This window comes from Aegilops tauschii, chromosome 5 (genome assembly GCF_002575655.3).
Source record: "Aegilops tauschii subsp. strangulata cultivar AL8/78 chromosome 5, Aet v6.0, whole genome shotgun sequence".
NCBI classification, from domain to species: domain Eukaryota; kingdom Viridiplantae; phylum Streptophyta; class Magnoliopsida; order Poales; family Poaceae; genus Aegilops; species Aegilops tauschii.
Genome location: NC_053039.3, coordinates 448,759,815 through 448,829,577, shown reverse-complemented (window position 1 = coordinate 448,829,577; position 69,763 = coordinate 448,759,815). Strand labels below are relative to the sequence as shown.

The window sequence follows — 69,763 nt, the reverse complement described above, 5'->3', positions numbered from 1 at the left end:
CTTCTTCAACTAAATTTAACCTCTCGACAATAGGGTCGGTTAGAATTTCCGGTTCAACCACCTCCTCGATAAATAGAATCTATGTCACGTTGGTTGGTATATTTGTCATAAACAATAAATGAACCAAATAGTTATAAAAAGATAATATATACCACATCCGAATCATAGACAGGACGAGGGCCGACGGGGGCGGATACCAAAACCATCGCACTATGTAATAAGAAGGAATAATAAAAGTAACAAAATTAGACAAGTAACTATCTAAAGTAAGAATTTTTTTCCTTTCAGAAAGAAGATAAGAACAAGAGGCTCACCACGGTGGTGCTGGCGACGAGATCGGCGCGGGCGATCGACGGCGGTGAAGACGGGGACGGGACGTGACGGACCGCTAAACCTAGACAAATCTTAGGGAAAATGGAGCTCGGAGGTCGAGTTTCGAGAGGACAAAGATTAACTAGTGTGGCTCAGACATTTCATCGAACACCTCATGTGCATAAGAGGTGAGCTAGAGCACCCAAATGCCCTCCCCTCGCCGGCCGAAAAAACAGAGCACTCTGGAGTGCTTTGTTGTGGCGATGGGGTATATATAGGGAACTCATTGGTCCCGGTTGGTGGCACCAACCGGGACTAAAGGCCTTTGGTCCCGGTTGGTGCCACGAACCGGGACCAATGCCCCCTTTAGTCCCGGTTGGTGGCACCAACCGGGACCAAAGGCCTTGTGCTGGAACTGGCGCGGTGCGGTGGGATGTTTAGTCCCACCTCGCTAGCCGAGAGGCTTCGACAGTGGTTTATAAGCGCAGTTGCGCTGACCACTTCGAGCTCCTCTCAAATGCAGGCTTACGGGCCTATTCTGCCACTATTTGCCTGTGGGCCTACTGGGCCTTCTGCGGGCCTGAATCCTGGCCCATGGATGGGTTTCTAGTCGTATTCAGGCCGTGGTGGCCCAGTAGGTGGCATAATTTTTTTCCTCTGTTTTTTTTTCTCTTTTGCTTTATTTGTTTTGTTTTGTTTCTACTTACAACAAAAAACTTATTTATTTTATTTCTAATTACTTATTTATTTTATTTCTAATTACTTATGTATTTTACTTTAATTATTTTATTTTTATTTATTTTACTGCTGCTATTTTTATTTATTTTACTACTGCTATTTTTACTTAATTTATTAAGGTTTATTTATTGTAGTTACTATAGTTTATTTTATTTTATTTTATTAAGATTTACGAGCTGTGGGAGGGACGAGGGGTGGCGACGTGCTGTGGGACACGATGCAGGGGCCGAGGAGGGAATTTAGGGTTAAGTTTTTATACGGGAACGGTTAGACGGGCTTTAGCGGGCTTTCACCGGGCTTGTGGGGTTTTACCAGGTCATCGATGAGAGTTTCCAAAAATGTCATTAGAAATCCGTCATGGATTATAACAGGTTTCTTGTAGTGATATGTCGAGCACAATGAGTGGTGATCCTCCGGCCTCCCACTCGCACGCAGCCGCCGCCACCCTCCCGCTCGCTCGCCGCCGCCGTCGTCACCAGTCCCGGCCATGGCGCCGCCGCTGCCGTCGTGCCCCTGAAGACCTATTCATCTTGCCTGAAGGTGATCCTGTGTCAGATCCTCCACTTAACCCGCGTGGACCGGCTCGTGGGTCACTGACAGTGGGTCCCTTGGGCCCACTGGTCAGGTTTGACCAGTCGCCCCCGCCTCCTTCCTCCTCTGGCCGAATAGAGGCGGGGCTCCGGCGATCAACGCCGGCGAACGGCGGCTCCTCGCGGGGTCCTGAGGGCGGGGATGGATCCGCCAGGCCGGGGCGGTCCTCCCGGTGGTCGAGGAGGTGGCGGGGATGGAGGGAGTCGCCGGCGGCGAGCTCCGCGGCGGACGGCAGCTTCGGGAGGTTTGGGGCTTTGGCCTACGGTGGTTCCCCGACGCAGCTGAGGGTTTGGGCGGCTCCGCACGGTCGAGGGAAGGAGGATGGTGGTGCTATACGGACGGGGGGGCTCTGGTTGCGACTGAATGGACCGGAGGGCGGCGGCGGCTGTACTGGCCGGAGATGGGGAAGAAGACCCTCCCTGGTTGATTGCCTGCTATGGGGGTGCTAGGTGGGGTGGCTTGAGGTCGCCTGAGGGACTGGACGGACTCGGGGGCTCCTTATATAGGCGGCCGGAGTCGGTTCCAACGGCGGCCGTGGATAAGAACGGCGAACCGCCGTTCTCTAGCCTGCAGGACGTCGTGGCGGCGACGGGCACTAGTGGACGAGCTCGCGGATAAGTTTGGACTGCTCCAGAGGCGACCTGGCGAGCGGCTGTGGCTCGGGCGGCGCCGTCCATGGCAGGGGCCTGCTGTGGCCGGCCGTCGTGCCCCTGAAGACCTATTCATCTTGCCTGAAGGTGATCCTGTGTCAGATCCTGCACGATACCTCATCACTACAACACGTCGGCGGCGGTGTATGAGGCGTCCATGGCCCTGGTGGCGCCTTCAAGGGAGGACGCATGATCTTCAAGGGAGGACAGGCCATCAGATTCATCCAGTTGGTAGCGTCTTTGTTCATCCAGGTTTGACGATTCATCTTTTCATTATCTAGTCTCTCAGGGATGTCAAACGTACCCTCAACAACTAACGTCAGCATTTATTTCGTTCTGTAGTGAACCCCCTCGATGAATGCATGTCTGTTGCCGTGGCTAGAGAAAATTCTACATATCCACATCCTGATAACCAACAAGATAAGTAGCAGCTTTGATATGGAGGTATTTTCCTTCACTGCGTGCTTTTTCTTTGTGCCCTTTACTGTACTGTAGTAGCATTTGCTAAATTGCATTGAGAGAATAGGACGGCACAACAAGCTAGGGCTTCAAGAAAACCAACCAAATTCCTTTTTTTTGGGATCAACCAACCAAATTGCTGTAATAGCACGATCCGCAAGACCTAGAAGGGATCTACACATGACATCGGTGGCTTCTCCTCCGCCTGCTATTTGCCGCTTTGACACTGTTGACAGATCCGAGTTCCACCTGCTAGGCTCGAATGGTAGATGTTACGGGCAACTGTATGTGAATCCCACTCCAAGGGATCGCCCTTCTCTATCCCAGATATGGCGGTTATGGAGTTGATGGCTCGTGTTTTTTTCTCTTTTGCTTTATTTTTTTGTTTTGTTTCTACTTACAACAAAAAACTTATTTATTTTATTTCTAATTACTTATGTATTTTACTTAAATTATTTTATTTTTATTTATTTTACTGCTGCTATTTTTATTTATTTTACTGCTGCTATTTTTACTTAATTTATTAAGTTTTATTTATTGTAGTTACTATAGTTTATTTTATTTTATTTTATTAAGGTTTATTTAGTTTTATTTATTTTATTAAGGTTTATTTATTTTATAAATATATAAAAATGAACATAGATGCGCTTATAGAGAAAATTAAACCTAAATTCACCGTAAATTTCAATTTACTGTGAATTTAGGTGAAATTCCCTGTATAAGGGCATCTATTTTCACTTTAAGAGAAGCTCAACAAGGCATAGAGGGACGGGCTTATAAACTGGTGTGAGCACCCTTCGGTGGGCGAGGTGGGACTAAACACTGGCCGCAACTAGGACCAGCCCTTTAGTCCCGGTTTGTGGTATGAACCGGGACTAAAGGGTGGTGGGCCAGGAGCGTGGCCCATTGGTCCCGGTTTGTCCCACCAACCGGGACCAAAGGGTCCGGACGAACCGGGACCAATGCCCCCACGAGGCCCGGCAGGCCCCTGGCCGCACGAACCGGGACCAATGCTCACATTAGTCCCGGTTCGTGACTGAACCGGGGCTAATGTGAAAACTGCCCTGTGACCTAAGCCCTGTTTTCTACTAGTGTAATGATCTAAGAAACTCATCCTTCAAGAATAAACGAAAAAGAGCCCTTCGAGAGATGGGCCACATTGTCACGTAGCGACATCGAATCAATGGTCAGACATGCCTATCACTTTCGTGCCGAAGTTCGGCCCGAGCCGAGGAGCGGCAACCTCAGTCCTCGACCCTATAGTAGACGGATCTCGGCTACATAAAGTCTTAATGAATGGTGGCAGTAGTTTAAACCTCATATACGAGGACACTCTGCAAAAGATGCAATGTGATAAATCATGCATGGAGCCCCTACCCTAGTTCCTCCAGCACGTTCTAGGCCGCCCCGAACCTCCACCTCCACCATCACCTCCATACCTTCATCTCCGGTGATGATTCACCCAATGAATAGACCCAATGGACGACGGTGACTAGGGCACAGATTCGCCTGAGTCTCGCTGGCCTCAGAGCCGCCGCTCCCGCACGCTTCCTCGCACTTGCGGCGCCGCCACCCAGCGTTGCTTCCCCCCGCACCTCAGCCGCCACGTGCTCCCATTGCGCTACCACCCCCAACTCCCAAGCCACCGAGCAATGGTGGCACATCGGCTGTCCATGCCCGTCGCTGTCCCCGCCATCGAGTTTGCTCCCCCGCGCCTACTCCCCGCACAAACGACGCCAGCACCGCACCAGGAAATTGCGGCTGCCCCCCCCCCAACACCTTGCCATCAAAGTGCCAGAGTGTGTGTGGGGGGGGTAAACAGAGGGGGCAAGAAAAGGAACATAGGGATTGCGGAAAGCGTGAGACAGAGGAGTGGGCAGCGTTCGGTTCAGTTGGTTTCAACTCGAACAAGTTCGTGGGCTGACGTAGAGACTTCCTATGCTTCAAGATTCGTGCGAAAAATCCAACGAAAAAGGGAGGCATTCAGGCTGGGTTAAAGCATTGGGGTAGCCGGCTAGGAATAGAAACCCATATGCTTCTTGTAGGGCATTAACAATGTGGCCAAAGCCTTCTGACACACAACCAACATATGGCATAGGTCATCTAAAAGGACATATGGCAGAGGTGCCTAATTTCATGTTTCTCTCCAGTATAGCATGTTACCCATCTCTTGCACCCTGGGCTTTATTGACACAAATTAGTACTCCTTTTGTTTTTATTTACTCTACATATTAGCTTCGACCTAAGTCAAACTTTATAAAGTTTGACCATGTTTATGGAAAACAATCTAAACTTTCACATTAGCAAATATATATGATATGAAATATATCGAATGGTGATTCTAATGGTATTGATTTGGTATTGTGGATATTAATAATTTTATGTATAAACTTGGTTAAAGTTTAGAATGTTTGATTCAAGACCAAGCTATTATGCGAGTAAAAACTGATGGAGTATAAACAATTCTCTCTCCTGAACTTTTTATCTACTCCACACATAGAAGGGGAGAGTGAAATGGCCAGCCCAATTTGGCATCGAAGCATGTCGTTGCTCTGGTTTTCATGTTTTAAGCTTTGGTGACAAGGTGCACAATGATGCACACTAGTGCCAAACACAAATATATATATATAGGCAACATATCTCGTGAATCCGAGCTATTTGTGTGTCCGTGTATCCCTTTTCTTTTCACCCCCACGATCTTAATCGTACGAATTATCAGAGTTTGTGGTAATTTTACACTTACACGCCCGTCCTCCGACTAAAAGCAGCAACTTAATTTTGCAACAACACCCCAACTTCTGTATGCGTCGTGCGCCGCCGCAGCCGCCGAACTGCACGTACCTCTGATCTCGATCGACTTGATCCTGACGTGCGCCGGCACCCACCCGGCCGCCCCCATGCAGGTAGCATCCCAATCCTTTACGTGCTCCTCTACTCCCATGTTAACACTTAACATGAACCAGACAAGCACCAACAAGTGCCCCATGCTTGTACTTCCCCGATCTGATCCATCTCATGTATAACTGAAATATTCTGCTGCTGCGGCGACTAGAGACGGACAAGTAGCAAGTACCCCTTGCAATTAGAGACACGCGGGCATCAAAACTTTGAGGTAAAACAACCGACAACTTCAGTCCTTGTGTATACATAGTGTATTTTGAAAGGCTAATTGTGTAGTTACATGTGCAGAAGTATGGATCCAATCAATAACATTCAAATGCATATGAGCCCGGGGGGATTTAGTACGCCCAAAAAGAACACAGCCATACCTCAGTTCAGTTTGCACTAACAACTGAAACTATGCATGCATTTGCCAAAAAATACTGAACGCATGAAGTTACTTATTTCCGTTTATTCTTGACATTGCAGTCTTCTTCTTTTACACCTGAATGTGATGAGCATTTGAAGCCTAAAGTGGGTATGACATTTGAAGGACTCGAGGCCGTGGAGAAGTTCTACAAGGCATATGCACATCAATCAGGTTTTGGCGTTCGTATTGGACAACAGAAAAAGATTGAGAATAAGGTGGTCCGGACTAAGCGTTTCATGTGTAATAGAGAAGGATTCAAGTCAAAAGATATTAAGGAGATTAATGACCCCTTGAGGAAAAGACGTAAGCAGACAGACACGCGATGCGGTTGTGATGCGCATATATTTGTTAGACTTTGTGGGGAGAACACCTACAAGATAGACTCATGGATTGAGCATCATGTTCATGGTCTTGTATCACCTGATAAGCGTCATTTGATCAGATCCAATCGTAGAGTTAGTGAGAGGGCAAAGAATACTTTATACACATGTCATAAGGCAAGCATTGGAACCTCCCAGGCATACAGGCTCCTGCAAGTTAGCGGGGGTGGAATTCCGAATGCTGGGTGCACAAAGAGGGACTTGCAAAATTACTATCGCGGACTCAGGTATAAAATCAGAGACGCAGATGCTCAAATGTTTGTGGCCCAATTAGCTAGAAAGCAGGAAGTGAATTCAACATTTTTCTATGATTTTGAGGTGAATGATGAGGGGAACCTGGTGCGTGTGTTCTGGGCGGATGCCACAAGTAGGAAGAACTATAGTCACTTTGGTGATGTGATATCCTTCGATTCTACATACACCACTAATCAGTACAACATGATATTTACACCATTTACAGGGGTTAATCATCACTTACAAAGTGTCCTTTTTGGTGCTGGATTCTTATCAAATGAGAAGGATGAGTCATACATTTGGTTATTTCAGACCTTCCTAAAAGCAATGGGAGGGGTAGCACCTAGACTCATCATAACTAATGAAGCTGCTAGCATCAAGAATGGTATTGACAAAGTTCTTCCAGCCACTATGCATAGGTCATGCATGTGGCATATAATGGAAAAGGTGCCTGAAAAAGTTGGACCTTTGATTAGAGAAGATTCTGAATTTTGGCCGAGGTTGAACTCATGTGTTTGGGGTTCAGAAACTGCAAGTGAGTTTGAATCACAATGGAATTCCATCATTACAGATTTTGGGTTGGAGGATAACGAGTGGTTAGCTAAGAGGTTTACCATTAGAGATACATGGATACCAGCCTACTTTATGGATATATCTCTTGCGGGCTTGCTCCGAACCACTTCAAGGTCAGAAAGTGCAAATTCTTTTTTCAACCGTTTCATTCATCGTAGGCTTGCTTTTGTTGAGTTCTGGCTTAGGTTCGACACAGCTTTAGAATGCCAACGTGAGGAAGAATTAATGGCAGACAATAGAAGCATGCATACCACCCCACAACTATTTACGCCATGGACAATGGAGAAACAAGGTAGTGAGGTATTCACATTTGAGGTATTCGAGAAATTTCAGCTACAAGTTATTGCTGCTAGAGATCATTGTTGTGTTCAGGGTATTGCACAAGGTGTGGGGTTAAAAATGGTGACCCTGAGAGGTCGATCTGATAAGGTTAGGGAGGTCTCCTATGACACTACAACCATGATAGCAAATTGTCCGTGCAAGTTATTTGAGTCAATCGGTATTCCATGTCGACATATTATCCAAGTGTTGAGGATTGAGAACCAAAACGAGCTTCCCAACTACTACATTATGAAAAGATGGCAGAAACGGTGCAAGAGGTAAAAAAAATGCACGTCAATCAATTTCTTATTGTAATTTCAAAATCATAGGACTAACAATATCTTTTTTCCTTTTCAGGGAGAATGTTTATGATGAACAGGGGAACCTACTAGAAGAAAAGCCCACAGATTCACTAGATGCAGCCACGAGAAAGAAGATTTCGACTGTACGTGATAAGATGGAAGAGCTGATTCAAAAGGCAAAGCACTCAAATGAAGGCATGGACTTCTTAACATCAAGTGTGTTGAGCATTGAGGCGCCTTTAGACCAAATGGTCCCTGCAGCCACACAGAACACTAGGCAAGAGGAATATGAGGCTTTTATTGGTTGTAATATTCCTACAAAAGTTCATATACATCCACCAACTGATGTTCGTACCGTGGGGAGATGCAAAAGAATAAAGAGTGGAAAGGAGATCAAGGAGGGTGATAGGAAAAGGAAGGACAAAGAAGCGAAGTTAAAGGTTGCACGCTTGTGCAAGACATGCAAGCAAATGGTGTTTCATGATAGTCGCAATTGTCCAAGCAAAACTATTCAAGGGAAAAGGAGCTTGATTGCGGAAGATGTGCAACCAAATGGTGCTTCCTGATATGAAAAATTGTCCAAGAAAATAATGATTTAATCTATGTTATATTATTTGCAATTTGATATACTGAAGTCATATAATGGATCAGAATTTGTGTTATATCCAATTAAAGTTTAGTTGATTTCTGACAAGTTATGATGCTTGTCAAATTGTTACAGAATATTGAACATATGTATCCACTTAATCTTTTTCTACCAAGTATGGAAGCATGATGACATTTCTGGTTTCTACGTAACTTGAGAGGCTGTATAGTGGTAGTACATGCAATTTTATTGCCCCTTCATATCTGTTAGATGGTTAAATATGAAGCTGAAGTTCAGGATTTCAAATGTTGACCATGCTTGCTGTTGCACCAATATTTTTCCTCAGACTAGCATCGTACAAGGACAAACAATTCAATTTTGTCAATATATTTGATCAACCAAGACCTAGGGCAAATGTTCAATAAACTTTTCATAGTGTCGCGTCGCTTATATGTTTGATCTCAAAACTGAACAAACACATCACAAGCCACTTCTTGTAGTTCAGAAGCTTTAATGAACAGTATTTGCTTCAACCACGATAACTCAGAAAGTTTCAACACATAATGTGAAGGAAATATGCCCTAGAGGCAATAATAAAGTTATTATTTATTTCCTTATATCATGATAAATGTTTATTATTCATGCTAGAATTGTATTAACCGGAAACATAATACATGTGTGAATACATAGACAAACAGAGTGTCACTAGTATGCCTCTACTTGACTAGCTCGTTAATCAAAGATGGTTATGTTTCCTAGCCATAGACATAAGTTGTTATTTGATTAACGAGATCACCTCATTAGGAGAATGACGTGATTGACTTGACCCATTCCGTTAGCTTAGCACTCGATCGTTTAGTATGTTGCTATTGCTTTCTTCATGACTTATACATGTTCCTATGACTATGAGATTATGCAACTCCCGTTTACCGGAGGAACACTTTGTGTGCTACCAAACGTCACAACGTAAATGGGTGATTATAAAGGTGCTCTACAGGTGTCTCCAAAGGTACTTGTTGGGTTGGCGTATTTTGAGATTAGGATTTGTCACTCCAATTGTCGGAGAGGTATCTCTGGGCCCACTCGGTAATGCACATCACTATAAGCCTTGCAAGCATTGTGACTAATGAGTTAGTTGCGGGATGATGTATTACGGAACGAGTAAAGAGACTTGCCGGTAAAGAGATTGAACTAGGTATCGAGATACCGACGATCGAATCTCGGGCAAGTAACATACCGATGACAAAGGGAACAACGTATGTTGTTATGCGGTCTGACCGATAAAGATCTTCGTAGAATATGTGGGAGCCAATATGGGCATCCAGGTCCCGCTATTGGTTATTGACCGGAGACGTGTCTCGGTCATGTCTACATAGTTCTCGAACCCGTAGGGTCCGCACGCTTAACGTTACAATGACAGTTTTATTGAGTTTTGATGTACCGAAGGAGTTCGGAGTCCCGGATGAGATCGGGGATATGACGAGGAGTCTCGAAATGGTCGAGACGTAAAGATCGATATATTGGACGACTATATTCGGACTTCGGAAAGGTTCCGAGTGATTCGGGTATTTTTCAGAGTACCGGAGAGTTACGGGAATACGTATTGGGCCTTATTGGGCCATACGGGAAAGAAGGAAAAGGGCCTCAAGGGTGGCCGCACCCCTCCCCTTGGTCTGGTCCGAATTGGCTAGGGAAGGGGGGCGCCCCCTTCCTTCCTTCTCTTTTTCCCTTCCTCTTTTCCTATTCCATATGGGAGGTGGAATCCTACTAGGACTAGGGAGTCCTAGTAGGACTCCACACTTGGTGCGCCCCCTCCTAGGGCCGGCCTCCTCCTCCCTTGCTCCTTTATATACGGGGGCAGGGGGGCACCCCAGAGACACAACAATTGATCTTTGAGATCTCTTAGCCGTGTGCGGTGCCCCCCTCCACCAAATTACACCTCGATAATACCGTTGCGGAGCTTAGGCGAAGCCCTGCGTCGGTGGAACATCATCATCGTCACCACGCCGTCGTGCTGACGAAACTTTCCCTCAACACTCGGCTGGATCGGAGTTCGAGGGACGTCATCGAGCTGAACGTGTGTAGAACTCGGAGGTGCCGTGCGTTCGGTACTTGATCGGTCGGATCGTGAAGACGTACGACTACATCAACCGCGTTGTGATAACGCTTCCGCTGTCGGTCTACGAGGGTACGTGGACAACACTCTCCCCTCTCGTTGCTATGCATCACCATGATCTTGCGTGTGCGTAGGAATTTTTTTGAAATTACTACGTTCCCAACATAATGGATCTAGTCACTTCATGGGAACCTTTCAAACTGACTTTTTGCTTATGGCATTGATCTCAAAACCGGACAATGATGTTGCAGACCACTTCCTTTAAGTCAAAAAAGGTTGTTGATCACTACATGTTTTGACCACATGAAGTCATCTATTTTTTTCAATGCATAACTGAACTAGTCACCGAATTTTTTCACAGTAGCAGCGAAGGCTTTTTTCTTCAAATCATCAAATGCCAAGCAAACTGACAGGAATTTCACTAATATGACTATGTGAGCAAGAATTGCACTAGTACAATCTGTTACTCCAGCCTACAGCTTGAGGATATAAGCAAACTGACTTCATATAGGATACACGCACTGCACTAGTACATTTTCGGCATGCCTACATCTCTACAGGCTACAGGCTATAAGCAAAGCAATTAAGCATGACATGCCATTAAGCATCGCACTAATACATCTGCTACAGTCAAGAAACAGCTTCCTACAGACGTCATGCTACAACATCAGGACTGTCGTGGTTGTAGGAGGCTATCCAGAGGGTGTTGGCGCCCGCATTTGAGACAAGTCATCACCGTCACGGAACCATCAATTCGCCATGGCTTCGTCGTTGAGACGGCCGCCGGATCTCCGTTGTTGTCGCTGGTCGCCGTTGTCGTCCCTTCTTGGTTGCCGTCGCAAACGGACTTCATGGGAGCCGTCCAGCCCAAGGTTGCTATCGCACGAGGGCTTGGGTTGGGATTTACGTTTTGGAGCGACGGCGTGCGGGATTTGGCAGCAGAGGATCAGAGGATTTGGGGCAGCACGAAACGACTTGGGGACCTCGGTTGAGGATCGTGGAGGACAGACTTTTGGGGGGTTTGCTGCAAAAATAAATGGTTGTTAGGTCCAAAAGCGGGCGGCTAATTGTAAATGTTTCTGTTGCTGCACGGGAGGCGCATGATTTAGTGTTAATGGCTGAGATCACAGGGATACATGGATACACAATAAGCTCGGATTCACGAGATATGCTGCCAACGTCCTTATATGCTTCTGCGGAGGCAACATGGACCCTGCCGTCCACCATTGGCGATGACCTCCCACACTCCTAGGGCTTTGTATGTATTACCTTCATTCCTAAATATATGACGTTTTGGCAGTTCAATTTGAACCGCCAAAACATCGTATATTTAGGAACAAGAAATATTTGTTTTTGAGGGGAGTAGTATATTTCTTTTGTGTATGTGTGTGTGTTTTTTTGCCGGAGGAGTGCTTCTTGTGTCTTTTGGTGTGTTCAGCTTAGGTGGATGGCACGTGGCAACCTTCTCATAAAAAAGAATAAAACAAATGGCGAGATTCGCACCTAAATCAAACCCCAGCCTCCAGTCCGCCGCCGCCGCCCACCCCCGTCACCGGAGTTCCGCCCGCCGCCTCCGCTCATCGCCGAAGGCCGCCCGCGGCGCCCGCATTTGCCTCACCGCCGGTATGTATCCGCCTTGCTCGCCACCCGTCCGACGCCTCACCGCTTCTTCTGCAGCACGCACCCTAACGGCGGCTGCACGATCTCGGCCACAAACCGCCCGACATCCTCTCCGACCCCATCCCCAACCCACTGAATCCTAAGCCCAGGTGTGATTTGCTTGATCTGCTCTTGTGCAACTTTCAGGCAAAAAAATAATAGTATTCCTAGTATGCAATCAACTCAATGTACCCCAGTTTTGGGATATTTTTAGGGGTTCAATTCATGTTAGTTCATCCTGTAAGGATCATGGTCTTTGGCCCAGTTCATACTTCATAGTGGAACTTATTCAATTTTCCAACTTGAATAAGCAGCCAACAGCTTTGGGAGTTGGCTATTAGCCATCTTTTTGACGCCATAATTTTCGCAACCTGAACCAGCTTCTGTGAAGTTGTAACTTTGGCCTCTTTCTGTAAATTCATGCCTGAAATAGCCATGCTTTTTCCTGTGAATCATTGTTTTTGCATTGATGGTTGTTAAATGGAGAACCGTGTGTGATTGTTAACCCCTCTATATCTACTCCTACATTCACAGCAAGACTGACTGAGAAGATTCGCTCAAATCAGTGTGGCAGGCCATTGACATGGAGGCGATTTTCGCGAGCACTGATCGCCTTCTCCAGGTAGCCACGGACTCCCATGCGCAGCCCAGCGCTCTGGGACGCCTCCGACGGGTGCTGGATGGCGCCGCGGCGCGTTGCATCTCCGACGCCACCTTCACCGACTGGCTCAAAGTGACGTTGGACGACTTAATTGTCCACGTTGACAAACTTGACAACTTCACAAGGACGGTTGACAACATCACTGCTCGCCTCCGGTCCACGTGCCACCCTAAAGGCAGCCACCGCGGCGTCTCCCCAGCTGGCCAACTCGCCGGCCTCCATGGAAATGATCTCTTTCGCACACTGATGACCCTGCAACTGCCTGAGGCTGCGCCTGCGGAGTTCTTCCTGGAGGCCGCACTCGCTGCGCAGAGCCTCATCATGCATGACCAGCTCGACCTTTTCATCGAACTCAGTGAGAAGGTCATCTTGGAGGGCGACACTATGGCGGTCAACGAGTACAACCTCATGGCCTTAATGGACCACAGGAAAACTTTGGTGAAGTTCATTCACGAGCACATTAAACTCTCCTACGCCGCTGCCACTTCACGTACTTTGCCACCCACTGGCCCAGCGAAGTAAAAGCTTGATTGCCATAACTAAGCTAGCTAGTTGCAAGTAAGACAAAGAAGGGTCGTGATGGATCCTTAGTTGGTTTCCGTATGTAGTCTGCTGCATCGTCTTTATCGAGCCAAAGAGCAAGAACAATTACTTTATTTATATATTATGCTACTTGTCAGCGGTTGAGTCTGTCTGAAGTACTAGTAATAGTTGCTATCAAACTGCGCCCTGTGTGCTTGGCCTGCTATAATTAATATTGTACAATGCAATTTGTTTGGCATCAAGTTCTGTTATCAATAGTCTATATGTTTCTTTTGTTGTGTTGCATTACCTGCCTTCTATTTTACTTCATGCACCATGCATCTGTATATTTATGCTCTCCTTTATTTTTTGATGATGGTACAAACGAATGTTCACACGCTGACATGAACAGATTAACATTGATGAACAAATGTCTTAAGTGTTTGTTCCATAACTGTTTAATCTTCCAAGCCTGCTAACCATGGTTTTAGATAACAAACACATGCCAAGTATGTGCTGTCATAATTGCCCTCAAGTATTTTCAGGCTGCCGACTGCTTTATGCTATGCAAAGTTGTATGGATTCAGGTGTGTTCATTTGTTCAGTAATATTTAAATGTTGATGATTTCTAGTTTAAGAAGAGACCTTTCTTATACTGCTATTACTATCTTCTGTTTTATTTTGTGATTTATGTTCTACTTGCTTATTTCTTATGCCGAAGTCCCGATGGCCATTTGATAGTTTTTCTCAGAGGATCCTCACCTGAAAATGGCTATTGTATCACCTGGTCATGTCACTTAATTCTTTCTTTTCCTAATAACCTGGCTTAGATGATCGATGTAATAAAAATTAGTGTATTTTCCCTTAGCTTTTGTTTTTTGAGGAATCCCCCTCAACTATTGGCATCTAGCTTGAACAGACACATCCATTATTTATTCAATGTATGCTATGTATATGTAAGAGAAGAACAATAGTGACTGCTGGTGTTCCTGCTTGATTGCTTGCAAGATTGTAAAACACAATTTTGTCCCTCTCCTATTGCCTACATTAAACTTTCTATCTACACTATCCAGGTGAACTACAGAAAACAGAGGACAAGAACAGGCTCTGAATGTATGTTCTTCAGGAGCTACAGATAGCAAATTTGTTTGCTGGCTCCAACGGTTTGCATTGCGCAACCAGTGTGTTGTCAAGATGCCACCACAGAGCTCAGCAACGCATTCTCAACCTCCGGAGAGGCATTTCTCCTGAGCAAGCACATGATATATATACTCCATCACTCTGGCATCACAAGGCAGTGTGATCTTGCCATCGCTAGCGAAGCCAAATTCCTCCTGGGACATCTTCAGGGGCTTGCTGAAGATCGTCGTGCTGAGGTACACCAATGGTACCTCGACGCGGCTCTCATCAACCGTGTACATGACACAGTGGCCCTTGACCGCTACAGAGATGCAGCACTCTGTTTCTTCTATGGCTGTTGCTGTCAGCCTCTTCCGCTTGCTGCCATCCTCTGCCACTTCTTTGCCAATTGAGCAAGTCGCTTGGCGCTGATCATGGTTGTTTCTGGGTCTTGTTTTTCAGCTAGAAATTTGAATAAGTGAGGTATGGATGCTGTAATGCTCTGTTGGTGCTGTATGAGCTGATGGTTTTGAGCATATCCGTTTGCTGAATTTATAGCCAAGCGGAAGGACATCGTGACGTTGAAGTGTAGTTGTAATTACAAAAGATGGCAAGGGACATGGCCAGTGATCAGCACATACAGTGTTGTGTGATGGGGGAACATGCTGGATCCAACATAGCATAGACCATTGGTTTGCTCTCATATCATTTGTCAGTTTGGCATGCTGGTGAGGGACAAGGCGGTGATCTGTTCTGTGATTTGGATGTGGATGGATCAGGTTGAGATATCATCAGTGTCAATGATCATGCTGCTATCTGAAGCTCTGAACCGACTGAAAGGAAAACGTGTAGGACTAATGATCAGGAACTCGTTCATGGGTTGTTGATCAGTCAGATGCGTTCATCTGGCTGAATCCACTTGCTCAACAAATGTCGCTGTTTATTCTGCTTGTGGTCTGCTCCACGCCGAGCATCTCATGTGGTCTCCAATTCACTCCTTTTCCCCCCATTTTGACTTCTAGGTCAGAAAGAAAGAAGTACACACTCTGTTCTGAAAGGTATATTTAATTTCATAACTTGATTCTTCACAAAACTGAGATTGGTGTATCATTCAAGTGTTTGGTGACTAGTTCTCATATACTCCCTCCGTTCCTAAATATAAGTCTTTGTAGAGATTCCACTATGGACACCAAAATAATAATAGCTAACAAAAAAACTTACGATGTAGAACCCAGAAAAAATGTTCATCTATTTAAGAAGGTTTTTGTTACCAAAATATAGTAAACCCAGAAATATTTCTTAGTACAAAGAACACGAGAAGTGAAAAATTTCATCCAGGTTTGTGTATCACTATCACCTAGCGACGATTACAAGCACTGGAGCAAGCCAAAGTCCTGTCGCCGTCATCGCCCCTCCCTCGTCGATATTAGGCAAACCTTGTTGTAGTTGACAGACGTGAAGTCGTTGTGCTAAGAACCCACGGGATTAGCGCACCAGAACAACAACCGTTGCTGATGAAGAGAAGAGTAGATTGGAAGATCCCATTTATAGACACATGAATGTAGACGAACAAAGACTAAATCCATGAGGATCCACCAAAGACAAAACGCCAATTGAATCATGTGAGATACGTGAAAGACAAACCTTCACACGCCCTCCGACGATGTGCTAAACATCACATGGACGGGGGCTAGGCGGGGAAAATCTTATTCGATTCTCAAGGAGTCATTATAACCTCGCCTTCCTAAGTACCTTACCAAAACTATAGAAAAACACCTAAAATGAAGCCCTCCCGCCAGTAAGGATCGAGATCCACCGCACCTCCATGGACCTAATTAAGACCATTGGAGACGAGGCAAGCCGGTGGCTGCATGGCAGGAGGAGAAAAACCCTATGCGTTGGGTGCTCTTTGAGGTGGAGTGAAGGGCCCCAAAACAAAATTTTAAAAGGAAATAAAAATAAAAGTGAGAAATAGCATCGAAATAAGAAAATTAAAAATATGAAAATAAGAAAATCAAAGAAAAAAATAAAAATAGCAAGCTACCTTAAGCCCATGGGGCGTATGCCAATGAGCAAGCCCTCTCTGTTACCTATAATAAGGAGATATATCAGCGTCATGAAAGAAAGTTGGGGTAGGAAGGTAAACCTAAGAGCATCTCCAACCGTTGGCAACCCCAAGAACATCACCGAACCAAAAAAGTTGGTGTCTTAGGGGTCATCCGGTGAAATCCGGCGAAATAAAGAGGGCATCTTCCCAGTCATACCCCACCCCAAGCAAAAGTTTGTGAGGAGAATGATTAAGTGGGCCAAGAAAAAGGACATGTGGTGAGACACGATTCGCCGAAACTTCCGCCGGCGCCCCCAAGAGACCCCCAGCGCGCCGGGTTTCGCCTGGGTTTGCCGGCGCTATTTTGACGTCCTGGGGGGCGTTGGGGGCGTGGCTGGGCCGTTTTTCGGCGAAAAGTGCCGTCCGAGCCTAAAACCGAGCCTAAAAAGGTGTACTGGGGGGCGTCCTGGGGAGGCTAGTGGAGATGCTCTAACTACCCATTTCCTCTGCTTATGGAGGAGGCGACAAGGTCCCCATCATCCACCATCGGCGGCGATCCCATGAGTCCTCGCTTCCTTCAAATGTTGCTCCAGAGGCGAAGAGGTAGGGAACCGAGTGCCTCGTGTCCGACTTGTAGATAGTTTAGGATTTTTCTAACAGCAGTGCTAAAAGGAGGTGGTGAAGCCGTTTCACATAAGGCCTTCTCGGCTCCCTCCCTTGATGGTGGTCCTCCAAATAGAGGCGCCAAGAAGCACAGTCTTTGTGTTCCTCGCTGGACTGTCCATCTGTGAGGCTAGGTTTTTCCTTTTTTGTTTAGAGGGGCTACGATATATAGGGTGTCAAAAAAAAATACTAGAACAAGGTTGGTGCTTGTAGACAAGTGAGTTTGGTGGCTTTATTGATGCGCCACAATGATACATGATCTGTCATCCACTATAGATGCTCTCTTCCGCTCGCAAAGCTTCCTCGCAATGGTGCCACAACTTTTGAACAGGTGAATCTCGTCTCCTCTTCTGCCGGCTGCCACTTTGGTCCCGATGGAGGACGACCTCCCACACTCTCAAGGATCTATCTGTATATTTCTTTATGTGGGGTGCTCTTTGTTGTTTGGGCTGGAACAATGGCTTTTTTAACACAATGCAGACGCAAACACTCATACATGCACGCATACACCCACCTCTATGGACGCGCGTGCACACACATACACACACATCCTATCTCTATGAGCACCTCCGAGAGACCGAGCTAGCACATGACATTGACAAAGTCGCCATAGACGCCTTCATAGTCGACAGGAGCGTCTTCTCCTAGTGAATGTACATCGCTGAAAAGTCTGAGAAAAAATGCAAAAAAGTGCGAGCACCAGTGTCAAATCTAGGACTTGAAATCTGATTGGGTGGTGATACTACTGTTCTCCTAACTATTCAACCATAGTGTGCGCGGCTGTTGGTTACCGCTTCGTTTGCTGCTCCTGGACAGCTTCAAAGCGGTGATCGGGAGGTGCTTCTTGCCTGCTTCTCTTGACAATGGCAACACCGTGGGTCCTCATCCTCCCCGGCGGCCGCTCCGGCGGTGGGAGCGGATGGGGACCCTGGCAGTTTCTCTCCAGTAGGGAGATAGAATTGGCATAGTTTGCTTTCAGAGGTGCTGCATCAATGGTGGGGACGACGCCTCATCGAAATAATCTGCTTCTGCTCTCCCCCATCTTGGTGGTGCTCTAATGGGTGGCGCCAGGGAGCAGGTGGCTCAGTCTTCTTGCCGGTCTTCAAATCCGGTGAGATTTGTGTTTGATGGTCGGCCCATGGCACTCTCCCAGGTGGTGTTGGTGTCGACTGTCTCAGTTGTGTTTGGTGTCTTGCAGTAGGGTGCATGGATGGCGGTAAGCAGTGGCCTTCCTCTTCTTCGATTACATTGGATGAAGTTGAAGACTTTAGGATCTAGCGGACACGGGAAAGAACCCCAGCCGACGTGCCAAAAAGCCTCGGCCTCGTCGTTTGCGGTGGTCCGGTTCATCGGCTCGAAAAGCATCATTGTATCTGAAGGTGCTCCTCTAGATCTGGGTATGAAAGCGGTTTCTTTCTTTCTTCAGTGTTGCCTCGGTGGTGGCGGAGAACGATGATGGACGACGTTTCGGCGTGGCGCCAGAATCCGTCATGGTGGAATTTTAGTTTTGCTTCTTGCAGAGTCTTCGATGCAATATTGCAAGACATCTATGTATGTCTCTTTGTAATGACCACATGTGTTTTATTTGTAATATGTTTGTTTAATCATATATATATATATATATATGTATATGTGGTTATTTAAAAAAGAATATATGTGGTTATTTAAAAAAGAAAAACCATAGCCCCTCTGGTTTCTTTGGTGTGGTGTGCGTGACTGGGTGAATGGCACGTGGCCACCTCTCGTCAAAAGAAAGGAAAAAAAGGCAAGATTCGCACCCAAATCAAACCCCGTCTCCAGTCTCCAGTCCGCCGCCCCGTCGCCGGAGTTCCGCCCGCCGGCCGCCGCCCGCCGCGCCCGCATTTTCCTCACCGCCAGTATGTATGCGCCTCCCCGCTTCTTCTGCAGTACGGGCCCTAACGCCGGCTTCACCATGTCCGGCACTGAACGCGGTAAATCCCCTCCGTCCCCCATCCCCATTGAACCCTAAGCCCAGATGTGATTTGCTTGCTCTGTTCTTGTGCAGATTTTAGTATGCAGTTAGCTCATACACCAGTTTTGGGATATTTCAAGGGTTCAATTAGTGCTAGTTCATCCTGTAAAGGTTCATGCTTTTTGGAACCTGTTATTCATTTATTTTTCAATCTGAAACAGCAGCGGCCATCTTTGGGAGCTGGATATCCACCATAATTTTCGCAACCTGAATAGCTTTTGTGAAGTTGTAATTTTTGGCCTCTTACTATATCTTCTTGTGAATCACATATTGTTTCTGCACATTTATGTTTGTTAAATGAGAACTGTGTGTGGTTATTAACCCCTCTATGTGTACTCCTACCTTGGCATAGACATAGCGGCACTTGGTATAAACCACAATCGTGTTCTCAAGGCGGCTCGGGACACCCACCCACACCCTGACACTCTGGAACGCCTCCAGCGGGTGCTGCTGGGCGTCATGATGCATTGTCTCTCCGATGACGCGGATTCACTCAGAAGGATGATGGATGACTTCCTTGTCAAATTCAGCAACTTCACCAGGAAGATGGACCACATCAGCGCGCGCCTCCAGGCCACGCGCAGCCCTAAAGGCCGCCGCCGCGGCATCTCCCCCGCTGCCCAGCTCGCCAGCCTTTATGGAGATGATCTCTTCCGCGCCCTGATGGGCGTGCAGCTGCCAGTGGCCACACCTGCGGAGGTCTGCCTGGAGGTCGCCCTCGCTGCACAGCGCCTCATCGTGCATGACCAGCTCGACTTTTTCATCAACCTCTTTGAGAAGACTGTCTTCGGGGCTGGCACTACGACGATCAGGGAGTACAACATCATGGCCTTCAAGGACCACAGGAAAACCTTGGAGAAGTTTGTTCAAGAGCACATTGACCTGGCCGACGCTGCTGCCACTTAACATCCACCTACCAGCCCAGCAGAGTAAAAGCTCAATTGCCTGAAAAGACGAAGGAGGGTAGTTGATGTATCCTTAGTTGTCTTCCTTACGTAGTTTGCTGCATCATTGTTGTCGAGCCAAGAACAACTACTTATGTATGTATTACGCTACTTGTCAGCGATCGAGTCTGTCTTAACTCGTGAGTAGTAGTAATAGTTGCTATCAAGGTGTGCCCTGTGTGCATGCTCGCTATAACTAATTTTGTACAACGTAATTTGTTTGGCACCAAGTTCTGTTAGTAATAATATGAATGTTACTTTTGTCGTGCTGTATTACATGGCTTCTATTTTAATTCATGCACCATGCATCTATATATTTTGCATGTCCTTTAGTTTGATGAAGATACATACAAATGTTCACACACTGACATGAACAAATTGACATTGATTAACAAATGTCTTGAGTGTTTGTTTCACAAGTGTTTGATCTTCCAAGCCTGCAAGCAAGCCTGCTAACCATGGTTTCAAATGAAGCTGAAGATTATGAGTAACAAACACATGCCAGGTGGCGTAATTGTCCTTGAGTATTTTCAGGCTGCCAACTGCCTAATGCAAAGTTGTTTGGATTCAGGGGTGTCCAGTTGTTCAGTAACGTTTAAACGTTGATGATTTCCTTTTTAAGAATAAAATCTTCCATACACTGGTAAGTACTAATTTATCTTTTCTTTTGTGATTTATGTACTACTTGCTTATTTCTTATCTCAAAGTCCCGATGGCCCTTTAATAGCTTCTCTCAAAATTTCATCATTCTTTCCCCCCTAATAACCTGGCTATGGAATTATTGGCATCTGAATGAACAGTTGCATCAATTATTTATTCACTGAATGCAATGTATATCTACAAGAAAAACAACTGCATCTACTGGCGTTGCTGCTTGATTGCTTGCAAGATTATAGTGCATTACACAGCAATTTTCCTTCTCCGTTGCTTATATCTAACTATCTACGCTATCCAGGTAAACTACAGAAAACAGAGAACAAGAACAGGCTCTGCATGCATGTTCTTCAGGAGCTACAAACAACCAATTTGCTTGCTGGCTCCAACAGTTGGAATTGCGCAACCAGTGTAGTGACAAGATGTCACCATGGAGATCAGCAGTGCGTTCTCGACTTCGACAGAGGCATTTCGCCTGAGCAAGCACATGACATACTCCATCACTCCGGCATCACAACGCAGTGTGATCTTGTCATCGCTTGCGAAGCCAAACGCCTCCTGGGACATCCTCAGGAGCTCGCTGAAGATCGTCGTGCTGAGGTACACCAATGCTACCTCAAAGCGCCTCCCATTGGCTGTGTACATGACACAGTGGCCCTTTGACTGCTACAGAGATGCTGCACTTCTCATTTTCTTTGGCTGTTGTTGTCAGCCTCTTCCTCTTAAATGCTGCCATCCTCTGCCACTTCTTTGCCAATTGAGCAAGTCGCTTGGCGCTGATCATGGTTGTTTCCGGGTCTTGTTTTTCAGCTGAACACCAGAGAAGTGAGCTATGGATGCTGTAATGCTTAGTTGGTGGTGTATGAGCTGATGGTGTTGAGCATAGCCGTCCACTGAATTTATTTCCGAGAGGAAGGACATGGTGATGGTGAAGTGTAGTTGTCATTACAAAAGATGGCAAGAGACATGGCCATGGGATCAGCACATGCAGTGTTGTAGTATGATTCATTTGGATTTGATTGTGATGGGCCCAAATGTTTGGAACGTGCTGGATCCAATAGCGGTGGCATTAAACCATTGGTTTGCTCTCATATCATTTGTCAGTTTGGCAAGCTGGTGAAGACAAGGCCATGATCTATTCTGTGATTTGGATATGGATGGATCGGGTTTATATATCATCAGTGTCAATGATCGGTCGCCTCTTAACTTTCGGCCTCAGATTGGTTGTTGATCGGTCAGATGCGTTCGTCTTCCTGAATCCATTTGCTCAACAGATGTCACTGTTTTTTCAGCTTGTGATCCGATCCACGTCCAGCATCTCATGTGGTCTCCATTTCACTCTTTCCCCCCAGTTTGACTTCTAAGTCAGAAAGAAAGAAATACAAACTCTGTTCTGAAAGGTATATTTCACTACTTAATTCTTCACAAAACTGAGATTTTTATCTAGGATTATTCAAGTGTTTGGTAACTAGTTCTGAGTTGCTCAATCTGCAGGTGTCCATTAGTTATTCAGCAGTTAATGGAAGTTTTCTTTCATCTAATTCTAGGCAGGTAAGATTTGTTAAACTCATGTGGTATGCATACTTGAATGTACACCCTCTGTTTTTCCGTTGAATGATAGGCAAAGCTCCTGTGTCATTCTTCAAGGAAAACATGTGCAGGACTCATTAGTTTTATAGTTTCTAAAATATTAGCGCACATTAGTTGTAGTTTTAAATTGTATGCCTTGACTCGGTTTGTTAACACACAAATATAGCTGTGTTACGTACTGAGTCTGAAACAAACAGTGAACACTTAGCCTGATCAAAGCTTGCAAATTTCATCACAATTATTTTTCCATTTCCAATCTAATAGCTTCATATTTACATCTTCTGTCTGTGTGGCAAGGCCATACTGATGTAGCATGCTGTTATCTTGGCTTTACATTTGCAGTTAGCATTCTGGTCAGGCCAGCATGGCAACACACTCTTTTGATCTCTGATAAGACCACATTGTCATCTTGGCTTTACACTTGCAGTTAGCATTGCATGTTCTGTCTGTCCCTTGCCTCTACTTTTCAGCCGTGCGTTTAATTAGTACACCAAACAAGTACGTATATACTCTCTCTTTGCCAAATTACGGTGCATATAAAATTTGGTCACAGTCAAACTTTGTAAAATTTGATGAAGTTTATAGGAAAAATATGAACATTTACGATACCGAATATATGCCATATGAAAATATATTCCTTGATGAACCAGGTGTCAAACTCTATGGAGTATTTCATTAGTGAAGATATGATTAATCAAGCACCCAAAATGATTAGTTTGTATCACAAACTGAAATGGACCCAATTTACACACGGTCTCCATGTGCTTCTTATATTTGACATTAAAACAGATCGAGTATGGCAGCACGCTGGACGATGCTTCGGTGCCTTAAGGCACCTACCTTTGTGTCTATGACATGTGGGCCCAACAGATGGCTGGCCCACATGTCAGTGACCCAAAGGCAGGTGCCTTTAAGGAACCGAATAGTTATGCCCAACAAGTGGCAAACCGATAGCCCTAGACAAACTAAATCTACTCCCTCTGTTCCATAATGTAAGACGGAGGGAGTAGATCACATTTCATTTGGTAAGACATGGTTCATCAAGCACCCAAATGATTAATTTGTATCACAAATAGAAATGGTACAAATTTACAGACGGTCTCCATGTGCTTCTTATATTTGTCACTAAAACAGATGAGTATGGCAGCACGCTATGGTGTCCAAGCACACCCAAAAAGAACTACTGTACACCGCTAGTTATGTCCAACAAGTGGCAAACCGATGGCCCCAGACAAATCAAATCAAGATCACATTCTACTCCTTCAGCATTGCATGTTCTGAGCCCATGGCCATGTCCCTTGCCAACCTGTCAGGATAGCTGCTGCACCTAAACTGCATTGTTCTCTTCTCTTCCTCCCTCACCCCTATAAATCCATCAGATTAGCACCACCACCAGCACCACATCAGTTCATTCAGAGACCAAAGCAGCGTTACTACACCTAGCCAAGAAAGAAATACAAGGAGGAAAAGAAGCATGGTCAGTGCCAAGAGACTTGCTCAGATGGCAAAGAAGTGGCAGAGGATGGCGTCCATCGGGAGGAAGAGGCTCACCCAAACCACATCAGCGGTCAAAGGAGCAGCCAATGACGAGCGATGTGCAACTTCGCCGTCGGTTGCAATGAAGGGCCACTGTGTGGTGTACACCGCCGACAGTGTGCGGTTTGAGGTGCCGCTGGCATACCTCGACACGGCGGTCTTCTGCGAGCTCCTGGCAATGTCCCAAGAGGAGTTCGGCTTTGCAGGTGGCTATGATGGGAGGATCATGCTGCCCTGTGATGCCACGGTCATGGAGTATGCCCTGCGCTTGCTCCGGAGAGATGCCTCCACGGAAGTCGTGATGGCATTCATGAGCTCCATCGCGAGGCCGTGCAGCTTCGAGGGCAGTGTGGTGGGCGTAGGGCTTAACAAGCAAGCAGTAGTTTGTTAGCCTCTGAAGAAAGGCATGCAGCTGTAGAGGAGCTAGATTTAGCCCTGCTCTGTTAATTTCATGATATGAATATACTGTAGCAAGTTGCAGATTGGACAAGGAAATTTATGAAGATTACCTCGCACTTCTCGACATGGTGAACTTTTGTAACTCCAATAAAGAAAACCTTGGGTATACATATCAAAATTTAAATAGCCGGCTATAGCCCTGCTATAGCGCTTTGAGCAAGGTGCCACTAAATGAAAGGCTATATGATTCATGTACAATTGTGCGAAAAAGTTCTGAAATAGCTGGCTATAGCCTCACTATAGCTGATTTGGAGGAGCGCCGCTATTTGGTTTAGCTCGCTATTTAAAACAATGATAGTGGCGATACTCCTTATAAGAAATTAAGCACACATATCTTGTTGGCAAGAGGTACCAAATGTGTATCATTTCTTCTGTCTGATGTAATGATTCAGGAAAGCTGATAGCTGTTTTCTTCGCTGAAGTTAGGTCCAGCTTGCAGCTTCAACCATGTCGAATGTAACCATCTTAACAAGCTACACTAGTTATTGGAAAAATTCATGATGATATAAACACAAGTCTAACAGCATATGATGATAGTTGAATGCTGACACAGTGACCCGATCATAGCTGCATAGAGGGACTCGAATGGCGCGGATCTTCATATAGCTCCATTGGGCCTCTACGGTGTGGGTTGAGTCAAGGATCACCTACGGCAAAGTCAGAGTTGTTTTGCTCGGGGTTTAGGGGTGTCGATGACACCTCTAGGGTAGGAGTGATAACAATGACGCCAGCGCGCTGTCTCGGCGAGGCACTCTTCGGAATGGTGTGAGTGGGTATATTATATGGGCCGTTCAGCAGTTGTGATGATTTTGTCACCGGGTTTTCTCTAATTAACTGGGCAATCTGGTTTCGCTCGGTTTCTTCTAAGTATCCGGGCAACTCTTTTCTTCTTAATGAATGCAATAATCCTGCCATTTTGAAAAAATGGACGATAGTTTGAAGCAATGAAAAAAATAGCGCGCTACAACAAAACAGCGCCGACCTCAAAATATGCTATTAGCGTGCTATATCACGCTATAGCGTGCTATTAGCGAGACATTGTACACCGATATATTTAGCGAGACAATTCTCAATACGCTATAGCGTGCTATTAGCGACGCTATAGCGCGCTATTTTTTTCAGTGGTTTGAAGTCATGAAGAAGAGTCTAATGAAAGTCTCATCTTCTTGATACAAGAATCTAGTCTGTCATCCAACTTGGTTATACTAGACACATTTTTTGCTTCTCCCTCACGGCATAATGCATACGACTGAAATCAGGGAACAAAGCAGCCATGCGCATGAGTAAATGGTGCATGTTTGCCAGTAATTAGAGAATAGGTACTGGAATGGGCGCTTGTCCAACTAGCACCGCGGACAGTCGCTTCAGGAGGTGCGCATATATCGGCGTGCCTCAACCCCTAGTATATATACATCATGGCGAGCTGCATCAAAGATGGAAGTGCGTAACATAAACGACATAAAAAAAGGCAGGTGAATCAAGCTAGCTACATACATAAGGTAGTTGGTCCAAGGACAAGCTTTGTCCTTTGTGATGATCTTAGAACATACTGCACCTCACATTCATGCACCTAGCTTGGAGATAACTGTCACATAACTACATGTCGAGACACCAGCTGGTCTCAGGAGTGCCTTTATAAATCTACTCGTTTATGTTATCAGCAGGTATTTTCTTTGGCCGAGCTAGCTAGCTATATTCACGCGTGTGGTTGTGGTTGTTTGTCATACCTGTACTCCATGAGAAATACTATCCATGCTATAGATGAGGATTACGTTCATTACATGACCGCACTGAATGGGAATGTGAGGCAACAGGAATCTGGACGAGCAGTCCTGCGTTGTGCAGCCGCAAGTGGCCACACTCCTCATGATAGGTCGATGATGTTAATGTCTCTAATGTGCATCGCCTAGTCCGGTTATACAATGACACGGAGCTGGTACATCTCTTGGACGGCGAGGAGAGGTCATCTTCCTTATGGGTTTTCATGACAGCTGCTCACCGCTTTTATGGCTGGGCCGATTATCTTGGTTCAACGAAATCAAATTAGAATTCTGATGCATTTAGCTAGAATTGTTTTTTGCAGGGTAAAGGGAGTTTTATTGCATAGTTGTAGCTAGTGTTACAGTCAAGAGGCCACAAATCTCAGTACAAAGTGGAACCAAGTTCACCCACACAACCGTGGCGCACTCGGAGCGGCTATAACTGGCCAACAGATCTACAACTCTATTCTGAGTACGATGAATCTTCTGTGGTAAAAACTACATATTACACATCAACTCTTTAATTTCTAGAACTAACTGTCCATAAGCCGATCGAGTCAAGGCATTGCTTGAGAGGATTGAGAGTCCCTCAGAAGAGTTCACCTGAACCACCACTGGACGTGACGTGTGTTGGATAGCCAAGGCCATCCCTTGCATAATTGCATGAATTTCCGCCTCCAATGCATCATTACAGTGAAAAATCACCCGCTAAGCTGCAAATATGATTCTACCCTCACTATCCCTGAGCACCATGCTGACAGCCGCTGACCCATCTGATTCCTTGAAGGAACCATCAACGGACAGGGCAGCCGACCCCGATTTAGGCGCTGGCGAAGGAGCATTGGAGGGGCTCCTTTGTGCCACCGGAACCTTCAGGTCAGACCCGACTTGCATTTTCCCCTTCAGTATCTCGTCAGTAGTAAAACGTCCAGCAAGCTTTGATCGATTTGTAGGAGCTGTAAGAAAGTCCACTGTAGCCTCAACCGGCGGGACAGCCTTGCCATGTGTTTGGTCTATTCGTAGCTGCCACACACGCCAAATGACCATGATGATTTTTTTTAACTGTCACCAGGGGGAAGGCTCCCCACCTGAATATATTTCAACAAAACTTCATCAACAAGGTTTATGCAAGACGAGAGGAGAAAAAAAATCCCGCCACAATCCGGCGTGGATTTTTTGGTCCGCCTTTGTAAGGCGGTGTGACCAGAGAGTGAGGTCGGAGATTACGGCTCTAATTACATCATTTGGGGTTTGGTTTATCCCCCCGAAGGTCATCGCATTTCGCACATCTCAAATTTTCCAGAGCAGCAACAGGACGACGAAAGGCCACACCGTCTGCGGTAGGGTGGGGTGGCATGGCGAGTTCCACAGCTCCACAAGAGATGAGGAACATGGCTGCAACCCAAGTGCATCCCTAATGGCAATAGCAGCGGGGCAAGCGAAGAATAAGTGAGCATGATCTTCCTGCGCCCCGTTGCAACAGGGACAGGACGACGAGTCGATGATGGTCTTACGGTGTAGAATGGCTCGAGTGCTAAGCTTGTCGAGATAGAACAACCATCCAAACACCCGCACCCTGTTGGGAACCCTCGAATCCCATATGTGAGCAAGGTTGGGGTTGGCCAGCTAAGAGGCAAGAGCGTCGTAGGCGCCTTTGGTGGAAAAGTCAGCCCCATTGAGCAGCGATCTTTCGTCTGGATCTCCCGTGAGGTGCATGTCCTGCAATAACAGTCTCAAGGAAACAAGTTCATTGGAAGTAGTTAAGGTTAGTCGGCTACATAAGCCCAGATCAATCCCATCCATCATAATATTTTTGACTAATGCATTTGGCTTTGTGTGGTGAGAAAACAGGGTTGGGAAGGTGGTGGCGAGAGACTCCGAAAGTATTCAGCGATCTAACCAGAAGAAAGTGGAAGAGCCATCTCCTATCCTAACCTGGGAGATCTCTCGTAGTGTATGTATATGCTTGAAGATAGCCTTGCCGAGGAAGGAGGCATTTTCCCTAGACCTATATGGACTGGGGAGTGGTTTATAATCCAATCCTTCCAAGGCAAAAGGAAGGGGAGGGGGCAAGTGTAGGAATTTGAATGCAAATTTCAACATAAGGCAAAAAAAATGTGCTCGTAAGTTTTAACGCATAGACCACCTACCTGTTTAGGCATACACACTCTATCCCATGCAACCAAGCACTTAGCCCCTGAGAAGGAGTCTCCGTTTGACCAAAAGAAAATCCGTCTATGTTTATCGATTTCCTCCAGAACGCCTATGGGTAGGGAGAAGCACATCATGAAGTAAGTGGGAAGGCTATCAAGAACAGCTGACAGCAGAATCAGACAACCACCGCAAGAGAGCAGAAGGGCACACCACCCAGCTAGATACACATCGCAACGATCTATTACTGGTTGGAATGCGGAGGGGGCAGTTTGTGGGGAGAGAGGGGCCGGGAGTGTTAGAAGTATAATTATGTTTAAGTTATTGAATTCATGCACCAGCTAACTCATCCAAAAGTTCGAACTGATGAAGGGAGGTGGGCAATATATTTCAACACTCCCCCTCACGTCTAGACTATTTTAATCCTTAGACATGGGATCGATGTAGGCCGCAGAATCATTTTATTTAATACTGCGTTGGCATGGTCTTGAACTCAAGACCTCTTGGCTCGGATACCATATTGAATTCATGCACCAGCCAACTCATCCAAAGTTTGAACTGATGGAGGGAGGCGGGCAATATATTTCAACACTCCCCCTCATGTCTAGACTATTTTAGTCCTTAGACGTGGGATCGATGTAGGCCGCAGGATCGTTTTCTTTAATACTGCGTTGGCAGGGTCTTGAACTTAAGACCTCTTGGCTCTGATACCATATTAAATTCATGCACCAGCCAACTCATCCAAAAGTTCGAACTGATGAAGGGAGGTGGGCAATATATTTCAACACCCCCCTCACGTCTAGACTATTTTAGTCCTTAGACGTGGGATCGATGTAGGCCACAGAATCGTTTTATTTAATACTGCGTTGACAAGGTCTTGAACTCAATACCTCTTGGCTCAGATACCATATTGTATTCATGCACCAGCCAACTCATCCAAAAGCCCGAACTGATGGAGGGAGGCGGGCAATATATTTCAACAGGGAGGCCAAGATACTTTTGTGGTAAAGAGGCTACAGAGGTGGCAAGTCTGGCCGCCATCGAGGAGGCAATTTCCGGCGCAATACTTAGGGGGACGAAAGTGGTTTTAGAGAAGTTAATGGCTAGCCCAGTGGTGCTCGAGAAGTCATTGAGGATACATTTGAGATTTGCAGCCGCAGAAGCATCAGCCTTAACAATAATTAGGGTGTCGTCCGCATATTGAAGGACCGGGCACGGAAGATCTGGGGAGATGGGGTGTGCAAGCAGATTTTGCTGACAAGCATTTATGATCATTCTTTGAAGTACATCTGCAACTATTATGAAGAGAAACGGGGATAGCGGATCCCCCTGTCGTAACACATTTTTACATTGTATCCACGGGCCAGGGATTCCATTAAGAAGGATGGTTGTTTTGCCGGTAACAAGCAAAGATTCAATCCATTTGTTTTGGAAGCCCGTGGCAGCTAGAATGGTAAGCTGGGAGGGCCAGCAGACAGAGTCCAAAGCCTTCGAGAAATCCAGCTTGATAACCATGGTGGGGGCTTTTCTTCTAGCGCAGACGTGGAGGATGTCAGCCGCATGCAAGAAATTTTCGGAGATAGTGCGCCCTGATAAGAACCCTGTTTGGTCAGGGTGGACCAGAAGCAGGATGACGTGCTTAAGACAGTTTGCGAGAAGTTTTGCTATGGCTTTGACCGGGCAGCTTTGAAGTGAGATGGGTCGGAATGCGTCCGTTGTAGGAGTGTCTGGAGCCTTAGGGAGAAGGATGATAAAGGCTTTGTTCAAACATGATATGTCTACAGACTGGTCGTAAAAGCAGTGGAATAGGTCCGTTATTTTCTGTTTCAGAATGGGCCAGTACTTTCGGAAAAAACCCGGCCCAATGCCGTCCGGACCGGGGCTGGCCAGCGTGTTCATGTCCGTAAAGGCATCATAGATTTCCTGCACCGAAAAAGGAGAGTCTAATTGCAAGAGTTGTGGGGTGTGATGCGGGAAGAGGGACTGCAGCGAGAAGTTCCATGTTGGGGAGAACGGTGTCCCCAGAATGAATGTGTAATAGGACGTTAGTATTTGGCACTTAGTGTCATGGGCAGTGAAGTCCTGGTTATGAAGCGAGATAGAGTGAATTTTATTGTGGCGGCGACGCTGAGATGCCGAGGCCTGGAAGAATCTAGAGTTTTTGTCTCCGTCGATAGTTCTTTTGATTTTTGCACCAAGACTCCAGTAAATCATTTTTTCTCGCATCGTTTTGTGTAGCACTTTTATGACCACCCATCTAAGGGCAAGCTCAAGAAGGGAAAGGAAATGGCATTCCTCTATCAAGCGAGGAGATTGATTGTTAATCTGCAGTTTGTCTCACGGGTTTGTTTGAATATTTTGTCTCACGTGTACTAAGAGGGATGACACTTTTGCGGCACACACGGAGGTCAAGGCGACATTTTTTTCAGGGCCCGGGCAAACGTGAGAGGGGCCGTAGGGCGACGAGGGGCCGAAGCCCAGGAGGAAGCAACAACCGTCCGACAAGCCGGGCTTTAGGCCCATCCAAGTTCAAATCTAAAGAATGCGGGGCAGGGGAAGGAAATGCTAATCGAAATGATCAGAGGCACATGGTCAGAGACATAGCGTGTGAGACTCGAGATTGATGATTTCGGGAAAATCTGATCCCAAGAGACGTTTACGAGGACACGGTCAAGGAGTTCCAGGGTGTCAGGTAAACCTCCTATCCAGTAGAGGTAGCTCAATAAGGGCCAAGTTATTTATCCATTGATTGAAAAGGTCAGCCTCGTTTTGCTGGAAGGAGTCATTGTTTTTGTCCGAGGCATATCTCATTAGGTGAAATCGCCGTTAATCATCCAAGGCAGATTTTGGCCGGGGGCAGCCGCCTCAAGATCCGTGAGAAAGTCATGTTTAAGAGAGTGGTCCGTGGGGGCGTATACGTTGGTGATAGTTAAAGGATGTGGTGAAGCTAAAGAGGAAAAGGAAATTGTTTGTGTACAACGGGATTGAGTGTACGTGACAGCGGAAAAAGCGAGGATGAGCATGAGGCCATCATCCCACCCGATGAGCGGAATAGCTGCACACACGACCATTTATGCACGACAGGTGGACGATGGTAGGATCTGACGTTGCTTAGGTATGGAGGGATTCAATCCAACGATTATTAGCCTGTGTCGTCCATGCATCGTCCGCAAAATCATCGGCTGTAGTGTAGGAAGGACCTAGTTTTTCGAGCGTCGGGAGAGGTTAGTTTTGTTTCCTTGGAGGAAACATGCATGTGGTCTGATGGAAATTAGCTCAGCGAGCACGTCCGAGCATTTTTGCGTTTCGCCAAGACCCCGGCCGTACGTTCCAGCGGCAAAACGTGAATTTCGTGTTAACCATTGCACGTAGGGACACCGTAGCGACGCAGCGAGAAACACTAAGCTAAACGGCCGATCGCATTGAAATTAAACATGGTTGTTTTGGCGGTTGTAGAAAGCATAAAAAGAAGACTAGAGGAGCTAGCGCAAACTAAGCACGGAAACTGTTGCATGGGCACGGTTCGGCAACGCAAAGAGAGCTAGCGATGGTAGGGTCCTCTAGTTTTTGAACTACGAAGGGAAGCGTGCGTGATGGCGATCGGCCAGGGAGGCTGTAGCAGCAGATCATGGCTCCGGGGTGGCCACCGCAGCAATCTCACGGACATCCTCCGCCGTGGCGCCACACTGAACTGCAATGAGTGACGGTGCCGCCGTGTCGTCAGAGGGGATGCTCGCAGGATCAGCTAGTCCCGCAGCGTTGATGGCCGTGGCGAGGCCGCTGGATGCAGGTGAGATGTCGATCTTCTTGGCCTTAGCCCTGATGGCCTTGGTCGTCATGTCAATGAAGGCGGGCCCCTCAATCCCAGCAATGCGGCGGCTGCGACGCAGGGTCTGTGTGAGGTCAGCCTCGCGCTTGTCGCTGGCCCAGAGGCGGTGAGCAACGATCTCGTGCTCTCATTCATCACCGGCTGGTCGTGGGATGGGAGATGCAGGCACATTAGATGTAGGAAGGAGTGAAACACTATTAACGGAGGATGAGGGTGTCTATTCGTACCCGGCATGCTATCCGGGGGTGGTTCATCGTCCTCATCGTCGACGGCCAGGGCAGAGAAGGAGTTCTCCACCGTAACGCCGTCCGAGATGGAGGTGATGGACTTGACGCTACCGTCGTCGCTGCTGATGTCAATGACGGCATCGTCGTGGCCGAGGATGGGCGTGTGGGACTCGTGGAAGAGCAGGGACTGCATGTCGGCACCGACGCCGCCGTTGTCGCCCGCGGGTGGTGAGGGAGGAGGCATGTAGTCGTCGTCGTGGTGGACCCTGTTGCATGGGCGCGGCTGAGTGTTGTCCGCCCAGACCCCGTGGACGTGCGGGATGTGCTCCGGCTCGTCGTGTGGTCACCGTCAAGTGGGATAGTGAGCCCCCCCAACGACTTCCTAGGTTTTGATGATGGAGAGACCGATGTCGACGATCTGCGCCAGCGGCAGGCGCAGGATGCAGCGGTCGGGAAGGCTTGCAGATGACTCCACCTGGACGAACGCGCGCATGGTGGAGAAATCGCCAGGGTGGAGGAAGCGCCGGTCTATGCAGCAGAGCATTTCCAGGTGGCCAAACACGAAGTTGGCCCCCCTCGTGGTGCCACAGCTCGAGGGGGTAGCCAGCAGCGTCGACCTCAACGAGGCGGTTGTAGACCGTGGTGGCCATGTTGTTGGCGTCTCCGAGGCGGAGGAGCTCCACTTTGATTCCCATGTAAGTGGTGGGGAAGAACTCCACAGCCTCATCCCTACCTGCCGCGGTCTCGAAGACCAGCAGCGCAGAGCAGCCGGAGGCGGCTGCGAAGTGGAACTCCACCGACTGGAGACCACCATAGCCGTGTTGAGATGGGCGAAGGCGAAGTGGCTGACGTTGTACACCAACCCGTGCGGGACAAAGATGTCCGGGATGTGGGTAGGCAGGGCGTCGGTGGGTGGGTACCAGCCCGGCACTGTTTGCACTTTGCAAAAAGGTCGGTGGGACTATCGTCATCTGTAACGAATTCTTCATCGTAGTACCTCCAGATGGGAGCTCGTCTCTGAAGAACGTTTTGATTTGGATCAGCCATGTTTGTGTGTGGAAAATGAGATGGAGTTTGAGTGTGATAAATGAGAAAGTGGGCATCCTTTTTATAGAGAAAAGTTGGCACGTTTGGCACGTAAGGCAAGTTAGGCACCGCAACAATAATGCATAAAATAAAATTTGAGACAATGTATCATCTGGGATAAATCTTGAGCTTTATTAGTGGCTGCTTCATTAAAACCTTTCATCCCTGGGAAGTAAAAGAGTACAAAGCCACGCTCTAGAATTACAAAAGGGAAAGAAAATTACAAAAAGATAAGAAAATTACAAAAGAAAAAGAAAATGACTACACTACAAGTCTTAAACTATTCTTCTGGGTCTTGTTCTTCAATGTTCATTTCTTCAAACATGGCTAGTAGTTATGTGGTTTCTGCAGTGTGTTGCGCTCTCCTTCTTGATAGCTTGCCATCTTTCACGGACATCAGTGTTCTCACCATATCAGGGGTGAGACTAGTTCTTCTCTCCTCAATTATTCTTCCAGCAAGGCTGGAAGCAGACTCCGATGACAGCGTAGAGACAGGCACCGATAACACATCACGTGCTAATACGGAAAGCACCGGAAATGTAAGCTTGTGTTCTTGCCATCACTGTAGTATGTTGAAGTCTTCCTCACTATCTAAATTGTACATGACTTTGTCACTTTTGAGGTACTTCGCTAACTCCCCGCCACCTTGAAGAACAGATGTTGATGTGGAAGAGCTTCCAACGGTCGAGGAGGACGAAGAACCAAAGATCTTGCTCCATGCTCCTCTCTTTTTACCTGTAGTTGGTGCTGGTGGAGGTAGTTGCATTCGAACTCCGGCATATTTTTCCTCATACTTAGCAAAAACTTCAAAAAACTTCTCACGAGCCTTATTGAAGTCATAAGTATAATCTAAACTTAGGGATACATAAAGTACATTGAGTGCACTATGATACCCTTCAAGTTTAGCTCTAGGATCCAAAATAAATGCAAATGCATACAATGGTGGAATTTGTTGCCAATATTTTAAATACTTGGTTTTCATGTCAGCAACAACATTAAGTAATAATCCATCGCCTTCATATGCTTTCCGATGCCAGCAATGTCTAATATAGGGTATGCACCATCAAAGGAGATGTCGGGTAATAAACCCCAGACAAAGTAATTGTTGCATCATAGAACAACTCAAGAAATGCAGTCAATGATGTAATAACATGCCAAGTTTCCTTGCTAATTAGTGGTTCAACCCCACATTTGGCATGAATAAAACCATTGAACGGAACTCTGTCTTGGATAACTGCCTTAAGCATCATATATGTAGAGTTCCATATAACATGCATGTCTGAAATATACTTATGTGGAATGCAGCCTAGATCAAGGCAATATATATCCTTGTAGTTTGTAATTCGTTGAGTTGAAGGCGAAAAATAAGATATTGCAGTGCATATGACTTCAACGTGTGGTTCACATAAATGTAACGCACCTTTAGCCATAAGATTAATGATATGACAAGCACAACATTGATGAATTAAAAAGGATGCAACATATACGGAGAATATGGGAGTCCGGGTATTCATTGCACTAGTGTTTGCTGAAGCATTATCCAAGGTTATTGCGAAAACCTTGTCCGGCAAGATTAAAATCATTCGTACAAGTTCAACAATGTTTGGACCACTATGTGATACATCAATTAATTCAAATCCTATGACTCTTTTTTGTAGATGCTAATGTTGGTTAACATAATGAGCTACCACACTAATGTAGTCTTGCTTTGCCTGACCAGTCCAGATATCAGATGTTAACAACACTGAAAAAGTGCATGTAGAAAGTTCTTCATTTTATTTTCTCTTTACTAGTTTTGTATAGCTTTTTAATATCCCTACTGGTAGTTTGTCTAGAAACTGGTCTATAATTAGGATTATGACAAGTTTGAATATATTCTACCAACCGTCAGATTCACCAAAGCCTAGTGGTAAATCATTAGAAGCAATAAGACGACATAGATCTTCTCGCTGAACATTAGCATCATAGGTGAAATTGCGTATCGTACCATCAGGGTTGAAGGAGAGCGGAGTTTGCACAGCTATCGAGCTCGACGCGCTCGTTGCATCCACCCTAACCTCACCCTAAACCCCTCCCAACGGCTCCCCTAGTCCCCCTATCCCCATCCCGCTCCCCCATATCGATCGAGGCGCTGGGCGCCTGGGCCCCGCTCCCCCTCCCCTTGTTGCCTGTCGCCTGCCGGCCGATTCCCCCGCTCCCGCAGTCCCGCTCCCCCATCGATCGAGGCGGGCCTATCGGGCCGTGCCGCGTGTCGTGCCGTGCCACGTGCCGGCCCGCGATTAGTCCTATCGTGCCGGGCTGGCACGCGGGCTGAGGGTGGCGGCCCAGACATGGCCCAATGCGTGATGCGTGCCTGGCACGACCCGATTAGCCCGTGCCGGGCCGGGCCCGTCGCGTGCCGTGCTGCTGGGCCGGGCCGAAAAAACCGGCCCGTTTGGCCAGCTGTACTCTGGATGACCTCCCATACTCCCAGGGCTCTATCTGTATATTTCTTTGTTTATGGGGTGTTTTTTTGCTATTTGTGTTGAAACAGTAGTTGGCTCTCGTGTGATCTGCGTGACTGGGTGAATAGCATCCCAAATTAAACTCCACTCTCGAGTCCGCCGCCGCCGCCGCCGGAGTTCCGCTCGCCGCCTCCCCTCATCGCCGAAGGCCGCCCGCGGTGCTCGCATTTGCCTCAAAGCTGGTATGTATCCGCCTCGCTCTCCACCCGTCTGACGCCTCACCGCTTCTTCTGCAGTGCGCGCCCTAACGGCGGCTCCACGAACCCCGCCACTCACCGCCGGACAGCCCCTCCGCCCCCATCTCCATTATATCCTAAATCCAGATGTGATTTGCTTCCTCTATTCTTGTGCGGCTTTCAGCCAATTTATTATTATTATTCCTAGTTTGCAATCGACTCAGTCCACACCAGTTTTGTGATATTTTTAAGGGTTCAGTTAATGCTAGTTCATCTTGTAAGGCTCATGGTCTTTGGCCCAGTTCATAAGTTTCGCAACCTGAACCAGCTTCTGTGAAGTTGTAACTTTGGCCTCTTTCTGTAAATTCATGCCTGAAATAGCCATGCTTTTTCCTGTGAATCATCATTTCTACGTTGATGTGATTGTTAACCCCCCCTATTTCTATCACCTTGGCAGCAAGACCAGTGAGGGAGATCGCTCAAGTCAATTGTGTGGCCGGCCATGGACATGGAGGCAATTTTGGCAAGCAGCAATCATCTTATTGAGATGGCCGGGGGCACCCACCCACATCCTGATGCTCTGGTACGCCTCCGGCAGGTGCTGGGCGCTGCTGCGACACGTTGCATCTCCAGCCCCCCCATCTACGCCTTTTGTCTAAAACAGATGTTGGCCAACTTCGTTCGCAATTTCGGCAATGACATCAGGGAGCTGGATAACCTCACTGCTCGCCTCCAGGCCACGCGCAGCCCTAAAGGCCGCCGCCATGATGTCTCCCCCACTGCCCAGCTCGCTGGCCTACATGGAAATGATCTATTCCGTGCACTGATGGCCCTGCACCTGCCCATGACCGCGCCTGTGGAGCTCTGCCTTGAGGCCGCTCTCGCCGCACAGAGACTCATAACGCATGACCACCTCGACCTTTTCATCCACCTCTGTGAGGACGCTAGGGCGGTCGATGAGTTTAACTCCATGGTCTTCATGGACCACATAAAAACCTTGGAGAAGTTCGTGCAAGAGCACATTGACCTCGCCGACGCCGCTGCCACTTCACGTGCAACCACTCGCGAAGCAAAGTAAAAGCTTGATTGCCATAGTTAAGCTAGCTAGCTGAAAGTAAGATGAAGGGGCCAGGAGGGTCATTGATGGATCCTTATCTGGCTTCCTTCTGTAGTTTGCTGCATTTCGTTATCAAGCCAAGAACAAAAACAACTACTTATGTATGTATTATGCTACTTGTCAGCGATCGAGTGTCTCTTAAATAGTACTCACTCCACCATATTACTTGTCGCTCAAATGGATGTAATAGTTCTATCAAATTGTGCCTTGTGCGCTTGGCCTGCTATAATTAATTTCGTACAATGGAATTTGTTTGCCACCAAGTTATGTTATTAATAGTCTATATGTTTCTTTTGTTGTGTTGCATTACCTGCCTTATATTTTACTTCATGCACCATGCATCTATATATTTTTCCCCTCCTTTATTTTCTGAAGATGTCACCATAGAGCTCAGCAACACGTTCTCAACCTCGGCAGAGGCATTTCTCCTGAGCAAGCACATTACATACTCCATCACGCTGGCATCACAAGGCAATGTGATCTTGCCATCGCTTGCAAAGCCAATCCTTCTGGGACATCCTCAGGAGCTCCTGGTACACCAATGGTACCTCGAAGTGCCTCCCATTGGCCGTGTACATGACACAGTGGCCCTTGACTGCTATTGAGGTGCAGCACTCTTCATCTTCTTTGGCTGAGCCTCTTCCTCTTAATTGTTGCCATCCTCTGCCACTTCTTTGCCAATTGAGCTAGTCTCTTGGTGCTGACCATGGTTGGTTCCGGGTCTTGTTTTTCAGCTAGGAATTCGGAGAAGTGAGCGATGGACGTTATAATGCTCTGTTGGTGGTGGATGAGCTGATGAAGTGGTGCTATTGAGCTTAGCCATTTGCTGAATTTATAGCCAAGAGGAAGGACATTGTGACGGTGAAGTGTAGTTGTCATCAGAAAAGATGGCAGGGGACAAGGCCATGGGATCATCAAATGCAGTGTTGTAGTATGATTATTTTGGATTAGATTGTGATGGGGCCAAATGTTTGGAGCATCAAAACATGGGTCTGCTCTCATTTAATCTGTCAGTGTGGCAAGCTGGTGAGGGACAATGCCATGATCTGTTCTGTGACTCTGTTATGGATGGGTTGGGTTTAGATATCATCAGTGTCAATGATCATGTTGCTATCTGAAACTTTGATTTGACTCCTGTCTTGCTGAAATGAAAAAAGGCACGTAGGACTAAAAGGTCAGTAATTCGTTAATGGCCGTGATCGGTCGCCGCTAAACTTTCAGTCTTAGATTGGTTGTTGTTCAGGCAGATCTCAGATGCTGTACTTCTGCCTGAATCAACTTTTTCGACCTACGTCGTTATTTCTTCAGATCATGGTCTTGTCTGTGCATGACCAGTCTCCAGTCCAGCATCTCGTTTGGTCTCCATTTCATTGTTGCTTCCCCCATTTTCACTTATGCAGAAAGGGCTAAAAAAGGTACTCTGTTTTCAGAGGTATATTTTGTAACTTTAGTTCTTATATAAGTGTTTGATAACTAGTTCTCATACAGTCATACTGTTACTAAATCTGCAGGTGTTCATTAATTATTCAGCTGAACTTGCTGTTAAATAAAAGTTTTCTTTTGTGTAATTCTAAGCTGCTAACTCATATGCATGCATACCTGAATGTATGAGCGTTTGCTTGTAAAGTCAAAGCTCCTGCCTCATTCTTCAAGAAAAACATGTGCGGGACTTGGAGTTTTTTTTTTTCTAAAAGAGCAGCACGCGTTATTTTTATCGTTAATGTAGTTTCAAAGTGTACACATTTACTCGCTTTGTTAACACACAACTATAATTGTGTTACTAAAGCTTTATCGCTGCATACACACTCCAAAGCAGACAGTTGAACTGAACATTTTGCAAATTCCATCACAAAACTTTGTTCCATTTCTAATCTTCTAACTTCCTTATTTACATCTTCCACTGAGCAAACAATAGTGCCTAGAACAAGGATCCTGGCTTGCTGCCATTCTTCAGAAGCTAACAAACACCTACATAATGGTTAAGACCTACGCATGGCACCATCACACCACCATCAAAGCAGCACGATCTTGCAATGGAGCTCAGGAACGCCATCACTACTTCCGTGGAGGCATCTCTCCTGAGCAAACACATGGCGTATTCCATGACTGCAGTGTCGCAGGGCAGCGTGATGCGACCGTCATCTCCACCCGCGAATCCAAACTCCTCCTGAGACATCCTCAGGAGCTCACCGAAGACCGCTGTGCTGAGGTACTCTAGTGGCACCTTAAACCGGTGTATCCTGTTAGATGTGTATAGTTTCTCTTGTACATCCTCATTTTATAAGGGGCTTTTCTGTACTTTATCACATGTTCTGGTTTTTGGCCCTCGGTAAAGTCAGTTGCTGTTTATCCAACATGGTATCAGATGTTAGGTTCCCCTCTCTCCCGCACGCTGCAACTTTGTGCTAGCTCTTCCCTTGCCGTGGCTGTCGCTGCTCTCTGCCAGGTCCGGCCCGGTCGTCCCCGCCCTCGCCTCAAGCTCCGCTCGGCTCTCCTTGCCGCGGATCCGGCCGCCCGGTCCTTCTTGCCGCGGATCCAGCCGCCCCGGCCTGCTCCGCTGCCGGGCTCGGCCCGGCCGCAGCCGCCTCCTGCCGCTCCTCCCCGTACGGATTCGGCCGCCCCGGCCTTCTCCGTTGACAGGCTAGGCCTGGCCGCAGCTGCCTCCTGCCGGCCAGCCGCGGGCGCTCCCCTGCTCTCGCCTGGACGGGTCCCGCAGCTCACGCTACTGCTCTTCTCCTGGCCGCGCCCTGATCCGCCACCTCGTCCACTCGATTCACTCGAGCCTCACGTAAGCTACTTCCTCCCCCGCTCGATCCCCTCGTGAGCGGGTCTGCCCGATCCAGATCGGCGCACTGTAGCAGTTGACTCCAAAAAAAACAGAGGGCTCCTCATGTCTTCTTCGGGCTATGTCGTCGTTCCTCGGTGCTCGGTGATCTTCGATGGCACCAACTATGCCGAGTTTGCGGGTTTTATGCGTATCCATATGCGTGGTCTTCTTCTGTGGGGTGTTCTCTCTGGCGAGGTCCCATGTCCGCCTTGCCCTGTTGCTCCTGTGGCTCCTACCCCGCCAGCACCGCCGGTTCTTGCTGCTGATGCTTCTCAGGCCGATCGAGATGCAGCCAAGGCTCTCGATGATGCTGCAGTTGATGCTTATGATCAGCGGATGTCAGCTTATTCGGATGCCCTTTCTGCCTACCGTGATGATCTGTCTGCTTACACTCAGTGGTGCAATGATGATGCTCGTGTTGCTGCTGTTCTCACTGCGAGTGTCCTCCCTCAGTTTGCCTCGGAGTTCATGGGACTTGGCACAGTTGTAGCGATGTGGTCTTATCTCTGTCAGCGCTATCAGCCCTCTGGTGATGCTCTCTACCTATCTGTGGTGCGTTAGGAGCACGCACTCCAGCAAGGTGATTCCTCTGTTGATGAGTTCTATTCACAGTGCTCTGCCATCTGGCATCAACTTGACTCTCTTCGGACAGTCGTTTGTGGAACTTGCCGTTGCTGTCAGACTACACGGTCCGATTTGGAGTTTCAGCGGGTTCATGAGTTCTTATCTCGTCTCCGCTCTGAGTTCGAGCCTCGACGTGCTCACCTGCTTGCTCGTGGTTGTGTTCCTATCTCGGAGGTGCTTGCTGAGCTTCGTGCTGAGGAGACCCGCCTTCGCTCTGCTGGGTTACTTGTGGTTCCATCAGTTTTGGCTGCCCGAGCTCCTTTGCCATCTGTTCGCCTCACCGCTCCTGCCTACTCCTTCAAGAGGGGGGGGGGGGGGGGGGGTGAGTCACCCTCCTTATGTTGAGAAGGGTACCTCGCGCCGTGACACCTTCTGTGGTTACTGCTCCCGGTCAGGTCACCCAGAGTCTGATTGTCGCCAGAAGAGTCTGATTTGCCGAAGTGATATATTATGAAACCGTGATCAAGTGAAGTCCACTCGTGCAAAAATGTTTAGAATTTTTCCACAGGACATCGATCTTGTTATGTTCAGATTTTTTTTCCCTTTTCCTCGCATTTTTTTCTTTTTGAAAATAAATCATGTCAAAACAATAGTTCAGCTACCAAACATGAGCTACTTGTAATCTTGTACTCCCTCCGTAAAGAAATATAAGAGCGTTTGGATCACTAAAGTAGTGATCTAAACACTCTTATATTTCTTTACAGAGGGAGTAGCTAGCTAGGTGTGTGGACCATTGAAGAGGTTTTATCTTGTTGCATGAACAGCTCACACTGAATATCTCCATCTCGGCAGGGGCCACTCTATACATTTCATCTCGTAATATATGATTAATCAGGCACCTAAATTGATTAGTTTGTATGTGGTTGCGCAGTCACAAACAGAAATGGACCCAATTTACACATGGTCTCCATATCAGTCATATGCTTCTTATACTTATAGTTTTTTTTCTTCTTCTTTTTTGGTAAACCATTGAAGATATGTGCCTGTGCAATCACAACAGAAATGGACCCAATTTATGCATGGTCTCCATATCAGTCATACGCCTAAGCATGCTATGATATGATGTCCAAGCATACCCAAAGACTACACTGCTAGTTCTGTCCAACAAGTGGCAAACTGATGGCCCCAGACAAATCAAATCAAGATCACATTGCACTCTTGCAGTTAGCATTGCATGTTCTGTGCTCATGGCCATGTCCCTTGCCAACCTGTCAGGATAGCTGCTGCACCTAAACTGACTTGTTCTCTTTTCTTTCTCCCTCACCCCTACCTATAAATCCATCAGATTAGCACCACCACAAGCCAAGGCGGCATTACCACACCTAGCCAAGAAAGAAACACAAGGAGGAGGAAACACAGCCATGGTCAGTGCCAAGAGACTTGCTCAGATGGCAAAGAACTGGCAAAGGATGGCGGCCATGGGGAGGAAGAGGCTCACCCGGACCACGACAGCAGCGGCGAAAGGGTCCATCATAGAGAATGAGTGCAGCACAGCGTTGTCGCCGTCGGTGGCGATGAAGGGCCACTGTGTGGTGTACACGGCCGACAACAGTGCGCGGTTTGAGGTGCCGCTGGCATACCCCAGCACGGCGTTCTTCAGCGAGCTCCTGACCATGTCCCAGGAGGCGTTCGGCTTTGCAGGCGGCAATGACGGGAGGATTATGCTGCCCTGCGATGCCACGGTCCTGGAGTACGCCATGTGCTTGCTCCGGAGAGATGCCTCCGTGGAAGTCATGAGAGTGTTCATGAGCTCCGTCGCGAGGCCATGCAGCAGCTTTGAAGGCGGCGCGGTGGCGCCATGCGTAGGGCTTGGTCATGAAGTAGCTGCTTGTTAGATTCTGGAGAATGGTCAGTCTGGCATGCTTGTTCGCGCAGTCACACTAACTATTTCAAGAGAGAGAACATCACCTACCAGAGTGGTATTGGTATGGGGGCAAGTTCAAGCAGGGTAAAGCTTCTCAGAAGAAGAAAAAGTAGGGTAACTTTTTCCACAGAAAAGGTTTCTTTTGTTGTTGTAGAGTTAACGTTTGCATGAAGGCCGGTGCTACAAATCAACCGGCTGTTGTCGTGAAGATTTAAACCGCCTCGCTGACCGTTTAATCAGCCCCACCAACAGTCGGATCCTTCCCCACCGCCAGTTTGCACGATCTCCTCCCCGCATCGCACATCAGCCCTCCTTCTCTCCTTCGATCTTGCATCACCGGGAGCTGCCGACGAGGGCTGCACCTGAGCCCGGGGAGCGACCGGCGTTGCTTCATGCAGCGACAACATCGACGCCGCGGCGCTCCATCGCAGCTCCCGACGCCGCCGGCGATGCTCCATTGAAGCACAAGCCGCTTCGATGCTGCTTCATCGCAATCCCGGCGGCCACTAGTGATGCTCCATTGCATCACGGGTGGCCCTCAGATGAAGCTCCATTGCAACACTGGACGACCTCGACGGAGCTTCATCGCAACATCGATGGCCCCCAACAAAGCTCTATCGGCGGCGACAGGTGCTGCGACCATGGCCGAAGCTGCGGCGAAAGCTGTGATGCAATGCGGGATGCTAAGATGCAGAACCGACGGCCATGACAGATGTCGCGGTGCAGTTATGCCGATGACGGGTGCCGCGACGCAACACGGCGCCCACGGCGGAAGCTGTGGCGAGGACGACGGAAAGTTGCGATGCTGCTGCAGTGTAGCGCCGTCGGCTATGGCGGGGTGCGGCGATGCAGCGTCGACGGGGACGGCTGCTGCGGCACGACAGCGGATTGCAGCGGCGCTGGCGGCTGCTTCGTGGGCGGAGGGAATGAAACGCAGGAGAGGGAGCAAGCGAGGAAGAGTGCGGCTATGGAAGAGATAAGGTGGGAAGAGAGCGAGCGGTATGTGGGCCACAGAGGGACACGTGGTTGGAGCGCGAGGCGGTTTGCGCGATGGAGAAATCAACCGCTTGATTTAGAACGTTTTCCTTGCATGAATGGTTACAACTTGTACAACATCTCTCGTTCTGGGAAAGTTAGAACTTCCAAATGGGAAAAAAAACTAAAGGAAAGTTTATATAATGTCATTAGCAGCTCACTGATCCACCTATAGTTAATAAATCTTGTAGGTAGCGGTAGGGTTTTGGTCTTCGTTCAGTAACGGCTGATTATCCAGCCAAGTAGCAAACAGATCATTATTACTATCCAATAAAAAGGTACTCCCTCCGATCATAAATATAAGATGTTATAACCTTTTTCTGATTTGGATGTGTATATACACGTTTTAGTGTGTTCGTTCACTCATTTCAGTCCGTTGTAGTCCATATTGAATCCAAAACATCTTAATACTCCCTCCGTCTCGAAATGTAAGACGCTTTTTGACACTAAAAAGGTCTTACATTTTGAGACAGAGGGAGAGGGGGTATTTGTGAACGGAGGGAGTACCAAACAGATGGCATACACTTGCAGCATTGCACGTTCTGAGAGAAGTGTCTTAACACTTAAATATCATTATTACATTTGTACTAGAAAAGTGGGAATTAACTTACAGAGAATGTCACAAAATACATATGTTCAGTCCTGAATAACTAAGTTTACAGCTGGTACAATGTATGTAAGAGTATCATAATCCAATTAGCACCTACGGAAAGCACGGGCAAGATGAGTATATATGCAAATAAAAAGCTGACCTTGCAGTCCTATGTCAGCTTCAGGTATAGGAATCCAGTTATTCGCACATCAAACCTCCTGCAGCTTGAATTGGTTGTTGAATTCCTGACTGTCATCAGACAGACAGCTTCGGATAAAAGCAGGCAACATATATAGGTTTTCCAGCCTCGGTTCGTTGCTCAGGAAATCTGGAATTTCCCAGAAAGCATTGTTATATTTGTCCTTGGACCGGTGTTAGCATATTCAGTCAAAGTCAGAAGGGCCAGTTTCATCCACAAAATCAGCATTCAGGTCCAGCCTTTCGTTTATCGGGGAGTTCAGCATAAAGTCAACATTATCGGGCCAAGTCCAAAATTCGGCGTAGGCAACCTGGCTCTCTGACATCCCCGGGGAGATGAATCGACCCGTTGTCGTACTTCTGCTGCCACTCTCGTAGGTAACCTGGCTACCCGCAGACGTTGCCGGGGACATGAAGTGGATCCCGGCTGTACTTCCGCTGCTGACCGCCTCATAGGTAACCTGGCTCTCAGACGTCGCTGGAGGTATGACCCCCGCGGAGACAGAGACATGATGCGGCAGTGAACGCGCACTCTCACCCCGCGAATGCACATTCTCAGCGCATGTGTGCTCCCCGTGGTACACGACGTCAAAGAGCTGTGTGTCGCTGTCCGATCGCTGCACCTGCTTGGTTGCCTCGCAGCCCTTTTCGGGCCTGTGCACGCACCGGTAGTAACCTCTGTGAGAGTTTAGTTTAACAATAGCTTGGGTTAGACTCTGTCGTGCACATATGCGGTGACAGAGTAACTGGAAATTAAGAATGTCGTGTGCTCTGAGGTGAGTTAAGTCTGACCTTGGGTGCTTGGACCCGAGAATGTCCTTCTGGCCGTACTTACTCCAGCTATAGCCGTCATCTGCCGGATAGTCGTCCTGCATGGACCTCACCCTCACCTGTATGCTTCGCTTGGACCTCCTACATTGATTTTGGTTGTGCTCATGAGGTCAGAGGTTAAAAGAATATATGCTGATGCTAGCCAGAAATCTTCTTTTATTACTATTTTATCTTATATATGGTTCCTAAGAGACAAGGAGAGCCATAAATTCATGCAGCAGAAGAGGCATCTGGTTTTAGTTTCATGAATCCTAATCCTAATATTGTAAGTGTTACAGTCACTATAACAAAAAGCAAAATACACAGGACTTTCTACAAAAATGGCTCTTGACACTAATAGTGATTATTAGTGTAGGCAAGAGGAGATAAGAACTGCAAAAACTGGATGCAAGGCCAAGACACGTCCTACATCACGAAATTTCAAAGCAAGATACACGTGACATATTTTAATTTTCCTTTTTCCATCCTTCAAACCTACCGTGGCGGCATCTTCTCAAGCCTCTGAATGCTCCCCTCAGCCTTGTCCCCCACAGAGATGGAGCTCTGCTCATACCCAGGCTGTGGCTGCGAGTTCGCGCCCTGAGTGCATGTGTGGTTCCCGACATAGATGGCATTAAATAAGAGTGGGTCGCCATCTGTGGCCTGCAGCTGCTTCAATGCTTGGCAGCCCCGTGTGTTATGGTGCGTGCATCGGTAGTAACCTCTGCGAGAGCTCGGGTCAGCCTTCCTTTATGGACAGGCAATTTATGGACAGGCAACCAAAGAATGAGCTTTTGATGTGAGATCAGTGTGAGCATTGCTGACCTTGGGTTCCTGGAGCCGAGGATATCCTTCTGACCATACTTCCTCCAGCTGAAGCCATCATCGTGACCCTCAATATCCTGCAAGGAGCTCACCCTTACCTGTGTGCTCCACTTGGGCAGGGTCTTCCTACACTCGTTATGGTTGTGCTCATGAGATCATAGAGATAAATGAGATACAGAGTCACTAATGAACAATTGCCTACTATATACTAGGTTTCGGTCAGTCGTCTCAAATTTCAGAATTGCTTTCTGAGATCATAGATAAGGTCATACTGTGGGAATCAAGGGTCATGGAAATCGACCGAAACTGAAGGAATATTCAGTTGTCTGTGCAACAGATGTTATCTAGAAATCATTTTCTACTACTATTCCGAAACAGAAGATACCATAGAAAATGTACGTCGTCAAACTAATTTATCTTCAACAACTAATTAGTAGAAGTTATTTAGGTATATTTAGGTGCAAACTAATGTCCATGCAAAATAGTTACACCGCATTAGATTTTTTTAAGCTTTACTTAGAGATTAAACTGACAGATCTCCTTACAAAAATCAATACCTGATGACAGCATGTTTGTTTGCATCGTACCTGTAGTCCTTTTGAAGAAATCCGTGCTGTTTATAGGAGTCTTCCTTCTTGATATCATTTTGTATTTGCAGTGTCATGTGCTCAATTAAGTCTTCGTTCTTGATATCATATTGTTCTTGCAGAGTCGTGTGTTCAATTGAGTCTTCCTTCTTGATACCATATTGTTTTTGCAGAGTCATGTGTTCAATTGAGTCTTCCTTCTTGACATCGTATTGCTTTTGCAGAGTCATGTGTTCAATTGAGTCTTCCTTCTTGATATCATCATCTTCACCACTGAACATCGCATCTAAACAATGTATGCTCAAGGTGGGACATGCCGGATGCATCTTAATAGCATCAATCAAAGCTGATTCTGCAGCCCTTCTATCAGGGTCATTGGCACCAGCACCCCCAATTTTTGCAGACATTTCCTTCAGGCCTGTTAAGTGCACGATGCCAACAGGTATAGTACCATGTTGATCTACTCCATGGGCATCAAAACGTAGCTTGAGTTTCAAAAGATTAGGCATTGCGTCCACCTCAAATTCCAGCCAAGGTGCACGGCACCTGAACTTGAAGTACTTGAGAACTGAGAATCCTATCTTATTGAAGAGAATCCTTTTTGCAGGCTTTGTTCGGATATGCAGCGACAAAACTGTGAGTGCAGGCAATCCTCTGAGAATATCAAAATCATTGTTCGCTAGTTTCCTAACCCCAATCTTTAAAATGCAGAGCTTGCTGAGACGTCCAATCCACTTGGGGAGGCTGGAGAAGGTGCAAATGCGCGGCAACCACTCAAACGTCTGAAGACACGCTGGAGGAGAGGATACACTGCTCAACCCGTCACAGGAAATGCTCATGCTTGAAGGTCCAACATCCAGAATACTTGAAGGCTCCAGAGTTAGAGACCTGAGGTTGCTGAGTTTCGTCAGAATGGAACACATACTATCCATTTTGCTCGTTAGATAACAAGAATGTACTGTAGAACAGGTGAGTCGAAGATCATGAAGATTTGTCAGCTCACCAAGGCTGTGCACATTCTCTACTGAGTTAACACTTATATCAAAACATTCAAGTGTGCAAAGTGATGTCATGCGGCCAATACCATTGGGCAGATTTATCTCAACAGGAAGACTTAGGTGCAATAAGCCCGGCAAATGAACAATGTCCGATGGAACAGCACTTACTCTTGCATCTATTTTCAGTGTCTCCAAATATCGTAGACCTCGTATCTGAGTTTGTGGTACTTCCAAGGTGGCATTACATGTGACGTGTAAATATCTCAGCCGAAAAAGCTCAGATATTCCAGTGAGATCAAAACTGATGCTATCATCATCGCCCCAAAGATGCAGGATTAGAATTTGAAGAAGTCCAAACTCCACAATGGAAGGCAAACACTTGATTACCCCGAAATATGCGAGAGTGCGAACTTGTGATAGTCTCATATTTGTTGGTGGCGTCGCTTCTGCATTACCAAAGTGAAGAGACAGCCGACGAACTTTGTCTGCGAGTCGTGCAGTTGTCTGACAATGATCTATTGCAGTGACGAAATTCTCTTCCAAGGACTTGTGTGTAATAAAATCAAGTACCATGTGATGCACTGTGCAAGACAAAACATCACCGGTGTCATTTATATGTACAGGTTCGATCATTCTGCTACTGATGAGCTCATCAAAACATATCCTTGATATTTCCACCATATCTTTCTCTTCTGTCGCATGGATAAATCCTTCAGCTATCCATTGCTTTACCAAATCATTCTTCTGAATTATGTAGTCCTCTTCATATATACTGAGATACATCAGGCATGCCTTCAAATGCAGACGAAGATTGTTGTAACTAAGGTTTAGTACTTGTTTCATCCCCTCTGGAGCAGGATTTTTCCTCAAACCATAACCTAAGGATTTATTCACAAAATCCCACTGCTCTGGTTTGCCCATCTGGTTTACTAAAAGACCAGCAACAGTAACCACTGCTAATGGGAAACCAGCACATTTCCTTATTATATTATTTGCAACATCACTGAGTTCTGGAGGACATTCATATTGTGGACCAAAAGCTGTTCTGAAAAATAATTTGCTTGAATCATCGTGACCAAGTGGTTTCATCGGAAGAACATACTTAGAGTCATAACCACCACATTTCAGAGCTACATCATCTATTTCTGTAGTTATAAGTACTCCACTGCAAAGATTACCATCTGGCAAGGCACGGCTAACTATATCCCAAGTTTGCGTAGCCCATACATCATCAATTACAATCAAGTACCTGAGGAATGTTTTAGCACAGTTGTCAGCCTAATAGCAAATCAGAACTCTGTCATTCTATCCTTACTGGACTAGAAAGAAAAAGAAAGTGGCCCCGCATAGCTACATACACAGAAGTCCAGAAAATGCAATTCTTATATGAATCAATAGAGAAACATGTATACCTCTTATCTTGGAGATGTGTCCTGATGTCGGCAATTAGACTATGCAATTTCCAAGTGTGAGAGGTTTGGTGTGGCCGGACTTGTGAGAGCATGCTGATGAGAAGCCTCCTGATGTCAGGCTTCCGGGACGTCCTCACAAATGCCCGGCACTCGAATTGCCCTCTGATTCTACGGTACAGCTCTTTGACAAGCGTGCTCTTACCAATCCCTCCAGATCCAACAACAGTCACCACCTTGAGCCTCTGCTCTCCATCCCTACCCAGCCACGCTTCAAGATTATTCACATGTTCACCTATACCAACAAGCTCCTCATACGGCGTGGGGTACCAAGAGCCAAAACACGTATCATGTCTAGGAGGAGTGCTGCTGCCAGTGCCACCAATGGCAGCAGCTCTGATGCCATTGTCACCATGGTGGTTAAACAAGCTGTACCGCTGAAGCGCCTCCTGCGAGCGCAAGCTGAACTCCCTCATCTTGTTGGCCATCCATAGCCGCCACCTGAGTTTCTCCGGAAGCCGTGTAACTCTACGACGAGCAAACTTGTGCTTTTTAAGGCGGGGAGCTATCCATCTACTGGTGGTGGCGGCCTGCTCGTACTGGTCGACGCTGTCCTCCATGTCGTATGAGAGCTCGCGCACCTCCTTGGCCAGGCACTTGGCCGTCATAGCACAGTCCTCTGCTCCGGAGTCATCGTGCTGCTGGAGAATGGCAACCATCTTCTCCAGATCTTGCTTGATGAGAGGTATCTCCTCCTCCACGCCCCGGGGCAGCATTTGGCCATGGCTGGACAGTAACCCGTCCAGCTTCTCTGGGAGCCTGAACATGGCGTCCGCCATAGCGCAGACAGGAGCCTGTAGTTGTTGAATTCTCTTCTTGGTCTGACGCGCTTGCTTGACCTGTGAATGGCTGATATCACTGACTGTTTGCGAACGCTGCTTGGCTGATTTCTGACCTTGCGGTGAGAACTGCCCCGAGGTCGATTCTGGCGGCGGCGGCGACGGCGGCGAAGCGCACCTCAAACTGAGCCAGTCATCATCGACAACCGCCACGAGGCCGCCGTCATCGAATCTGTCGTCCGTCAAGTCTATGACTTCCGGCTGCTGTGCGGGCACTGGCCGGACGGACCTCTCGATGGATGCCAGCCTCGCCGCCGGGGACACTGCAGCGGAAGGCGAGAGCAGCAGCTCCCGCGGCAGCCCCTCCACGGCCTCGACGATCTGGAAGTCCTGGGTCTGAGATGCAGACCCTTGACCCACTAGCTGCTGCACAATCGAGTCGGAGGCTGGAACGCCACCGGTCAGATACTGCACAACCTCCCTGAAGTTCCTGCGATTGGCGTCGACGCGCACCTCCTGCCCTCGCTGCTGCTCCCGCCGGCCATGCCCCTGCGCCTGGGACTGCTCGGGCGCCCCGGAGGGCTTCTTGATGGCGTGCGACTCCTGCCGCACTTTGAGCCGCGGCGGTCGCGGGCCCTGCAGCTTCCTCGGAGACGAAGGCGCGTCCATCCGCGGCCGGGCCCGGTGGCCGGCGCTCCGAGTGCGGCGGGGGGGGGGGGGGGGGGGGGGGGGGGGGGGGGGGGGGTGGGACCACGAGCTTGGCAGGGCAAATCGAGAGGGGAGGGGAGGGGATGGGAGGTGGAAAAGTCAATGAGCTTAGCTTGTGCGGGCTAGCTTCGCTTGTGTGTTTGCAGCGTGATGGTTTCGTAGTAGACCGGAGCCGGTCGCTGACGCCGTCAACGACCTTCGCCGTTATGGTTCACGCTTCTGGTCTGGACGATAAGAAGGAGTTTTTTTTTTTGGAGGGATGAACATAAATTTTATTCATCAAAAACCACAGTTTGTGGGATACATGCTGGATCGTGGGGGTGTAAAAGCCACACATGGCGCCCCTGATCTAGTCTTAGGGAGTATTTGGCTAAGCTATGCGCATCGTTATTGGAACGGCGCCCTTCATACAAGATATGGGTGTTGAAACTCTCTGCCCTCTTCCTGATCTCATGAATGATCGTGCCATAGGTGCCCCTGGCGTTCTTGTTAATGCCCTTTACTGCAAGATAAGAAGGAGTGGACGAGTTGTTTGGTAGGCTGTATACAGCCCAGTCAGATTTGGGGTGGGATGAAAATGGATCGTTTGGTTGCGTGCAAGGCTTTGCATCGGTATGGAACTTAAAGCACCCTAGAGTCTGGCTCGCTCGGGCCGCTTGAATTGGCCGATTCCAGCGAGCGCAAAAGGAAGACGCAGCATAGGTGCAGTGTAGGGGGGATTCGATTGGAGATGGCGGGAGGGGGGGGGGGAATTGGCGGAGGCGGGATGGCGTGAAATATACCCTCACCAACCCTTTTACTCGCTCACCCCTGGCTATAGGACAAGCTCTCCTTTGTTATTGGCACCGGCAACGATGACGACTCAGATCTGCAGCTACGACGGCAGCGGCGGCGGCGTTGGTGGCTGCAGCAGCAGTCCCCGGCAGCGGCAGCTGCTTCTCCCCTTCTTCTTCGACTCCGTCCGACCAACCTCATATCGGCCATGTCTCCACCGCCCCCGAAGCTGGTAAGCTACCCCTCCCCCTCCTCTGTTAGGTCATTCGGTATGAGCGTTTAGGGTCGATTGCGCCATTACTGACCGCATCATGGGTGTCGCTTAGGTTGTCGATGAACAGACGAAGCTTTTAGTTCAGGCAGCAGCGCTGATAGCTGTGGTTCAGGCATATCTTGTTAGTCCATAAGAGAGTTGTTCATCGGAATTACAAACCTCTCATCCGGTATGGTCCGATGTTAATCTGGGATCATGAGAGGATAGCAATTCTGAACTACATCTACCACTGTAACAACACAGAGGCTCTGTGGATGCTTCGAATGAAAAGAGCACCTTTCATCAGGCTTGTTCAGACGTTCAGGAGCAGAGGATTGCTAGAAGATAGCATCCACACCATCGTGGAAGAGCAAGTGGCCATGTTACTCCATGTTGTTGGTAATAACCAGAGGTCAGTGTTGTACGCAACACCTTCAGGAGATCAGTGGAGACCATCTCCAGGTACTTCAAGAAAGTACTCTATGTTGTTGGGGAGCTCAGAGAAGAGATGATTAGGTCACCAACCGGCCGGACTCCTACCAAGATTCGCGGTAGCCCAAGATGGTTGCTACTTGTGAGCTGTGTTGGGATTTTCCCCGAAGAGGAAGGGGAAGCAATGTTGGGGAACGCAGTAATTTCAAAAAATTTCCTACGCGCACACAGGATCATGGTGATGCATAGCAACGAGAGGGGAGAGTGTGTCCACGTACCCTCGTAGACCGAAAGCGGAAGCGTTAGCACACCGCGGTTGATGTAGTCGTACGTCTTCACGTTCCGACCGATCAAGTACCGAACGCAAGGCACCTCCGAGTTCTGCACACGTTCAACTCGATGACGTCCCGCGAACTCCGATCCAGCCGAGCTTTGAGGGAGAGTTCCGTCAGCACGATGGCGTGGTGACGATGATGATGTTGCTACAGACGCAGGGCTTCGCCTAAGCACTGCTACGATATTATCGAGGTGGACTATGGTGGAGAGGGGCACCGCACACGGCTAAAAGATCCAAGAGATCAATTGTTGTGTCTATGGGGTGCCCCTCTCCTCCGTATATAAAGGGGGGGGGAGAGGGCCGGCCAAGGGGAGGAGGCGCGCCCAAGGGGGGAGTCCTACTCCCACCGGGAGTAGGACTCCTCCTTTTCCTATTTGGAGAGGGAGAGGGAAGGAAGAGGAAGGAGGGAGGAAGGAAAGGGAGGGCCGGCCCCCCTCCCAATTCGGATTGGGCTTGGGGGGGGGGCGCCCCCTCCCTTGCTCCCTTCCCCTCCTTTCCACTAAAGCCCACTAAGGCCCATATACCTCCCGGGGGGTTCCGATAACCTCCCGGTACTCCGGTATTATCCCGATCTCACCGAAACCATTCCGGTATCCAAATATAGTCGTCCAATATATCGATCTTTACGTCTCGACCATTTCAAGACTCCTCGTCATGTCCGTGATCACATCCGGGACTCCGAACTACCTTCGGTACATCAAAACACATAAAGTCATAATATAACCATCATCGAACTTTAAGCGTGCGGACCCTACGGGTTCGAGAACTATGTAGACATGACCGAGACACGTCTCCGGTCAATAACCAATAGCGGAACCTGGATGCTCATATTGCCTCCTACATATTCTACGAAGATCTTTATCGGTCAAACCGCATAACAACATACGTTGTTCCCTTTGTCATCGGTATGTTGCTTGCCCGAGATTCGATCGTCGGTATCTCAATACCTAGTTCAATCTCGTGACCGGCAAGTCTCTTTACTCGTTCCGTAATACATCATCCCGCAACTAACTCATTAGTCACATTGCTTGCAAGGCTTATAGTGATGTGCATTACCGAGAGGGCCCAGAGATACCTCTCCGACAATCGGAGTGACAAATCCTAATCTCGAAATACGCCAACCCAACAAGTACCTTTGGAGACACCTGTAGAGCACCTTTATGATCACCCAGTTACGTTGTGACGTTTGGTAGCACACAAAGTGTTCCTCCGATAAACGGGAGTTGCATAATCTCATAGTAATAGGAACATGTATAAGTCATGAAGAAAGCAATAGCAGAATACTAAACGATCAAGTGCTAAGCTAACAGAATGGGTCAAGTCAATCACATCATTCTCCTAATGATGTGATCCCTTTAATCAAATGACAACTCATGTTCATGGCTAGGAAACATAACCATCTTTGATTAACGAGCTAGTCAAGTAGAGGCATACTAGTGACACTCTGTTTGTCTATGTATTCACACAAGTATTATGTTTCCGGTTAATACAATTCTAGCATGAATAATAAACATTTATCATGATATAAGGAAATAAATAATAAATTTATTATTGCCTCTAGGGCATATTTACTTCAGTCTCCCACTTGCACTAGAGTCAAGAATCTAGATTGCACAGTAATGATTCTAACACCCATGGAGCCTTGGTGCTGATCATGTTTTGCTCATGGAAGAGGCTTAGTCAACGGGTCTGCAACATTCAGAGCCGTATGTATCTTGCAAATTTCTATGTCTCCCACCTGGACTTGATCCCGGATGGAGTTGAAGCATCTCTTGATGTGCTTGGTTCTCTTGTGAAATCTGGATTCCTTTGCCAAGGCAATTGCACCAGTATTGTCACAAAAGATTTTCATTGGACCCGATGCACTAGGTATGACACCTAGATCAGATATGAACTCCTTCATCCAGACTCCTTCATTTGCTGCTTCCGAAGCAGCTATGTACTCCGCTTCACACGTAGATCCCGCCACAACGCTTTGTTTAGAACTGCACCAACTGACAGCTCCACCGTTCAATGTAAATACGTATCCGGTTTGTGATTTAGAATCGTCCGGATCAGTGTCAAAGCTTGCATCGACGTAACCTTTTACGACTAGCTCTTTGTCACCTCCATAAATGAGAAACATATCCTTAGTCCTTTTTAGGTATTTCAGGATGTTCTTGACCGATGTCCAGTGATCCACTCCTGGATTACTTTGGTATCTCCTTGCTAAACTTATAGCAAGGCACACATCAGGTCTGGTACACAGCATTGCATACATGATAGAGCCTATGGCTGAAGCATAGGGAACATCTTTCATTTTCTCTCTATCTTCTGCAGTCGTCGGGCATTGAGTCTGACTCAACTTCACACCTTGTAACACAGGCAAGAACCCTTTCTTTGCTTGATCCATTTTGAACTTCTTAGAAACTTTGTCAAGGTATGTGCTTTGTGAAAGTCCAATTAAGCGTCTTGATCTATCTCTATAGATCTTGATGCCCAATATATAAGCAGCTTCACCGAGGTCCTTCATTGAAAAACTCTTATTCAAGTATCCTTTTATGCTATCCAGAAATTCTATATCATTTCCAATCAACAATATGTCATCCACATATAATATTAGAAATGCTACAGAGCTCCCACTCACTTTCTTGTAAATACAGGCTTCTCCAAAAGTCTGTATAAAACCATATGCTTTGATCACACTATCAAAACGTTTATTCCAACTCCGAGAGGCTTGCACCAGTCCATAAATGGATCGCTGGAGCTTGCACACTTTGTTAGCTCCCTTTGGATCGACAAAACCTTCCGGTTGCATCATATACAACTCTTCTTCCAGAAATCCATTCAGGAATGCAGTTTTGACATCCATTTGCCAAATTTCATAATCATAAAATGCGGCAATTGCTAACATGATTCGGACAGACTTAAGCATCGCTACGGGTGAGAAAGTCTCATCGTAGTCAATCCCTTGAACTTGTCGAAAACCTTTTGCAACAAGTCGAGCTTTGTAGGCAGTAACATTACTGCCAGCGTCAGTCTTCTTCTTGAAGATCCATTTATTCTCAATGGCTTGCCGATCATTGGGCAAGTCAACCAAAGTCCACACTTTGTTCTCATACATGGATCCCATCTCAGATTTCATGGCCTCAAGCCATTTCGCGGAATCTGGGCTCACCATCGCTTCTTCATAGTTCGTAGGTTCGTCATGGTCTAGCAACATAACCTCTAGAACAGGATTACCGTACCACTCTGGTGCGGATCTCACTCTGGTTGACCTACGGGGTTCGGTAGTAACTTGATCTGAAGCTTCATGATCAATATCATTAACTTCCTCACTAATTGGTGTAGGTGTCACAGGAACTGGTTTCTGTGATGAACTACTTTCCAACAAGGGAGCAGGTACAGTTACCTCATCAAGTTCTACTTTCCTCCCACTCACTTCTTTCGAGAGAAACTCCTTCTCTAGAAAGGATCCAAATTTAGCAACAAAAGTCTTGCCTTCAGATCTGTGATAGAAGGTGTACCCAACAATTTCCTTTGGGTATCCTATGAAGACACATTTCTCCGATTTGGGTTCGAGCTTATCAGGTTGAAGCCTTTTCACATAAGCATCGCAACCCCAAACTTTAAGAAACGAGAACTTTGGTTTCTTGCCAAACCACAGTTCATAAGGCATCGTCTCAACGGATTTTGATGGTGCCCTATTTAACGTGAATGCAGCCGTCTCTAAAGCATAACCCCAAAATGACAGCGGTAAATCAGTAAGAGACATCATAGATCGCACCATATCTAGTAAAGTATGATTACGACATTCGGACACACCATTACGCTGTGGTGTTTCGGGTGGCGTGAGTTGCGAAACTATTCCGCATTGTTTCAAATGTAGACCAAACTCGTAACTCAAATATTCTCCTCCACGATCAGATCGTAGAAACTTTATTTTCTTGTTACGATGATTTTCCACTTCACTCTGAAATTCTTTGAACTTTTCAAATGTTTCAGACTTATGTTTCATTAAGTAGATATACCCATATCTGCTTAAATCATCTGTGAAGGTGAGAAAATAACGATACCCGCCGCGAGCCTCAACATTCATCGGACCACATACATCTGTATGTATGATTTCTAACAAATCTGTTGCTCGCTCCATAGTTCCGGAGAATGGCGTTTTAGTCATCTTGCCAATGAGGCACGGTTCGCAAGTACCAAGTGATTCATAATCCAAAAGTCCATCAGTATGGACATTCTTCATGCGCTTTACACCAATATGATCTAAACGGCAGTGCCACAAATAAGTTGCACTATCATTATCAACTCTGCATCTTTTGGCTTCAATATTATGAATATGTGTATCACTACTATCGAGATTCAACAAAAATAGACCACTCTTCAAGGGTGCATGACCATAAAAGATATTACTCATATAAATAGAACAACCATTATTCTCTAATTTAAATGAATAACCGTCTCGCATCAAACAAGATCCAGATATAATGTTCATGCTCAACGATGGCACCAAATAACAATTATTCAGGTCTAAAACTAATCCCGAAGGTAGATGTAGAGGTAGCGTGCCGACCGCGATCACATCGACTTTGGAACCATTTCCCACGCGCATCGTCACCTCGTCCTTAGCCAATCTTCGCTTAATCCGTAGTCCCTGTTTCGAGTTGCAAATATTAGCAACAGAACCAGTATCAAATACTGAGGTGCTACTGCGAGTATTAGTAAGGTACACATCAATAACATGTATATCACATATACCTTTGTTCACCTTGCCATCTGTCGTGGAATTGTCACGGCAGATGTCCTCAAGCTAGGACTTAGTCGTGGAGCCATCGCTGCTAGGAAGCTTGAAGGGGTTAAACGGGACAAGGAACACGAGGGTTTATACTGGTTCGGCCCCTTACGGTGAAGGTAAAAGCCTACGTCCAGTTGAGGTGGTATTGATTAGGGTTTCGATGACCAGGAAGCTTAACCGCTATGCCTGGCTCTCGATGAGATCTTTCTTTTTTTTAAACCGCCGCCGGGTCGCCCCTTTATATAGAGAGGTTGACGCCCAGCAGCTCTCAGAGTCCCGGCCGGCTCATAAGAGTGTCCGGCTCGGACTCTCAACTATTCTTGCCTTATACTACAAGTTCTACCATAATGACGGTTACAACTACAGGCCTTAAGCCATATCCGGGTCTTAAGCCCACCTTTGGCCCACCGTCTTCAAGCTTGGCGCCGGGCTTCAGGTGATGACTCTTAGGAGTAACCCGGACCCTCCTGGCGGGTGACTCTAAGGTTTATATCCTCAACATTAGGCCCCAGATTGATTTGAGCCGGCTCATGTCAATCTTCAATTCTTTCGACAGAAAACCTCCGGCTTACAATTGTGTGAAGGCCATAACCCGGCGTGACGTCATCCTCTGGACTTCGGGTAATCCGCCGTGACGTCATCTTCCATTAAGTCCATTTTTTACTCCACCAGATCCGCAATGGATCTTATCTTTACTGCTATCCCGAAAATCGAGGCGCCTCTCGGGCGAGATAACCGCGCCATGGCCTCCTCGTTTCTCGCACCCACTTATGAGCTCGCCCTTATAAATAGTCCGGCCCGACGGGCCTTGAGCCACCCGTCTTCCTCCTCGCACCATTGTTCTTCCGCTCGAGCTCTATTGCCGTCGCCGCCGCGGGTCTTCTCGTCCTCACCGACTCCGGCCGCTGCATCAACCTGTTGTGTCCAGAGAACGGCGGCGACTTCCGCGACTCACCAGCCCCTGTAAGTTCTTGCGGCCCCGTAGAACAGATCCACCGTGGAGCTTCTTCCTGTTCTTCCCATGTTCTTCGCCATTCTTCGCGGCCCTCGGTAGTTTTGATTTTTACTGCCTCTTCTTGATCTTAGGATAGTATAGAACCAATGCGGCGGCTGTTTAGTACTCATTTCAAATGCAAGTAGACCTCTTTTTACTGCATAAAGGCCTTGTTCGAGCCCAAGAACTTCCCCTGCGTCTGTTTTTAGGTCTAGGAACTTTCCTTTTGACCGACCATTTTGATCCAAATTATTTACTGCAATGTCTGAAACCTGTTTTTACCATACTTAGTAAAAATTGCACTCGTTGAGTCATGGCGGTTTACATTTCCGGTTTAAAGAAATCACGCGCCGTAGAACCTTCCGGCTCAAAGGAAACCACGCGCCGTAAGATTTTCCGGCTCTCTTACAACAAGGCTGTAGACGATTTGAATTACTCTAAAGCACACCAGCGGCTTAGATAACCCGATGCGCTTAGACATATATCATTAGTCCCCTCCATAAGCCGCCACTTTAACATTGAACTGTAAATTTCCTCCGGCTTATAATTAAACCGGACGTTTCCTTTTATCATAGGCTGCCGACTTTCACCATGCCTCCCAAAGCTCCTAAAGCATCCATCACTTGCAATTGGATGAGGTCCAATGTCACCGACGAGACTTTAGCGGATTTTGTCAAGTCAGGTTACCTGCCTAAGAAGGACGTCATGTCCTACCGTGCCCCTGACCCGTCAGAGGAGAGACCACAGCCAAAGGACGGGGAGGTAGTGATTTTTGCGGATCACATGAGCCGGGGCTTTGCACCGCCCGGCTCAAAGTTCTTCAAGGATGTATTGAATTTCTTTGACCTGCGGCCACAAGATATAGGACCCAACTCGGTGTCCAACATATGCAATTTCCAAGTGTTCTGCGAGGTCTACCTTGGAGAAGAACCCAGCCTGCTGCTCTTCAGAGAGCTCTCCTACCTGAACCGTCAGAACGAGTGCGCCAACGGGCCAAGCTTGGAACTTGGTGGCATCTCCATCCAGCGAGGAGGGACTGCCTTTTCCCTTACGCCGAGCCGCCAAGCCACCCAAAGGACTGGAACCAGACGTGGTTCTATTGCCAAGACACATCACCGGCTGACGAGAGCCCGCTGCCCGGCTTTCGCCCTTCACGTCTGGAGCCGACTCACCCTCTGTCTGACAAGTTAACTCAGGCGGAGCGCCAACCTCTGCTCCCCACCATCAACAAAATCAAGGCTCTCCTGGGCAATGGTCTCAACGGAATTGATCTGGTCCGGGTCTGGATCTCGTGGCGGGTGATCCCCCTGAGCCGCCGCCCCGGCTTAATGTGTGAGTACACAGGCCGGAAAGATGACCCCCTGCGACACAGCCGCAACGATCTTCCTGAAGACGTTGCTGAAGACATGACCAAGGCTCTCTTGAACGAGAGCTTGGCAGACTGCGGGAGGACCGGGTTAGCCCCCTTCTGCAAGACCAATCCAGCCCCAGCAGTAAGCCGCTGATCTGAACATTTTATCTTCTTCTGTAGATAACTTTTATCTGAATCTTTAAGAAATCATCATTGTATTGTTCAGGCTGATGACAAATTCTGGAAGGTCAAATATGACCATGAGGCGGCCAAGAAGGCCAGGAAAGCCAAGAAAGCCGCCAAGAGAGCCGCTCCCCGCAAGAAAGGAAGCAGGCCTACTGCTTCAGAGCTGCTGCAACTAAGCGACAGCTCCGAGTCAGAGGTAACCTCTGAACCTGTAAGCTTTTGTTGTGTTTGTTGTTTATTTCTGTCCGCCTTATCAATACTGTTCATCAACAGGATGACACCGGAGCCAGTAACCCGGTGGTTGAAGAGGTAACGATAGTTTCCTCCGACTCGGAGCCCTTGCCAAGGCTGAAAGTCCGAAGGGTAACCCGAAAAGTAAGATTTTCACATCCTTTAGCTTATCAAGATCCTCAATTTCTTTTGAAGCAACAGATTCATGAGAGCCGGCGGCACACCCGGACCAACAAGGACGCCGACCTCTCTTCCGGTTTACCCGACGCGTCGAGGAAACGCCGGACCGAGGTGATCTCAAACTTGTACCCTTTTCATCCTTTGGCGGGTGTTATACGTCAACCGCTCAACTCTTCTGACTCAAATTATCAGGAAACTTCCCCATCTTCTGGCGACTCTATGCAGTCGAACCTGCCGGCTTTCAAGACCGTGCCCGGGTAATGATGATCATCTCATGTTATACTTGTCCTTACTTACACTTTTGTGCTTAACCTTTTTGTCTTTTCAGTGCCCAGGCAAAACTCAGCAAAAGGGCGAAGAAGAACAAGCCGGTCGAAGAGCCGGACTTGCCTGAACCGGAGGTAGCCGCTCAAGAACCGCCAGCTGCCTCCGCTCCTGAAGCCACTGCTCCAACAGACAAGCCAATAGCAGAAGCTTCTGCTAACCCGGAGGCCTCCAGCTCAGCTCAGCCGGTCAATGACCCGGACGTGGTAATCACCCGGACGGAGTTTGTTGAGCCGGGGAGACCTACTGCACTGGCCAAGTGCTCTTCTAAGGAGGAGCTGCTAGCGCACCGCCGGGCCAATCTGGACCTCACCGAATATGCCAATCTGAGCATCAGAGAGATCATCTCCGGCTACGTCAGTCAGGTGCACAAGAGCCGGGACTTAGAGATTGCCATGGTGAACCAGATTCAGTAGAAGTCTGAGGTATCACTCTTCTTTCTTCTCACTTACTGCATAGTTATCTTGTTATTCTTACCATGCTCTAGCCCCCAAGTCTACTACTTATGATAGAATATGTTGTAGACTTAAGTTCCGGCTTACTCGTTTGAACCGGTAACTTGTGAATAGAAAACGTTCGATATGCATTAGCCCCCAAGTGCCAAGTGTCTTTGCTTGGAAAGTGCTTGGGACTTGAAAAATTGTATAATAACTGTTCATACTATAACCCGGAAATTATGCAGGCTGCTGGCAAGAAGTTTGAAGCTGACATCGCCGATCTCAAAACCCGTCTGAAGACGCAAGAAACTGAGACCCGGAAAGCAAATGCCAAATTTGTGTCCAGTATTGCTGCGCAAGAAAAGCTGAAGACGGACTTTGACGCTGAACGGAAGGCTTGGGCCGAAGAAAAGGCTATTCTGGTGAACCGGGCCGAACAAGCGGATAAGGCGCTGACAGAGAAGACCGCCGAACTCTCCGGCTTAAAGCGCCAAGTGTCCCAGATGGTTGCCGCAATCTTCGGTAAGTCATTTCACCGGCTTTCGTCCAGCTTATAATTTTATGCCTCGTAACCCACCATTGCCGGCGGCTTATCTTACTCTGTTAAACAGGTCCCAGAAGCGCCAACCTCAACCAAAGTGTGGTGACCAAGCTGAAGGCCGTGTACACCCTAGTGGAGCAACTCTACACCGGGTCACAGCGCGCCTTGGCCGTGGTGGCCCTATCAAATGAGGTGCCAACTCATCTGGCGGAAGTTCTTCGCCGGCTTGCCGTTCTTCCCCAACGTGTCCAAGAGCTATAGCGGGCCTCTGCAAGAGCCGGAGCTATCACCGCTTTGAGCCGAGCCAAGGCGTTCCTTCCAGAGTTAGACCCGGCGGACATTGCCCTCGGCTATCCCAGCTTGAAGGAAGACGACACACCTTTTGACCAAAGGGACTTTGCAGCCTGCGTGAAGATCGTGCGCCCGGTGGCCACCCTCATTGGAAACGACACAGATCTAACCAAGTACCAGCCGGGTTACAATGCAGAAATCAGAGGATCCCCACTCCGCGCTATGAAGCTATCAGCTTAGTCCCGCCAGCTCGTAATCACACCTTCGCCCCGGAGATTGACCCGGCCGGGTTAATTGACGAGGAAGCTCAATTTGAAGCTCTGAGCGGCATTGACTGGAAGTCATCAACTTTCCAGGTCTTGGGAACAGCCGGAGGAGAGGAGAGGGATGAGCCGGAGACTTCAGCCCAGCAGGCATCGTAACTCTACAGGCGGCTTATTAAACAATGCTTCACCCTTTTGGACTCGATGAGTCTTGTAATAGAGTAGGACCAACACTTTAACTTTGCCGTGCCATCATGCACGCGTTGAATGTTGAAGTCCATTGAAGTTGTCTCCTTCATATTTCCCCGGGTCATAATCGATCATTCATTTTTCTTAAGCTCAAATAGTTGCCTTTAACTATCCTGCATAGAAAAACAAATCACAAGTCTCTAGGCGGTTTACCGCACTGAGAATCATAGTCTCGTAAATATAACCCGGAATAAAAAGTTAAGTCATGAAAGACTGATCCTCAATCATACCCTTGGTATAGCCGTAATAACACACTTACCGGCCTTCAAGTACACTTCCGGTTTATATAACCCGGAATAGCAAGGTTGGTACCTCAATTCCGGTTTACCAGTCTCGATAACGCCGATTATGTTCGACTAGCACTGTGAATCAAAGTTAAGCCGGCAAAGTGAGACCCGCCGTGCATACTATTGAAATAATCAGAAGAACTTTTTGTAAATCAAAAAAGCTTAGGGGCTTCCGGTTCGAATACGACCAGAGACCCGTCCCAAAGGGGTTATGCTAAGATTCGAATGCGATCATATAGCCCCCAGTGGGTGTGGCGATGCCAATCAAGAGGGTACCGACAGCTATGTTCTCTTTGGTTCGAATACGACCTATGTTTGAATAGGAAGCCCCCAAATGACTTTAGGAGTTGTTTAACGACGCTGATTCGAATATGATCCACGTCGGTTCCCAAAGGGGTTAAACTATGATTCAAATATGATCAAAGAAAACTCCCCAATGAGCTCGACACTTTGCCAATCAAATGGGTATCGACAGCTATGTTCTCTTTGGTTCGAATACGACCTATGTTTGAACAGGAAGCCCCCAAGTGACTATATTGCGTACGGCTAGATTCGAATACGATCATAGGCCGGATCCACCTCCAAGTTACCATGTGATCTTGTAATAGAAACAACACATTTATCTTTGGAGGAGAAAAAAGGACAGAGGTCCTGCTTTATTACTTATCATAATATATACATGGCTTAGAGAAATATGTACACTACGAGAGCCGGCGGCTCAAGTGTAATAAGGCCGAAGCTGAGCTATGTTCCACGGCCGACGGGTCTCCTCCTCCGACTTACGTGAATCTTTATGCTCCCGAACGTCGATAAGGTAATATGACCCGTTGTGCAAGTTCTTGCTGACCACAAAGGGTCCTTCCCAAGGCGGGGATAGCTTGTGTGTATCTGTCTGATCCTGGATGAGCCGGAGCACCAGGTCACCTTCCTGGAAGACCCGGGATTTAACCCGGCGACTGTGGTAACGGCGCAGGTCTTGTTGGTAAATCGCTGAGCGAGCTGCTGCCATATCACGCTGTTCATCCAACAAGTCAAGAGCATCTTGGCGCGCCTGTTCATTATCTGCCTCAACATAAGCCGCCACTCAAGGCGAGTCATGACGGATGTCACTGGGGAGGACTGCTTCCGCTCCATAAACCATGAAGAAAGGCGTGAAACCCGTAGACCTGTTAGGAGTAGTATTGATGCTCCACAACACGAAGGGTAACTCCTCCACCCAACAACGCGGCGTCCGTTGTAAAGGGACCAAAAGCCTGGGTTTGATGCCTTTCAGAATCTCCTGATTAGCCCTCTCAGCCTGACCATTGGATTGAGGGTGAGCCACGGATGAAACATCAAGGCGAATATGCTCTCGTTGACAAAATTCCTCCATGGCGCCTTTGGACAGATTGGTACCATTGTCAGTTATAATGCTGTGTGGAAAACCAAAGCGAAAGATCACCCTTTTCATGAACTGAACCGCCGTGGCTGCGTCACACTTGCTAACTGGCTCTGCCTCAACCCACTTTGTGAACTTGTCAACTGCCACCAAGAGGTGGGTCTTCTTATCCTTGGATCTTTTAAAAGGTCCAACCATATCAAGCCCCCAGACCGCAAAGGGCCAAGTAATTGGGATCATCCTCAGCTCCTGAGCCGGCACATGAGCCCGTCGCGAGAACCTTTGGCAACCATCACATTTACTGACTAAGTCCTCCGCATCAGCATGAGCCGTCAGCCAATAAAAACCATGACGAAAAGCCTTGGCCACAAGGGATTTTGAGCCGGCATGATGGCCACAATCCCCTTGTGACACCCAAAATTTTTAATTGGATTTTTTCAAACTTTTAATTTTTTATTTGAGGAGGGTATTTAAATTTTCTTCTAAAGAACCACCCTCTCAAAAATTTTCTTTTATGGCAAGTGTTCTATTTGGATTCACCCAAGACTTGATTTTGGTTTTTCCTTTTATTTGGACTCAAAACCAAATGCTTTTCACTTGGGAAATTTCTTTTGAAAAATCTTTTAAATAGCCCCATGGCATTTTGAAGTGATCTTTTGCTCTTTCAAAAATCTCTCTTGCCATGACCTAAGTGGAAATCCACTCCCACAAACCTTCCCTCATCTTTGGATCAAGATTTGCATCAAATCCAGCAAGTTGAACCTCCCCATATGATTATTTTTCCATTTAAATCTTATCAAAACAATTTCTGCCTTCCATTCTAGCTATTGGAGATTTACAAAGGAGCTACCATTTCTGTTTTGATTTTTGCCTCCAAACCTTTTCCCCATCCTAGTCCTTTGAACCCTCAACCTAGATCCATGAAGATCCACTAGTCTTCAGTTCAAAATTTTCAAACTATACTTGCTGCAAGTTTTGACCAGATTTGCCAAATTTGATGAAATTCATTCAAATCCTTCTCCAAAAATTCTGGGAAAAATCAGGCAGCCTCTGGGTGCATTGAGAGGTCACCTCACCAAGTCCCAGCCCCAGGAAATTTTTTCTTCATGCCAAATCATTTCGTCGAACACCTACTGGACACTGTTGCTGTCATTGTTCAGTTAAGTTCAGAGAACAGTTTCAGTGCACTGTCGTTTTCTTCAGTGTCCGATCTCAATCTCGCCAGTACCCTGGTGTCGCCTTGCTCCCCGTCCCCTCCCCCTTGTTCCTGCGCCGCACGATCCCCTGGAGCCTTGCGGACGTCGGCGACGAGCAGGAGGTGGTGCGCCGCCCCGTGACCGACGCCAGCGGCGGCTTTGCGGCCGCCAGAGAGAGGCGCGGCGCAGACGGCGCCACCCAGCGCCGCCCAAGCCATCGGAGATCGCCGCGTGGTCTTCCACTCCCCAGAACGTGCTGCCACTCTCGTCGTGAACCGCTGGGCGCGGAGCGTGCTCCCTGCCGCCGTCGTTCCCGTGCGGCCACCCCACCGTGGACCGGCGCCATTACGCCAAGCCCGACCCAGTTTAGCAGTGGAACGGCACCAGTAAACCTCTCTGATGCTGCCTGGCCACTCAAACCCCCTGCTCAACCACTGCCTCGCCGTAATCGCTCGCCGGAGATTTCCCGTTCACGGCCATCCCCTCGCATCGCCTATAAATAGAGGCCCCGAGCTCCAGCTAGTGCCCACACCACCTCTACACCCCACCTAGACCCTGCCTAGCCACTGGGAGAGCCCCGGGGAAGTCGCCTTCCTCAACTCCGGCCGCCGCGACCCGCCACGGGATCCAGCTCGATTCGCTCCCGTGCGTGCACCCCTGCCTCCCATCTCTTGCCAGTAACCCTCTAATGCATCCCTCCTTCTGACCCGCGCTTCAATTCGAAGTTTGCAGCACTCCACCGGAGATCCCCACCATCGCCCGAGCCGCCGTCCGCCGGAGAAAGTGTCGCCGTCGACGTGGTGCTCTCCGACGCCCAAGTCCACCACCCACCGACGCGGAAGGACACGCTGAAGCTCTTGGTACACTCCGATCTCCATGTCTCGCCGTGGTTCGACGCCTACGACCACCGCAGTCTTCGGGCGCCGGCGAACTTTTTAAACCTGACATGTGGACCCCCCTGTCAGCCTCTATTCTCTTCTCCCCCGAAACGTTTTCTGTTGGCGCCTTCGGGCAAATACGTTTTCCCTTAGAGCTGGCGGGTTTCTTTCTGAAGCGTTTTCTGTTTTCTCAGTTTAACCCCTGGAACTTTTCTGTTTCATTACAGATGAGTCCCTGGACAGAAACTCTTATAACTTTTTAATAAAAAGTGATTTTTGAGTGATTCTTTTTCTGACAGTCTTAAAATTTTGTCTAGTTTTTTTATGGGATTTATTTGGAAATTTTTTGGAGAAGTTTTTATGCACGCGTTGGTTTTCACGTTAGTGCCCGTTTTCGTTATGCCGTAGGTTCCGGGAGAGGTGACGGAGCCGCGAACTTCGCCGAGCTAGACTCCGACTTCTCCGAACTAGGAAAGCATGTTTGAACCTTTGATATGATAGATGTTTTGCATGTTTGCGTGAGAGGTCGTGCGTGGCATATGAGTGTCAGTGAGTACCTCGTTGCTTGTGAGGCAACGACCCGCATGTTCCAAAGTTGCGATGATCTCTGGTGAGAGATGGCCTAATCATGTGGTGACATGAAGGGCAGCAAGGTGGTACTGTTGTAGCATACCAGCCTTGCGTCATCCGACAAATTCCGACGTTAACGTGAACGGAGTCACGTTATCATTCTTCCCCTTCCGTGCTACCACATGTTTTCTGCCAGAATGCGGTTTAGTAAGTTGGTAACCTCTTTCCGTGTACACACCAAACAGAGGGGCCGGGATGATGGTTCCATGGCCCTGGATTAAAGCCAGTCATCCGGTCAGGGGGCATGGGTGTTTCCGGTTGGGACCGAGAGGGGGGCACCCCTTAGAGCGCGCGTATAGAAATTTGATCCCATGCTACGCGAGGTTGTAGCCTCCCCGTCTCAAGGTTTTTCTTGAACGTTGCCGAGGGTGATTCCTGGCTTCGGAATGTTGAATGGGTGTGTACTGGTTAGATGTGTTTCTTCCAAAACACCATAAATGGAACTAGTCCCCGTGACTACTGAAATCCGTTGGCTGTGGTTAAAGTACAAACTCTGCAGAGTCAAATCCTTCCGAGTCATCGTATCCTTGATCAAGTAAAGTGATCAGTATATCCATATCTATCCTCGTGGAAACTTATCCCCGGTGAACAAACTCAAGTGGTAAACCCAGTTTAATTGTTAATTCTGTGGATGGACTAACCTTATATTTTGTCTCGTACTTGTAATAATTTTCAGGCGATTGAATTATTGAGTTATGTTATAAGCCCTTTATGTGATGTCGCTCAGACGTCCGACTGTGGCATGTTTGTTATTTACTTTTACTATAAGCCCTTTATGTGATGTCGCTCAGACGTCCGACTGTGGCGTGTTTGTCTTTTATTTTCTGGTATAAGCCCCTTATGTGATGTCGCTCAGACGTCCGACTGTGGCATGTTTGTCTATTATTTTCTGTTAAGCCCTTTATGTGGTGTCGCATTGACGCCCGACTGCGGCATTGTTATTCTTGCATTTTCCTCTCGAGGAGTCATTCAGACACTCGTTTGGCACCCAGTATTTTTGCGGCATTGTATTCCTTGCATTTTCCTCTCGAGGAGTCATTCAGACACTCGTTTGGCACCCAGTATTTTATTTTGGGATTTCGGGAGGATTACCGCCCGACTTCTCTGTTATTTTCCCCATACATTATTGTCTCTATGTCAGAACGCACTTGTTATTCCGTTCTTAAGCTTCATGTTTACATTTGTTATATCTTATGTCCGAACTGTCTTTCGAGTACTTTCATAGTACTCACCTGGCTTGTTGATTTGGCCAGATGTTGACGAAGGCGATCTCTTGGATGAAGAGTTTGATAGCGAGTCCGACGCCTAGAGGAGTCCCAGTCAGTCCCGTGCGATCCTGGATATTGGTCACTTGTATTATATACGCTTCCGCCACCCGCAATAAACCTCCTCGAGCTTCACTCCGACGCTCGATGGGCTGTAGTCTTCAGGAGTCATATCACCCGCTCTGCTGTGATATTTCCACCACCGTTGTTATCGTGAGTTAGTAGTTATGCCACCCTATCCGCCGTTATGTTTTATCGACGTGCATGTAATAAACTGTTGAGCAGTCTCCGCTCAACCTTGTATTATGTTCAGTACTCCTGGTATTTGTCTTCTGTGACCAAGATATTGTCTACCAGTAAGAAGGTATTCTTCTTTACTGGTCCGTAAAAGGGATTGGTCTCTCAATAAATAATTTATTGAAAAACCGGTCGTGACACCCCTTCATGAATCTCACGCAAGATCTCCTGACCTTCCTCAGGGGAGACACAACGCTGGAATGCTCCCGTAACACTGCGGCGATGCAGCTCACCATTGATAACAACCATTGACTTAGACCGCCGGGTTATTTGTCTGGCTAAAATTTCATCCTCAGGCAAATCTCCCCGGGTCATGTAAGCCAAGTAAGGCATCGTCCAATCCGGGGTGATGTGGAGAGCCGCCACCAACTGTGCCTCCGGGTCAGGGACAGCCAAGTCTTCCTCTGTAAGCAACTTAACAGAACGGTTATGCAAGACGTCCAGGAAAGTATTAGGCGGCACCGGTTTTCGCTGAGAGCCCAGCCGGCTTAAAGCGTCAGCCGCCTCGTTCTTCCTGCGATCGATGTGCTCTACCTGGTAACCCTGAAAGTGTCCAGCAATAGCATCGACTTCACGGCGATAAGCCGCCATGAGAGGGTCCTTGGAGTCCCACTTGCCTGATACTTGTTGAGCCACCAAATCTGAGTCGCTGAAGCACCTTACTCGGCTCAGGCTCATCTCCTTAGCCATCCGAAGACCGTGGAGCAAGGCCTCGTACTCAGCCGCATTGTTAGTGCAAGGAAACATCAACTGCAGCACATAATGTAACTTGTCACCTTTAGGGGAAGCCAACACGACTCCAGCCCCCGAGCCCTCCAATTGCCTGGACCCATCAAAGTGAATAGTCCAATATGTGTTGTCCGGCTTTTGTTCGGGCACTTGTAACTCTGTCCAATCGTTGATGAAATCCACCAAGGCTTGAGATTTAACAGCAGTGCGTGGGACGTATTTCAGACCATGAGGTCCGAGCTCTATAGCCCACTTAGCCACTCTCCCTGTGGCCTCTCTGTTTTGGATGATATCTCCAAGGGGGGCAGAACTGACCACAGTGATGGGGTGACCCTGGAAATAATGCTTAAGCTTCCGGCTTGCCATGAACACACCATAAACAAGCTTCTGCCAATGTGGATACCGCTGTTTGGACTCGATGAGCACTTCACTGACGTAATAAACCGGCCGCTGAAACGGATGCTCCTTACCCTCTTCCTTGCGCTCCACCACTACCGCCACACTGACGGCTCGTGTGTTAGCAGCCACGTACAGCAATAAAGGCTCCTTGTCAACCGGAGCAGCAAGGACTGGGGGCTCTGCCAGCTGCCTCTTCAAATCCTCAAAAGCAGTATTTGCTGCATCATTCCAGACAAAGTCATCAGTTTTCCTCATCAACTGATATAATGGCATGGCCTTCTCACCCAAACGGCTTATAAACCGGCTTAAAGCAGCAATACGACCCGCCAAGCTCTGGACGTCGTTTATACACGCCGGCTTATCCAGGGAGGTGATGGCCTTGATCTTCTCCGGGTTAGCTTCAATGCCTCTGTTAGAAACCAAAAAACCCAAAAGCTTTCCTGCAGGAACACCAAAAACACACTTGGCCGGGTTAAGCATCATTTTGTAGACC

The 69,763-nt window shown here is 47.6% G+C and overlaps 7 protein-coding genes across 10 annotated transcripts; 6 read left to right on the top strand and 1 right to left on the bottom strand.

Moving 5' to 3' along the window:
- The first annotated feature begins 5,647 nt into the window (after window positions 1–5,647).
- Window positions 5,648–8,436, top strand: LOC141022985 (protein FAR1-RELATED SEQUENCE 5-like). The gene is made up of 3 exons (XM_073499277.1): window positions 5,648–5,653; window positions 6,120–7,846; window positions 7,926–8,436. Exons 1-3 carry the CDS (start codon window positions 5,648–5,650, stop codon window positions 8,434–8,436), a joined length of 2,244 nt encoding a protein of 747 aa, XP_073355378.1.
- A 2,953-nt stretch (window positions 8,437–11,389) lies between these two features.
- Window positions 11,390–15,628, top strand: LOC120965268 (uncharacterized). 2 transcript variants are annotated; one of them, XM_073498098.1, is made up of 3 exons: window positions 11,390–12,195; window positions 12,798–14,001; window positions 14,488–15,628. In XM_073498098.1, the coding sequence occupies exons 1-2, from the start codon at window positions 12,060–12,062 to the stop codon at window positions 13,412–13,414; spliced, it is 753 nt and encodes a 250-aa protein (XP_073354199.1). In that variant the 5' UTR covers window positions 11,390–12,059; the 3' UTR covers window positions 13,415–14,001; window positions 14,488–15,628. The 2 variants fall into 2 exon arrangements, 1 of the variants encoding a protein (XP_073354199.1); XR_012183029.1 differs by having other exon boundaries at window positions 11,767–12,195; window positions 12,766–14,001.
- Window positions 15,629–18,975: 3,347 nt separating this feature from the next.
- Window positions 18,976–20,441, top strand: LOC109747132 (uncharacterized). Its single transcript, XM_020306221.3, has 2 exons — window positions 18,976–19,195; window positions 19,589–20,441. The coding sequence occupies exons 1-2, from the start codon at window positions 19,123–19,125 to the stop codon at window positions 20,140–20,142; spliced, it is 627 nt and encodes a 208-aa protein (XP_020161810.1). The 5' UTR covers window positions 18,976–19,122; the 3' UTR covers window positions 20,143–20,441.
- Window positions 20,442–21,476: 1,035 nt separating this feature from the next.
- Window positions 21,477–24,545, top strand: LOC109747130 (auxin-responsive protein SAUR36). The gene is made up of 2 exons (XM_040390770.3): window positions 21,477–22,234; window positions 22,329–24,545. The coding sequence occupies exon 2, from the start codon at window positions 23,899–23,901 to the stop codon at window positions 24,349–24,351; it is 453 nt and encodes a 150-aa protein (XP_040246704.1). The 5' UTR covers window positions 21,477–22,234; window positions 22,329–23,898; the 3' UTR covers window positions 24,352–24,545.
- An 11,457-nt stretch (window positions 24,546–36,002) lies between these two features.
- On the top strand, window positions 36,003–37,563 carry LOC109747128 (uncharacterized). 2 transcript variants are annotated; one of them, XM_020306219.4, is made up of 3 exons: window positions 36,003–36,134; window positions 36,213–36,301; window positions 36,610–37,563. In XM_020306219.4, the coding sequence occupies exon 3, from the start codon at window positions 36,655–36,657 to the stop codon at window positions 37,228–37,230; it is 576 nt and encodes a 191-aa protein (XP_020161808.1). In that variant the 5' UTR covers window positions 36,003–36,134; window positions 36,213–36,301; window positions 36,610–36,654; the 3' UTR covers window positions 37,231–37,563. The 2 variants fall into 2 exon arrangements, with proteins under 2 accessions (XP_020161808.1, XP_020161807.1); XM_020306218.3 differs by lacking the exon at window positions 36,213–36,301 and having other exon boundaries at window positions 36,009–36,158.
- Window positions 37,564–39,679: 2,116 nt separating this feature from the next.
- Window positions 39,680–44,047, top strand: LOC109747135 (auxin-responsive protein SAUR36-like). The gene has a single exon (XM_020306223.4). The coding sequence runs from the start codon at window positions 42,082–42,084 to the stop codon at window positions 42,553–42,555; it is 474 nt and encodes a 157-aa protein (XP_020161812.1). The 5' UTR covers window positions 39,680–42,081; the 3' UTR covers window positions 42,556–44,047.
- Window positions 44,048–44,159: 112 nt separating this feature from the next.
- LOC109747137 (disease resistance protein RGA5) lies at window positions 44,160–50,719 on the bottom strand. 2 transcript variants are annotated; one of them, XM_020306225.4, is made up of 6 exons: window positions 49,042–50,719; window positions 46,632–48,878; window positions 46,045–46,170; window positions 45,719–45,943; window positions 45,202–45,321; window positions 44,160–45,087 (listed from the first exon to the last, which is right to left on the bottom strand). In XM_020306225.4, exons 1-6 carry the CDS (start codon window positions 50,544–50,546, stop codon window positions 44,595–44,597), a joined length of 4,716 nt encoding a protein of 1,571 aa, XP_020161814.1. In that variant the 5' UTR covers window positions 50,547–50,719; the 3' UTR covers window positions 44,160–44,594. The 2 variants fall into 2 exon arrangements, with proteins under 2 accessions (XP_020161814.1, XP_020161815.1); XM_020306226.4 differs by having other exon boundaries at window positions 44,160–45,063.
- Between the last annotated feature and the right edge of the window lie 19,044 nt (window positions 50,720–69,763).

Coding starts and splice junctions, on each gene's coding strand:
- LOC141022985 (XM_073499277.1), top strand. Junction 7,847..7,925: donor TGGCAGAAACGGTGCAAGAG/GTAAAAAAAATG, acceptor TTTCCTTTTCAG/GGAGAATGTTTATGATGAAC.
- LOC120965268 (XM_073498098.1), top strand. CDS start 12,060: ATGGCGAGATTCGCACCTAAATCAAACCCCAGCCTCCAGTCCGCCGCC. Junction 12,196..12,797: donor CCGCATTTGCCTCACCGCCG/GTATGTATCCGC, acceptor CGCTCAAATCAG/TGTGGCAGGCCATTGACATG.
- LOC109747132 (XM_020306221.3), top strand. CDS start 19,123: ATGTATGCGCCTCCCCGCTTCTTCTGCAGTACGGGCCCTAACGCCGGC. Junction 19,196..19,588: donor CATGTCCGGCACTGAACGCG/GTAAATCCCCTC, acceptor ACCTTGGCATAG/ACATAGCGGCACTTGGTATA.
- LOC109747130 (XM_040390770.3), top strand. CDS start 23,899: ATGGTCAGTGCCAAGAGACTTGCTCAGATGGCAAAGAAGTGGCAGAGG.
- LOC109747128 (XM_020306219.4), top strand. CDS start 36,655: ATGGACATGGAGGCAATTTTGGCAAGCAGCAATCATCTTATTGAGATG.
- LOC109747135 (XM_020306223.4), top strand. CDS start 42,082: ATGGTCAGTGCCAAGAGACTTGCTCAGATGGCAAAGAACTGGCAAAGG.
- LOC109747137 (XM_020306225.4), bottom strand. CDS start 50,546: ATGGACGCGCCTTCGTCTCCGAGGAAGCTGCAGGGCCCGCGACCGCCG. Junction 45,944..46,044: donor CTCGGCTCCAGGAACCCAAG/GTCAGCAATGCT, acceptor GAGCTCTCGCAG/AGGTTACTACCGATGCACGC. Junction 45,088..45,201: donor CTCGGGTCCAAGCACCCAAG/GTCAGACTTAAC, acceptor AAACTCTCACAG/AGGTTACTACCGGTGCGTGC.